This window comes from Phyllobates terribilis, unplaced genomic scaffold (assembly GCF_046119375.1).
Source record: "Phyllobates terribilis strain yellow unplaced genomic scaffold, ASM4611937v1 Scaffold_5__5_contigs__length_657084704, whole genome shotgun sequence".
NCBI lineage: Eukaryota > Metazoa > Chordata > Amphibia > Anura > Dendrobatidae > Phyllobates > Phyllobates terribilis.
In genome coordinates this window covers 120,677,445-120,749,533 of record NW_027362765.1, presented here as the reverse complement: position 1 = coordinate 120,749,533, position 72,089 = coordinate 120,677,445, and the positions used below count along the sequence as shown (strand labels likewise).

Below are 72,089 nucleotides of genomic sequence, written 5' to 3'. Positions count from 1 at the left end.
TTTTTTTTTTTAATATATAATTATTAACTTTTTCAAAAAGAAACAAAACATACTAGATTAAGGTGATAATCAGACACCTGTTCGCAGACAGGGTATAAAGAGATAGTTCTTACATATTTGATTGGTAAAGCAAAACAATATGATATAAGAACTTAATAACAATGTAACTTACATCACTTACATCAGTTTAATTAACATGCAATCCAGTTGATACTCTGATTTATTGAAGCCATCTTGTTAGATTAGACCACCTATGTTAGTATTATAGACCTTCACCAAATGATCCCTCCATTCCACACTCTCCCCCTCAATCCAGGCGTAATGAACCTAGCCTATCCCCAAGATCTTCCAGAATGTACCACACTGTGGAAGTGAAGGGTTCCACCATTTTCTTTTTTTCATTTAATGAGTAGCAATTTACAATAAACTGTTTCCATTTCGTAAGAAATTTGCCAGCTTGCGTTTCCTTATTGCTAGGGGCATCTTGTTGCTCTATTCCCATAAAATGTTTCATTTGAGCTGTTAACTCTTCAATGAAGGGGGGAGGGTTGTTGGGTTTTAGCCAATATTTAAGTTTTTTTTTTTTTTACCAGGATAAGTAGGGTGTGGAGCAATTTCGGAGGGTTTCCCCTCAGGGTTTTCTGTGTTGTTCCAAAAATGTAACAAGGCTAGATAAGGGGAAAGAGTATAACCCGGACCCCATATGGTGTCGATCATAGCTGATACTTGTCCTCAATATGAAACTGAAGTCGGGCATGACCATAGGCCATGCATGAGGTCGGATAGTGGAAGGTGGCATTTAGGGCAAGCTGTTAGCCTGTTTGAAAGCGGGTCTTTTTTAGGTATGTTAAATGCATAGATGTCGCCATGCATGATTTTATATTGCGTTTCTCTCCATGCTTCGTATATAATGTGTTTTCTTATTAAATTCCAGCCTGACCTGATCTTATCAGAGATTTCCACATCCTCCAACTGTTGTCTCCAATATTTGAAGAAATTATCTGGGTGAACTCCTAGTAGATTGGATCTCATTACAGAATAAAGGACAGAAATTTAAGGGGTACCCATTGGAGACAACAGAATGACATCCAAGACATTTTGGGAGACCTCAAAGGTCACATCTTTTAAATTGGCCATAATGGATAGTTTGATTTGTTCATATTGGAAACAATGTTGGGGAGGTAGACTGTATCTGTCTAAACACTCGGTACATGTCATCCATCTTTGCTCACTTGAGTGGAGAAGATGGGATGCGTTGTCTACACCTGCTTGTCGCCATTTCAGAAATTGTTTATTTTCATTACCCTGGGGGAATTCTGGGATTTGCCATATCGGGAGGTGCTTTGAAATCCTGAAAGAAAGATCGTAATTTTTCCTGACTGCCTTCCATGCGGAAATTGTGTCCCTAAGGATTGTTGACTTTTTAACTGGCATGGGGAGGGAGGTGAATGGAGAATGAAGGAGGGCAACCAGGTCAAGGGGGTATGCATAATCGGCTTCCAATGTGTAATCAGAATATGTACGTCTCTTATGGAACCAGTTTATTATATACCGGAAAAGGCAAGCAAGATTGTAATTTCTGATGCTTGGGAAATTAATGCCTCCTTCGTCTTTGGAAGCCATAAGTTTGGTCAGACTAATCCTGGGACGTTTTCCTTTCCAAATAAAGTGACTGAAGGCTCTATTGAGTATAGTTACGTCCTTGTGTTTCAGGAATAATGGTAAGGTTTGCAGTTGATACATAATCCTGATTGTACTGATCATTTTTACCAAATGTGCCCTACCCATAAACGATAGAGGCAAATCTTGCCATGACTTTAATTGATTGACGATTTTTTTAATAGGAGGGTAGATTAAGGTGTATATAGATGAAGGCAAACGGCCTATTTTAATTCCCCGGTAGGTGATATGTGAGGGTACTAGGGATATACTATTTAAAGACCCATCCGGGCAGAGTTTTGTTCCCTTCTCAGTTAATGGGAGTATTTCACATTTTTTAACATTGATTTTAAACCCTGAGTAAGAGCCAACATTTTTAAGTAAGTCTAATACTATAGGTAGATGTTCGGTGGTGTCAGACATAAATAAAATTATATCATCAGCAAAAAAAACCTGCCTGAATTGATTTCCTAGTAAACTGAATGCCTGTGAAAGTGCTTGGATCAGACAAGATGCGAACTAAGGGCTCCAGAGCTAAGTTGAAGAGGAGGGGGTACAACGGACAACCTTGCCTCATTCCTTTCTCAAGGGGGAATGGAGTGGACAAGAAACTCGGAGAGTAAAGGCCCCGTCACACTTAGCGACGCTGCAACGATCCCGACAACGATACGACCTGTCAGGGATCGTTGCTGCGTCGCTATGTGGTCGCTGGTGAGCTGTCAAACAGGCAGGCTCACCAACGATCAGGGGAGCAGCGACATCGTGGAAAGAATCTTTCCACGATGTCCTGCTCCGGTTACCAGCCTGCTGAAGCAGGAGCAGGCTGGTAACCATGATAAACATCGGGTTACTAGGGGCACACGCGCACCTAGTAACCCGTTGTTTATCATGGTTACCACTCTGCTACGGTGAGCGGGAGGTTACCGCTCACTTTAGCAGGCTCGTAACCATGATAAACATCGGGTTACTAGGTGCGCGTGTGCCCCTAGTAACCCGATGTTTATCATGGTTACCAGCCTGATCGCTGCTCCCGCTGGTCACACACAGCGATGTGTGCTGATCAGGGGGAGGGCAACGACCAAAAAATGGTCCAGGACACTTTGCAGCGATCAGCGACCTCACAGCAGGGGCCTGATCGCTGCAAAGTGTCACACATAGCGACATCGCTGGTGAGGTCGCTGTTGCGTCACCAAAACCGTGACACAGCAGCGATCTCGCTAGCGATCTCGCTATGTGAGACGGGGGCTTAAACCTGAGCCCTTGGAGATGAATATAGATTACGAATGTAGTTAAAGAAAGGGCCTGCTAGTGGCATTTTTGTTAAGACCATATATAACCACTCCCAGTTTATGTTATCAAAAGCTTTTTCTACATCCAAGGAAACTATCGCTGGGGAGCCCTTTAAATCTGGTAAGGAGTGAATTTTATCTAGTACCAGTAGTACTTTTCTGATATTTAGAATGGCCGAGCGACCTTTTACAAAGCCCGCCTGGGCAGGAGAAGTGAGATGGGGTAAGATGGAGGCCAGTCTGTCAGCCATTATTTTAGATATTTTCTTAATATCAGTATTAATGAGAGAGATTGGTCTGTATGAGCTAGGGAATAGTGGGTCTTTATCTGGTTTTAGTAGTAATTTAATATACGCTGTGTTTGCTGAAGGAAAAATGGGGTCGCCTTGGGATAGCTTATTAAAAATTGATTCCAATAATGGGGAAATTTCCTCTCTCAGAGATTTGAAAAATGAATTTGTGTAACCGTCTGGGCCGGGTGCTTTGTTCGGTTTTAGGTTCTTAATTGTATTCGTGACCTCTTCCAAAGAGATAGGTTTGTTTAAAATAGCTTTTTGTTCCTCTGAGAATATGGGTAGCTTAACTTTATCTAAAAGTGTAATTGAGGAGGAAGGGGTTTGATTTATTTTTGTAGAGGTCTTAATAAAAAGAACCTAATATCTTGTTTATTGTTTTAGGGTTGGTGTGGATTTCCCTGTTGGTACTTTTTAATTGAAAATTCCCTGTGGTTTTCTCATCCCCTTAGCTAAATTAGCCAACATCCGCCCCTATTTATTTCCGAATCTATAAAAATAAGCTTCAGATTTGGATAAGTGAAATTTTTCCCTCAAGTCTGCATATTGATTGAATTCCACTTGTTTTTGCGACCAGTGGTTTTTATTTATGATGGATGGGTCAAGCAAGAATTTGGTGTAGGCTTGTTTTAAGTCAATAAAGCGTTCTCCATATCTCTTTAGAACTTTTTTTTTTGTGGGAAAATGTATACGCCAAAATTTTCCCCCTGAGCACCGCCTTGGTCGACTCCCACAGTAATATTGGGTCATTTTGGTGTTCCGCGTTGTCTGAAATAAATTCTTGCCACCATAATTTGAGGGAGAAGGTAAAAGAGTCATCTTTACAGAAGTAATTGGGAAATCTCCATAGAAAATCTGTGCCTCTGGGAAAAGACTGTGATAGTTCCAGAATTACTGGAGCATGGTCCGAAATAGCGATATTGTCTATGTGTACAGAGATCAATTTGGCCAACAGGGAAGGGGAGACAAACATATAACCGATTCGAGACCAAGAATCATTGGCGTGTGAGAAATGCGTAAATTCTTTATTGCTAGGATTAAAGAACCTCCACGAGTGTCGACTGTGACATGTGGATATGAGAGGTGATAGCATCTTGTCATGTGTAGTTGTTGACTGTATGATGCCTGTAGTATTTTTCCTGTCTTCATGTACCGACACTACTGAATTGAAGTCACTCCCTACTATTTTATTGGCATTGGGGTCTAGCAAAAGTCTAGTTTCCAACTGTTTGAAAAAGGATTAATTTCCTACATTAGGTGTATATACATTATAAATGGATAAAACCCCGCAGGGCGTAGATATTGTTAAGTGAACCAATCTACCCTCACTATCTATTTGTTGGCTGATAATCTGGTGAGAGAAGTGTTTGTTGATAAGAATTAGAACCCCAGCCTTTCTATTCACTGAAGAGGAACCATAAACGGCGCCCACCCATAACTTCTTCATCCAAGGGAAATCTGTCTCTGGAAGATGTGTTTCCTGAAGGAGGGCTATGTCGGGTTTTAGACATTTTAGATGTCTGAGGATTTTCATACGTTTTTTGGGAGATCTCAAACCCTTAACGTTCTATGACACTATATATATATATATAATATATATATATATATATATAAATAGAAATAATATGGTTAAATCGAATTGGTGGGGTATTTGTAAAATAATGATGACAGTGATAGCATTCAACTGGAATAAAGAAACGGAAATCATTCTCAACATTATATACCAAAATTGAACAACAAACATTCAAAACAGTATAACATATTAGTCCTAGCATGAGCTGAGGCATTTCGTCCCAGCTCGCTAGGAGAACCTTTCCCCTGGTCTTCTCTTCTGCCCGACCATGTGTATAAGATTTTCAAATAAAATCTCCCCTGTTTTGTTATTTTCATTTTTTTTTGCTTTTCTCCCTCATTTGCTCCCAGTTCTATCCCTCCTCCCCCAATTAGTAAAACTTGTCATTTACTGTATTAGGTGTCCAAAGGGAGAGATGGAAGGGCGGGAGCAGCAATTTCCAATTGGCCACTCAGATCGAGGCATCCCATGTGTAGAGAGGATAATTTCCTGAATAGTTAACATTTTTTGTCAAGTTTTTGTTAGGTCTCCGTTCTCCTTTACCTGTTCAGCTTCTGAATCTCTCTGAGGTTCTTGGACATGAAGCCTTGTTGTCATCTTGAGGGGTCCGATCCAGACTGACCCCTGGGCACAGCAGGTTATTGACAAAAGTTTGGGCTTTGTCCGGAGATATGAATTCATGAAAAGAGCCATTTGAGTCTTTCAATCGTAGAGTAGCTGGGTAGCGGTGTTGAAAGCGGACCTTTTCTTTATGGAGTCTAGTGCAGATGGAGCTAAATGATGTGCGTTTTCTGGTCACTTCAATGGAATAATCCTCAAAGAGCAATATTTTATGACCCTGAATGACCAACGGGTGATTGAGTTGTTTATAAGCTCGTATAATGTCTGCTTTATCGTTAAAATCCAAGAATTTCATGATGACCTGTCTAGGTCTGGATGTGTCCTGGTTTGTGGATGTTGAGGGTGGGGGGCCAATCTTGTGTACTCTTTCCACCTTTCTGCCTTCAGGTAATTTTAGAGCCTTTGGGATATCGTTTTCACATTGTGGTTTCAGTACACTTTGGGGATATGATTCCGGTAGTCCCACCAGACGCAAGTTGCTCCGCCGGGAGCAATTCTCCAGGTAATTAATACGGTCTCTCAGGATCATGTTTTCACGAGCAATAGCTAACCCTTTTGCTTTGTCCTCCTTTGAGTCATCCTCAATGGTCGATACCAGCGATTCTAAATCAGTCAGCTGTTCGGCTTGTTCATCTTGCCTAACCTGTAAGTCCATCAGGGCAGAATTAAGTGTAGATTGAATGATAGATTTAATTTCCGGCAGCAATTTAGCCATGACCACAGCTGCCACTTCCGATGCGTCTATTTGTGTGTCCCCTTTCCTTACCGAAGAGGTGCGGGGTGGTCTAAGGGAGTGGCATGCCTCCTCATCACCATCTATTTGGGAGAGTTGTTTCTCTTGATCAAGAATTTATGATTAGAAATGTCAATATGGCGAGAAGACGTGGGCTGCTTTTGCCCACTACGAAGGAGGTAGCGGTCCACAAACACAAAAGTTGGTATTTAAAGATAGCCTTCAGCTAGGTGACGATAACAAAGACCTTGAGGGTTCCGAATGTGGAGATCAGATGGTTAATTGGGAAATCATAGGGGAGAACATAAGCGGTTAATTAGAATTCACATGGTCGGCGCCTGAACCGGAAGACTTACAGATTCATATTTTGCAGGTTGTTCTTATTTCATGGTCATCAGAGCAAACTGCCTATTGTCCATTTATAGATTTTATGCCACATTGTGGCTGGGTATTAGAAGGTAGCCGTAATAAATCTTGGATGCAGTATCGGGTTAAGACTTGTTATGGTGTTATTTTTCATATATCCACAAGATGCCGCCAGAGACTCTGCGATGGTGATATTAGAGAGCTTCAGTATATTAGAAAATGGAGAAAAGGAGCCCACTGCAGGATTTTCATGTGCACAGGCTTTTCCACCTATAGAGCAGTATCTATGTGTCTATAGAGGTTTCATAGTGGAAGGGTGATGCTACATATAGGACCCGGTTCTATTGGATTGCCCAGTGTGGATTTATTGTGGCCTCTGTCAGTCTGTGCTGTTAATAACCAGCTTCTCCTCGGGTCGCACTCTTCCCAAGATGGCGGGCGCTTCTGTGGCGAGAAAACCCCTCAGGCAGCAGATGCGGCTCAGGGTCTTCCCCTACCTCCGCTCCGGATCTTACCGGACAGCGACTCAGCAGTCGCAGCGCTTCTCTCCGGTCTCCGTATCTTGTCCTTTGCGGCAGGAGGGAGCCGAGCCCCAAGCGATCCTCAGAGCTTCCGCGTGACCACCCCAGTCAGGACCGCCGGCACCCTCCTGGGCGCGCTCCGGGACTGCCCAGCAGGAAAGACCGCGACTTAAGGGATCCAGGTAGGCCCGACCTCAGAAATCGCTACCGCTGCTCTTGGAGGCTCTCCACGGGATGCCTTCCGATCCTGGGTTGTCACCTGAGATGTTAGAACGGTGGATGGACCCGAGAAACTTGTTTTCATTGGTGAAATTGAGAGCTAGACTCAGGGAGCTCCCAGCTTGATGTCCTTCTCCTTCAGCAGATAGACACGCCCCCCTCGACACTTTGTGTTTTTGCGAGTTCTGTATATTGGTATTTTCTATCAAACAGTGGGAGTACCTCTTTAATTGATACTTTCCATTTGGCCATTCAATATACAGTACAGACCAAAAGGTTCTTCAAAGTAGCCACCTTTTGCTTTGATGACTGCTTTGCACACTCTTGGCATTCTCTTGATGAGCTTCAAGAGGTAGTCACCGGAAATGGTCTTCCAACAATCTTGAAGGAGTTCCCAGAGATGCTTAGCACTTGTTGGCCCTTATGCCTTGTAACATACCTGGCGGCGTCCTTGCATGGTGGTCCATCTCCCACTGTGCAAGAGCGCGCACTTGATCTCCAGTCCAGAATGTCTCTCTGGCTTCCCTCCATGCTGTCTGTTTGTGTCTGTTTCTGCTGCTTAAGGGCGGCGCCCGATCACTTCCTGCTTTTTGTACCTGCTGTGGGTCACACCCCTTGTGCATCCTCAGCCTATTGCTGTCTGTCACCTGGTATATAGCTCAGCTGCTCCCATCTATCCCTGCCTGAGCATAGTGTTTCATTCAGTGTGTGCTTGCACTCTGAAGGTGCCAGGTCCCGTTCTTTGTCTCCTGCTTTGCGGTATCAGTTCCCGTGTCTGAACTGAGTCCTGTCTATGTCTCCTGCCTTGCGGTATCAGTTCCCGTGTCTGAGCTGAGTCCTGTCTATGTCTCCTGCCTTGCGGTATCAGTTCCCGTGTCTGAACTGAGTCCTGTCTTTGTCTCCTGCTTTGCGGTATCAGTTCCCGTGTCTGAACTGAGTCCTGTCTATGTCTCCTGCCTTGCGGTATCAGTTCCCGTGTCTGAGCTGAGTCCTGTTTATGTCTCCTGCCTTGCGGTATCAGTTCCCGTGTCTGAACTGAGTCCTGTCTATGTCTCCTGCCTTGCGGTTTCAGTTCCCGTGTCTGAACTGAGTCCTGTCTATGTCTCCTGCCTTGCGGTATCAGTTCCCGTGTCTGAACTGAGTCCTGTCTGTGTTCTCTTGTCTGCCTATCCTGGAGGCTGTATTTCCAGGCCTGTCTGAACACGCTCCTAGCCTGTTCCTTCCGCCTTCTAGGGGCCAATTACCTAGATCCGTTCCTGTATCTTGTCTGTCCTGTCTGAACACGCTCCTAGCCTGTTCCTCCCGCCTTCTAGGGGCCGATTACCTAGACCCGCTCCTGTATCTTGTCTGTCCTGTCTGAACACGCTCCTTGCCTGTTCATCCTGCCTCTCTGGGGGCCGTATTCCCAGACCCGCTCCTGTATTCCGCTGCAGTGTCGGTCTCCTCCGTACACTCAGTTCCAGTCTGAACTCTCTCCTATCCTTTACCTGTTTTGCCTCTATGTCCGTTCCCTTCCTTTTTCTGCAGAGTCTGAACTCGTACCTAACTCCTGCTTGTTGTCTCTGTACTCCCGTTTGTGAGTTTGTGGTCCACTCGCTACTTCACTGCAAGTACCCTGTGGGTATCTGGCTCTGCCTTTCCCTTCCTGTCTGTTCCGTGTGAACAGAGCCCTGTCCCCCCTGCTCAGCCTTGCCTGCTCTGACTCCTTTGCTCACCGCTCCGGCGGTTCTAGCCTGCTCTGACTCCTTTGCTTACCGCTCCGGCGGTTCTAGCCTGCTCTGACTCCTTTGCTCGCTGCTCCGGCAGCCTTGCTCCGCTCTGACCCTTTTGCTCACTGCTCCGGCAGTCTCGCTCCGCTCTTATCCTTTTGCTCACTGCTCCGGCAGTCTTGCTCCACTCTTGCTCACCGCTCCAGGCGGTCTCGTCCTGCTTTACTCTTGCTCACTGCTCCGGCAGTCTCGCTCAGCTCTGACCCTTTGCTCACCGCTCCTGGCGGCCTTGTCCTGCTCTACTCTTGCTCACCGCTCCAGGCGGCCTTGTCCTGCCCTGTTCTCGCTCACCTCTCTGGGCGGCCTCACTCTGCTGTGTTTGTCCGCCACATCTGTGGTTCTGTTCCTGAGTCCCAGTGTGTACTGGGTCCTATCCCGCCAGTGTCCCTACCTGCTAGTGCCTCCCTGTCTGCACTCTAGCTGTGCTTGCCTGTACCCCTCTGCCTGTATTGTTCCTGAGTCCCAGTGTGTACTGGGTCCTATCCCGCCTGTGTTCCTACCTGCTAGTGCCTCCCTGTCTGCACTCTAGCTGTGCTTGCCTGTACCCGCCTGCCTGCATACCCGCCTGCCTGCATACCAGTCGTGCCTGCCTATACCCACCAGTCTGTGTGCCAGCCTACCAGTCTGTTCCTGTATTCCCCTGTGTGGGTCAACAGCCGTGTCCGGGGTCTGTCCTGGAGTAGCACCTGGTCCCTCTGCTCGGTTCCTCCTTGGTGCACTGGCGTCGTATGCCGTCGTGCGACCCTGGTCGGATCGGGTGAATACCTAGTTACGCCCCTCCAGGCATTCACTCTCCGGCACGGTCCAGTGGAATCACTACAATCACACGCACATGCCGCTCAGCCCGGGCGTGTGCATTACATGCCTTCACTCTGCGGTCCAGCTCACCCCAAACCATCTCGATTGGGTTCAGGTCTGGTGACGGTGGAGGCCAGGTCATCTGGCGTAGCACTACATCACTCTCCTTCTTGGTCAAATAGCCCTTACACAGCCTGGAGGTGTGTTTGGGGTCATTGTCCTGTTGAAAAATAAACGATGGCCCAACTAAACTCAAATCGGATGGAATAGCATGCCCTGCAAGATGCTGTGGTAGCCATGCTGGTTCAGTATGCTTTCAATTTTGAATAAATCCCCAACAGTGTCACCAGCAAAGCACCCCCACACCATCACACCTCCTCCTCCATGCTTCACGGTGGGAACCAGGCATGTAGAGTCCATCCGTTCACCTTTTCTGCGTCGCACAAAGACACGGTGGTTGGAACCAAAGATTTCAAATTTGGACTCATCAGACCAAAGCACAGATTTCCACTGGTCTAATGTCCATTCCTTGTGTTCTTTAGCCCAAACAAGTCTCTTCTGCTTGTTGCCTGTCCTTAGCAGTGGTTTCCTAGCAGCTATTTTACCATGAAGGCCTGCTGCACAAAGTCTCCTCTTAACAGTTGTTGAAGAGATGTGTCTGCTGCTAGAACTCTGTGTGGCATTGACCTGGTCTCTAATCTGAGCTGCTGTTAACCTGTGATTTCTGAGACTGGTGACTCGGATAAACTTATCCTCAGAAGCAGAGGTGACTCTTGGTCTTCCTTCCTGTCCTCATGTGAGCCAGTTTCTTTGTAGCGCTTGATGGTTTTTGCAACTGCACTTGGGGACACTTTCAAAGTTTGCCCAATTTTTCAGACTTACTGACCTTCATTTCTTAAAGTAATGATGGCCACTCATTTTTCTTTACTTAGAATTTGTATTATGGCAAGAAAAAAGCAGCTAACAGTCTATTCAGTAGGACTATCAGCTGTGTATCCACCAGACTTCTGCACAACACAACTGATGGTCCCAACCCCATTTATAAGAAATCCCACTTATTAAACCTGACAGGGCACACCTGTGAAGTGAAAACCATTTCCGGTGACTACCTCTTGAAGCTCATCAAGAGAATGCCAAGAGTGTGCAAAGCAGTCATCAAAGCAAAAGTTGGCTACTTTGAAGAACCTAGAATATAAGACATATTTTCAGTTGTTTTACACTTTTTTGTTAAGTATATAATTCCACGTGTGTTAATTCATAGTTTTGATGCCTTCAGTGTGAATGTACAATTTTCATAGTCATGAAAATACAGAAAAATCTTTAAATGAGAAGGTGTGTCCAAACTTTTGGTCTGTACTGTATATAGTGGTGGAAGGAGCTCTGGTCTTTGACCTGCAACTTTAGCCATGAAATGAATATCTTTTTGGTATGATTTTTAGCTTTCTCCCTTGATATGACGACATGTATTCCATTTGGCTATGTGTTATGGCTGAGAGGCTTTATAACTTACCTGAAGATACTTAGCATTTGCTATGATTCCTGTCTCTCTATATACCACCCCCTGATGGATGAGGTAATTTGATCAGCTTGCACACTGCATCCCCGCCCACTAGAGACTTCCCTTGCACTGGGGGTTCTATTTCCTGGAACATTACACCGGGGTGCATTCCACCTATGTTACCTTGCGTCCCAGTTACGCAATTTTCGGTTGCCGGAAATGGTGGTGCGGTCTCTGTACATCACTTCCGGCCGTTGCGATACCATTGTTTTATGAAAATGCTCAGCGTATTACTAGGTTGCAAAAAGAGTGGGAGTTACACATTTTGGGGTAAGCGGAACCTCATTAGCTCCTACCTGTGATTCATCTCCTCTAATTTTTACCCTATATAAGGGTGGGCTATTAGATCCAGCATACAGTACTCCTTTGATATGTGGAGAGAGATTGACGTTTCCCATCAGGTCCCATGATGAACCTTGGATGACGCATGTGGAAACGCGTCGGGAGAAACAATGAGGGACTACAAATGATAAGTGTCATCGTTTATATTTTGTTGATGACAATTCAGCTGTTTTTTTGTACTGATCGAGGCAATCAGCTTTCTTGCCCTTCAGTAATTTTTTACCTTAAAGGGTTAAGCTGTATGTATAAGTATATCTTTCTGGTCATTTGTCCAGTAAGATGTTTCCTGGCTCATTGGGGCCTACTATAACAATTCATGACATTCTGGACTTTTTTGATGCTTAACTTTTCATTGTTGAAGAGCAAATGGTCTCTTTTTGATCACTCATTCCTTGTTTTATGTGACGTAGTTACTTTGAGCTTCGGTCCCAACAGTGGACTGTATCTGGTCATTTGTTATTGGAGTATTTACAGTGCATTGTGAAAGTACTTGGCCCCCTTGAAATTTTCTACCTTTTGCCACATTTCTGGCTTCAAACATAGATATAAAATTCTATTTTTTTTGGGAAGAATGAAGAACAAGTGGGACACAATCGTGAAGTGGAACGAAATTTATTGGATGTTTTAAACTTTTTTTTAACAAATTAAAAACTGAAAAGTGGGGTGTGCAATATTATTCGGCCCCCTTGAGTTAATACTTTGTAGCGCCACCTTTTGCTGCGATTACAGCTGCAAGTCGCTTGGGGTATGTCTCTATCAGTTTTGCACATTGAGAGGCTGAAATTCTTGCCCATTCTTCCTTGCAAAACAGCTCAAGCTCATTGAGGTTGGATGGAGGGCGTTTGTGAACAGCAGTTTTCAGCTCTTTCCACAGATTCTCGATTGAATTCAGGTCTGGACTTTGACTTGGCCATTCTAACACCTGGATACTTTTATTTTTGAACCATTCCATTGTAGATTTTGCTTTATGTTTGGGATCATTATCTTGTTGGAAGATAAATCTCCATCCCAGTCTCATGTCTTTTGCAGACTCCAACAGGTTTTCTTCCAGAATGGTCCTATATTTGGCTCCGTCCATCTTCCCATCAATTTTAACCATCTTCCCTGTCCCTGCTGAAGAAAAGCAGGCCCAAACTATGATGCTGCTACCACCATGTTTGACAGTGGGGATGGTGTTTTGAGGGTGATGAGCTGTGTTGCTTTTACGCCAAAGATATTGTTTTGCATTGTGGCCAAAAAGTTCGATTTTGGTTCCATCTGACCAGAGCACCTTATTCCACATGTTTGGTGCGTCTCCCAGGTGGCTTGTGGCAAACTTCAAACGAGACTTTTTATGGATATCTTTGAGAAATGGCTTTCTTCTTGCCACTCTTCCATAAAGGCCAGATTTGTGCAGTGTGCGACTGATTGTTGTCCTATGGACAGACTCTCCCACCTCAGCTGTAGATCTCTGCAGTTCATCCAGAGTGATCATGGGCCTTTTGGCTGCATCTCTGATCAGTCTTCTCCTTGTTCGAGATGAAAGTTTAGAGGGACGGCCGGGTCTTGGTAGATTTGCAGTGGTCGGATACTCCTTCCATTTCAATATGATCGTTTGCACAGTGCTCCTTGAGATGTTTAAAACTCTTTTTGTATCCAAATCCGGCTTTAAACTTCGCCACAACAGTATCTCGGACCTGCCTGGTGTGTTCCTTGGTCTTCATGATGCTCTCTGCACTTGAAACAGAACCCTGAGACTATCACAGAGCAGGTGCATTTATAGAGACTTGATTACACACAGGTGGATTCTATGTATCATTACCAGTCATTTAGGACAACATTGGATCATTCAGAGATCCTCACTGAACTTCTGGAGTCAGTTTGCTGCTCTGAAAGTAAAGGGGCTGAATAATATTGCACGCCTCACTTTTCAGTTTTTAATTTGTTAAAAAAGTTTAAAATATCCAATAAATTTCATTCCACTTCACGATTGTGTCCCACTTGTTGTTAATTCTTCCCAAAAAAATTAGAATTTTATATCTTTATGTTTGAAGCCAGAAATGTGGCAAAAGGTAGAAAAGTTCAAGGGGGGCAAATACTTTCACAATGCACTGTATATAAATAATCAACATCTGCAGAGATACATTTTTTTTATATGTTAGTCAACTGAGGCTACAGACACTTTGTATCTTTGCTCTAGCTTTTGCTGTATACTTGGCTACCCATAATGCTTTAGTGTTTGCACACTTGGCTACCCATGATAGTCTGTAGCATTGACAAAAATCATTTGCTAAATATTCACTTCCATCCTTTTTGCTCCATCTTCATTGTGCACTTTGTGATTTGTATACAAAAAAAGGAACAGTGATAGAGACAATAGGTATGTCCAACATGTATATCTGGGATCCTATTATACTTAGGAAAACGTATCGTTTGTTTTTATATAGCTTTTTTTTCCTATTTATAGAGTGTCTTTTCATTAAGAATAGGGTATAATAGGGATAAAAGGGATACCAATGTTGAGCGGAGGCGCAACACAGTAAAAATTTGAGTGCCAACCTCCGCTGCCAGGAAGGGCCAGGAGAAAGGGACGTTTAGGGCTGTAATATCCCTTTTGTAATGTCCCCTGGCTGGAACCTTTGTGTATAGGTTGAGACTTTCATTATTTGGTATATACCCTATTTGATTATTTTTGACTGCTATATACCTTTTTAAAATGACAGGTCCTACATGCTTTTAAACAAAATCATTAAAAGTTAATTTTTAGGGGTCTAGTTCTATGTTTTTGGTTGTCTAGTGAAATTAGGCCCTGTGGTTGTATTTATAATAACTATCCAATCACATTTAAACTCATGATAAATAGTAGTCGGTACACTGCTGCCATTATTCACAGTGATTCTGACTAACCCCATATAAAGTTTAGCTGTTCTAGTAGGATTTTCCTGACATTTTTTTAGCAGCATTTTACAGCAAAAGACATGCTCCGTAAACAGCTTACAACTAAGGATCTCATTGTTGAAAAATATCAGTCCGAAGGGTACTATTTTTTTTTCCCCTGCCTTAGACATAACATAGAATACTGAAGACTGTCATAAAGTGGCTTCAATTTGCCACAACAGTAACATACACACAATTTAACTTACCTTAGTATCACTTTGGTTTATGTGTGCCTGCCATAGACATGTAGTAATTAGTAGAGTTGAAAACAAAGGAATAGTATCATGTAGTGTATATTTAAACCCTTTAAAAACTGTAAATGTATTAGAATATCATTAAAATGCACCTAAAAAAAAACATGCACAGTGAAGGCATACAGAATAAATGCATGAATAAATGCTTTAAATCAAGATATTGGGACGATATGGCAGAATCAGACCATCTAAAAATCAATATAGTTCATACAGCATTAGAAAGATACAATATTGGACATATTTGAAAGAAGACAAATAATTCTGGAATCACACTAGATAACGGACTGATGCTGTTTTCAACAAAAAATAAAAAATCCCAGGTCATATCACATATATTGAGCCTATTTATCCCTAAGATATGTGCTAGGCTGTTCCTGCCTAGCGGTGGGGGTTGGCACCCTAATATTATGGGATTTGTGCCCACGCTCCTTGACGCGTTTCTTCATTAGGTGGATCTTGCTTGCGCTCATCACTAATGCCAATGTATAGTTACCGTGGCAGTGATGCATCATGATCGGACTGCCCCCCTCTTATTCCTAATACTTGTGCAGTGTCAAATTTTGTTTTTTTTTTATTCTCAAACAGATTTCCAATTTCATATCAACTATATTGATCTCGAGTCTTAGGCTGTGTGCCCACGATGCGTTTTTTAAGCATTTCCGCAGCGGCAAAAACGCTGCAGAAACGCTTAAACGCATGGTAGAAGGTCTGCCATGTTCCCCAATGATAATCCGCATGTGCTGTGCACATGCTGGGAAAATTTCCGCTGCGGATTATCATTGCAGAAAGAAACGCAGCACTACCAAATATTTTGCGGTAGTGCTGCGTTTTCGCCGCCATTGACTTGCATTAGAACACATGGATTACGCATCACTGTATATGTAGATGCGCAATGTACGCGTTCCAATGTGAAACTGTGAAAAAAAGAATAAAATAAAAAATAAATGTTATACTTACCTTCTAACGGCCCCCGCTGCGCTCCTCATCCCATGCCGGCAAATCGCGATGGACTGAAGGACCTGCGCTGATGTCATAGTTATGTGACGGGTCACGCGACCCTGACGTCGGCAGGTCCTTCAGTGCAGTGTACCGCGATCGGCCGGCAGTCAGCACCGAGTGAAGCAAGACTGCGGGGGCCATCGGAAGGTAAGTATAGATTTTTTTTTTTTTTTACATTCTCTCGGGTCACAGTATATAAATCCATGCCGGTTGCATGGATTTATGTAGTGTGACCAAGTTGACAAGCACTTTCCAAGTGATGCTAAAATCGCTTGGAAAGCGCTTGACAACCCGCATGAGGAAATGCACGTGAAGAACGCTTCACATCCGCTTGTTCCTGGCAGGAAAATCACATGTACAATCCGCATGTACAATCCGCATGCATTTTTTCAGCCAGGGGAGATGTAGAAACGCTCAGGAAAAATCCGGAGCATTTCTGCATCGTGGGCACATAGCCTGACACTTTTTTTTTTATACATTATAATGCTTATTGGGGATATTGACAATAAAGGTGGAAAAGTTCTGAGAATATACATCTTGGTATGATTTTGTTTTACATGACAAAAACCTGCCTGGCATATTAACAAGGCTCTGTAGATTTGTTATATACTGTATGATCGATGAAAAAATATAGCTATGGCCCTGACAAAAAAAAAAAAAAAAAATCGAAAGCACAAAACATGTCTAGGTCTTTAATCCCTTCACCCCTGGGCCATTTTCCGTTTTTTTCTCCCCTTTTTCCCAGAGCCCTAACTTTTTTATTTTTTGGTCAATATGGCCATGTGAGGGCTTATTTTTTTTGCGGAACAAGTTGTACTTTTGAATGACACCATTGGTTTTACCATATCGTGTACTGGAAAACGGGAAAAAAATCCAAGTGCGTTGAAATTGCAAAAAAGTGCAATCCACAGTTTTTTTTTTTTTTTTTTTATCATGTTCGCTAAATGGTAAAACTGACCTGCCATTATTATTCTCCAGGTCATTACCTGTTCCGAGATACCAAACATATATAGTTTTTTTTTAATTAAGTGGAGAAAAAAAATTCCAAAGTTTGTTAAAAAAAAAAAAAGAAAAAAAGTTGTCATTCTCCATTTTTTGGGATGAGTCTGGGTGGGGGCTTATTTTAGGCGCGCTGAGCTGGCGTTTTTATTCATACTATTTTGGGGTAGATACGATGTTTTGATCGCCTATTATTGCATTTTATTGCAATGTTGCGGCAACCAAAAAAAATTAATTCTGGAGTTTTGATTTTTTTTCTCATTACACCGTCTACCTGTCGAATTATTTTTATATATTGATAGATCGGGCGATTCTGAACGCGGCGATACCAAATGTGATTTTTTTTATTGTTTTTTGTTTTTTTTTAATGGGGGGGTGATTTAACCCTTTAACAACCGCCGTAACGCATTTTCACAGCAGCAGTTAAGGGTACTTATTCCTCAGCGCCACTTTCACGGCACTGAGGAATAACACTGTTGAGCCCCCCAGCGTCGGAAAATCTCCAAGGTCTCAGCTACCGGGGGCAGGTGAGACCCTGGAGAACAGGATCAGGGCCGGTTTTTCCGGTCCCCGATCACCGTTATTCAGCGGCGATCAGGAAAAAAAAGTGTGCCAGCGGTTACAATGATTTCTCTCTTATCTGACATATGATATACATGTTAGAGGAGAGAGAAATTATGTCCCGAGCTCTCCTGGTACCTCTACCATCCCCCAGATCTCCTACTCCGTCCCCCGGCCCTCCGTCATCTTCCTGTAAAAAATTTAAAAAAAAATACAAGGCGGGCACATGCGCAGTGCGCCTGCCGAGTTCTGCCCCCTGGTACACGCCAACAATAGGGAATTTTCCCTATTGGTTCCTTATGATCACTGTGATAAACCCTATCACAGTGATCAAAAGAAAAAAAATAAATCAAATCCCCATTTGTTCTCTTCTGTTAAATAAAAATTATAAAATAAAAAAAATGTTTTTCCCCATTCTTTGCGGTTAGGGTTTAGGATTAGAATTGTATTAGGGATAGGATTTGGGGTAGGGTTAGGATTAGGATTTTTTCAAAAGTAAAGAAAAAAAAAAATGATGACAATATGACGAGTAGTGTTGAGCGCAACTGCTCGCTACTCGAGTTTGAATCGGGTATGCACCAGAGTATCGCAGGTGTTCGAGTGACATGCTCGAGTCCCCGTCCCACATGTTTCGCGGCTGTTATTCAGCAAAAAAAAACAAACAAAAAAAACAAGCAGGGATTGCCTGCCATACATGGGCAATCCCTGTCTAACAGACGCAAAACATGTGGGGCGGGGACTCGAGCACCCATGATACTCAGGGCATACCCAAGCAACCAGTGCAAACTCAAGTAGCGAGCACTTGCACTCAACACTAATGACAAGATATTCAATATGATGACCTATTGTTATCAAATTCTGTGTTGTACCTCTGGGTTCAAAATGCTCACTATACCCCTTGATAAAATCATTGAGGAGTCTAGTTTCCAAAATGGGGTCACTTGTGGGGGTTTCCACTGTTTAGGCACATCAGGGGCTCTCCAAACACGACATGGCGTCCGCTAATTAGGCCAGCAAATTTTACATTCAAAAAGTCAAACGGTGCTCCTTCCCTTCCGAGCGCCCAAACAGTGTTTTTTTACCCATACATGGGGTATTAGCGTACTCAGGAGAAATTGCACAACAATTCTCAGGGTACATTTTCTCCTCTTACCCTTGTGAAAATAAAAAATTTGGGGCTAAAACCGTTTTTTTGGAAAAAGTTAGATTTTTTATTTTCACGGCTCTACATGATAAACTTCCTGGGTGTTCAAGGTGCTCATCGCACATCTAGATAAGTTTCTTGAAGGGTCTAGTTTCCAAAATGGTGTCACTTTTGGGGGGTTTCCACTGTTTAGGCACATCAGGGGCTCTCCAAATGCGACATGGCGTCCGCTCTAGATTCCAGCCAATTTTGTGTTCAAAAAGTCAAATGGCGCTCCTTCCTTGCAGAGTCCTTTCGTGCGCCCAAACAGTGATTTTTTTACCCACATATGGGGTATCAGCGTACTCAGTAAAAATTGCACAACAAATTTTGTAGTCCATTTTCTCTTGTTACCTTTGCAAAAATAAAAAAAATTGAAGTCTGAAGTAAAATTTGTGTGAAAAAAAGGTTAAATGTTAATTTTTTCCTTCCACGTTGCTTCAGTTCCTGTGAAGCACCTGAAGGGTTAATACGTTTCTTGAATGTGGTTTTGAGCATCTTGAAGGGGGCAGTTTTTAGAATGGTGTCAATTTTGGGGCTTTTCTGTCATATAGACCCCTCAAAGTGACTTCAAATGTGATGTGGTCCCTAAAAAAATGGTTTTGTAAATTTTGTTGGAAAAATCAAAAGTCGCTGGTCAACTTTTAACCCTTATAACTTCCTAACAAAAAAGTAATTTGTTCCAAAATTGTGCTGATGTGAAGAAGACATGTGGGAAATTATTTATGAACTATTTTTTTTTGTGACATAATGCTCTTATTTAAGGGCATAAATATTCAAAGTGTGAAAATAGCAACATTTTAAAAAATTTCGCCAAATTTCAGTTTTTTTCACTAACGCAAGTGATATCGAATAAATGTTACCACTATCATGAAGTACAATATGTCACTAAAAAACAAACTCAGAATCAGGGGGATCCATTGAAGTGTTCCAGAGTTATTATCTCATGAAGTGACACTGGGTAGAATTGTAAAGTTTGGCTTGGTCATTAAGGACATAATTGGCTCCGTCAGTAAGGGGTTAAACTTATGTATATTTTATATTTTTAAAAACATTTTTATTTTTTACATGCTTCAATAGTCTCCATGGGAGACTAGAAGCTGCGATCATCTGATCGCCTGCGTGTAGCAGAAATGCTCACTTGCTATGAGCACCGACCGCTGACAGGTTCCCTGACATGATAGGTTCCCTGTTTGCCCCAATAAATAGAAAAGAACAAACAAAAAACTCCACTAATGTCACCTTATAGAATGTCATTTTAACCCCTTTACTCCTCAACACCCTCTCACCCCCCCCCCCAAGTCTGTTTTTTATATTTTAGAATTCTGACCAGTGTCACTTTGAGATAACTCTGAATCACTTCAATGGATCCCAGTGATTCTGAGATTGTTTTCTCATGACATATTCTACTTCACGATAGTGGTAAAATTTGTTTGATATGACTTGCAAACTTCAAACTTTTATTTTTTATGACAAACCAGAGAGTTCTCACACAAAATAGTTAATAAATAACATTTACCAAATGTCTACTTTACATCTGCATCAATTATTTTTGTTAGGAAGATAAAAGTTGATCAGCAATTTCTCATTTTTACAACAAAATTTACAAAACATTTTTTTTTTTTTTAGGGACCACATCACATTTGAAGTGAAGGGGGCTTATATGACAGAAAATACCCAAAATTGACACCATTCTAAAAACTGCACCCCTCAAAACAAGTAAAGAAATACAAATTTTACTTCAACCACAATTTTTTTTAATTTCACAAGGGTAACAGGAGTAAATGCACTTTACAATTTGTTGTGAAATTTCTCCTGAGTATGCAAATACCCCATATGTGGAGGAAAACTACTGTTTGGGCGCACAGCAGGGCTCGGAAGGGAAGGAGCACCATTTGGAGTGCAAAATTGGCTGGAATCATCAGCGGACGCCATGTCACCTTTGGCGAGTCCCTGATGTGCATTAACAGTGGAAACCCCCCACATGTGAACCCATTTGTGAAATTGTATCTAGATGGGTGGTGAGCATCATGAACCCCCAGGTGCTTCACAGAAGGTTAAAATGTAGAGTCGTGAAGAAAAAAGAAATAATTTTTCCCACGAAAATGTTTTTAGCCCCAATTTTTTTTTATATTCACAACAGGAGAAAATGGAACCCACAATTTGTTGCGCAATTTCTCCTGAGTACGCCGATGCCCCATATGTGGGGGAAAACTACTGTTTGTGCACACGGCAGGGCTCAGAAAGGAAGGAGTGAAGTTTTGGAACACAGACTTTAATGGAACGTCATGTTGCGTTTGGAGAGTCCCTGATGTGCCTAAACAGTACAAAACCCCAACAAGTGACCCCATTTCGGAAACTAAACACCTCAAGGAATTTATCTAGACGTGTGGTGAGCACCTTGAACCCACAGGTATGTCACAGAAATTTACGACGTTGAACTGTGAAAATGGAAAAAAAATATTTTTCTCACAAAAATGTTGTTTCAGCCCCAATTTTTTTCATTTTCACAAGGATAGCAGAATGGACCCCAAATTTTGTTGTGGAATTTCTCCTGAGTACACAGATACCCTATATGTGGTTGAAAACTATTTTGAAGCACAATGAAAAGCTCAGAAGGGAAAGAGAGCCATATCATAGTGCAGATTTTACGTTTATGGTTTGCGGATGCCTTTGCCCACTGGGAGAAGCCCTGAGGTGCCAGAACAGCAGACCCCCCCCCCATAAGTGACCCCATTTTACAAACTACACCACTTAATGAATTAATCTAAGGGTGCAATGATAATCTTGACACTATGGCTGTGTCATAGAATTATATACCATTGGGCAGTAAAGAAAAGAAAATTACATTTTTACCACCAAAATTTTGTTTTAGCCACAGATTTTACATTTTCACATGGGCAAATAGGTAAAAATGTGTCACAATTTCTGAACGTGGAAATACCCCATATGTGGCAGTACAGAACTGCTCAGCCACAGGGCGTGACTTGGGAGGGACAGCGCTATTTGCCTCCTGGAGTACAGATTTTCCTAGAATAGTTTGTAGACTCCAAATACAGAGCCACTAAGTGCTAGAAGAGCAGAATCCCCCCTAAAGTGACCCCATCCTGGAAATTATACCCCTTTGGAAATGTATCTACAGGTGTAGTGACGATTTTGACTCTGTTTTTTTTTCCAGAAACAAGCAGCAGTGGAGGTTGCGGAGTGAAAATTGCAAACTGTCACTGTAGTGCCCAGCTCATGCTTCTGGAGACACACACCCATAAATTAGGCAGACTGTCATTGCTACAAAAATGCCAAACGTGGATGCTAATTGTGGTTTAGGCACACTGGGGCTCAGAAGGGAAAGGGGCATTTGGATTTTGGAGAGCAGAATTTGCTGAATTTCTTTTGGGGGGCAAGGAGCCATTTCTCTTTTCCACAGCCTTTGTACTACCAGTAACGTGGAAGCCCCCTATAACCGATGACGAACCCAAGTGGAGCATTTTTTGTGGATTGATTTGAAGCTTTTGTTGGGAACATTTTACATAACATTTTGGATCACATTTATCCTGCGCTCTAAGTTGAGCTCTTACTTTCGGGTTTCCATCTAAATTTCTGAATGACGTGATTCAGATGAAACCCCAGAGGGATCCATTCACTATAATTAGGCAGCAGAGTTACTCTGGATTGTCTGGCCTCCGTTCAGAGTTGTCCTTTTCAGAAGTGCACAAACTGTAGTTGACCGCGCTATTATAAACGTCTAAGGGTATGTGCCCACGATCAGGAGCTGTTGTAGGTTTGAAGCTGCGTGTTTATGCGTCAAACCCACAGCGGCCAGATGTTACAGCGTAGTGGATGGGATTTCTAGAATTCCCATGATCACTACGCATCCCTGTGCACCTGCGGATCACCCGCGGAAAAGGACATGAGACACGTCTTTCAGACTCACAGCATGTCAATTTCTCTTGCGGGTCAGCATGTGGACTTTCCCCTTAGACTAACATCTATGAGAAAAATCCACATGTGGAAAATAAAATTTGCAGCCGCTTATTTGCATGAATAAGGGCGGAAGCTGTGTGGCTGCTCTGTAGCGTCGGGGCCGCAGGCGGCTCCGGATCGTAGGAACGTACCATAAAAAGACGGACCCCACCAGATCACAGGACAGACAGCGTCCCCATCTGCCTCATAGGGAATCTTCTGCCGGAGGTTCGGTCTGGATCACGTATTTCAGAGATTTACACAGAAACTCCAGTGTAAGCGCTCAGCGTGGAGCGCAGGATAAATGTGAGCCAAGCCTTATTGCGATCTTTGGGAGGCAGAATGAACAAATCAACAGCAGTTGAAGAATTGATTTTATTAATTTTTATTTTACACCATTTCGTGTGCAGTATAAGTGATAAGACAACTTTATTGTTCGGGTCATTGCGATTACAGTAATACCAGATTTTATATATTTTTTTTTTTCGGTTTGGCTGCTGTCACACACAAACGCTTTTGATTGCATCACCATATTTTGAGAGCTATAATTTTCCTGTTTGCCGACAGTCATGTGAGGGCTTGTTTTTTGCGGGACAAGTTGCAGTTTTTTTTGTACATTTCTAGGCACGTTTTTTGATCGCTTTCTATTCCGATTTTTAGGAGGCAGAATGGACAAAAAACAGCATTTCGGTAAAATTTTTTTTTGGTAATTGTAAAATTTATAAGGCAGCTTTATTCTTCTGGTCAGTACGATTACAGCGATACCACATTTATATCTTTTTTTTATGTTTTGGCGCTTTTACACAATAAAAACTCTTGTAAAAAAAAAATATATTTTTTTTTTGCATAGTTTTATTCTATAGCTTTTTTCTTTTTCCACTGATGGGAGCTGTAAGGACAAGATGTTTTCATTGTTACCATTTTCATTTACATTCCTCTTTTTGATCGCATTTCATTCCACTTCTTGTTTGGCGGTATGTTGAAAAAGCATTTTTTTGCCCTGTTAATATTTTTTTTACGGTGTTCACTAGTGTGACAGTTTTATGGGGTGGGCTTTTCTGGATGCAGCAATACCAAATGTGTATTTTTGTTTTATTTAATTATTTTTTTACAGAAAAATACAAACTTATGGGTACAATATATATTTATTATTTTGGGATTTTTTTTTTTTTTTACTTTATTAATTACTTAATCCATTTATGGGACTTTCACTCTTTACAGTCTGATCTCTGTTATAAAGCATTTCAATGCTTTATAACTCATGTGGGGTGGGTCGTCGTGACGACCTCGGGTCACCATGGCAACGAGGTGCTGATTGGAGGGGACAGGGAGCCCTCTCTTCTAAATGTTGCGATCAATATTGAGAAAATACATCAGGGAATCAACCTGTCAAAATCATCTTGGTATAGAAGCAATAAGTAGTTTATTTTGGGAAAATATGGTTAGGCTGTATTCACACACTGCAGTCATATCATGATTTTCTGTATGATTTGTGTTTCAATAAGCATATTTTCCAGTAAAAAAAAAAAATTAAAAAAATATATAAATACATGCATACACAACAATGTTAAAATACAACTTTAAACATTACATTGCACATAAGTCCAACTCAGCTCCAGAAGTTTTATGTTTGGGAACATGTGGAAAAGGAATTTACAAGAAAGATGCATAGAGGAGAGTTTGTTCTTATTCAGGGTAATGCATTTTATTTGGTTAATTGTGTCCTAAAATTGTATTCTGAATAGGGGCTAAAGCTGCTCGACTTTGCAGCACAATGAAAGCGAATGTGGTCACGTTGTGATCCTCAAGTTGCTAGAAATCCAAATCTGCCGGATTTCTGGAGACCATATTTTATTAAGTTGCAATGCAGCATTGCATTACTGCCAAATTTGCTATCCTTAGCCCTAAGGGAATGTTCATACAGTGGCAGCAAAATCCAGACCTGCATAATGATTTTTATTTGTTTTTCTGGCAGAGTTCTTGTGTAGCAGCTTTCAACTCGTGTATTTTACTAAGAAATACATGGCAAGAAATTACATTTACGTATAGGCTATAAGTGTGCTTTCTTATTGGAATGAATGGGAAGCTTTCTAAAACTGACTTGAAGTATTTTTTTCTGATGTGTATTCCACGTAAGAATAAAGAAAAAAAAGATAGTGTAAAACATACTTTAAAAAGGTACCAATCTGATTTTTAGGTTTTGCAGGACCTGCCAAGACTGACTGTAACAGGACTTCCTTATTCAGTGCGTGTGAAATGTCACTGATGACTCATTTGTAGGAAGTCTTTCACATGACAGAATAAGCAATCCATGTCATTGCTACGGTATAGGTGTTATATCAAACATGGCATTAGATCCCATTAGAGAAAGATGGGTAAACCTCTCTGAAAGCATCAATATACAGCATTTACAGAGTGGTCAATAAACACATTTGTTTACATAAAATTAGGTATTGTTCAATTACATATGTGCAAGAAAACAGGACACACTGATTCTACTAGTAAATATTTTATTGACATAGCTCTGCATCCACTGTTAACATAGGGTAAGAACAGAAAAACCCTGGTTTCTCCCCTTTTGCAGTGCGATGAGTATGAAGAACATAAGGCCCGCAGCAGTTAGTTCTATAGGTTGCACCCCTCCAACTAAAACTGTTACGCCCCAACTTTCCCCCCCATCAGTGCTGCGGTGGGACAGGAGGTAGCCCCCTAGTGGATAAATCAGGAGTTTGCAAGTGTTAGCACAATTTTAATGCTTTGGTTATATGTGTCACAGTGATAGATTGGAAACAAGACATGATTACACTTAAAAGATGCAGACAACAAATGAACAGGATGTGAGCAGAGGCATAAGGGCAGTGGCATTTATTGGTTTCTGACTGGGAAACCATTTAATCTTCCTTTAGGTAAAATTATTCCAGCTCTGTTGAGCTACACTTTTTGCCTTATGCAATAGGGACTATCCTTTGTTGCTGCAGTCTTACATTTCTCTTAACGAAGGTTTTCTCAAAACTAGAAAGACGTGACTGCTTTCTATTTAATGTGCACAATCGCCTATACGCGTTAAACACATTTGGTTGGGTTTTTAAAATTAGGAAACCACATTCTTCAGTCTGCTTCCTCTGTGTTTTGAGGTGGCCAGAAATACCCAACTATAGAATGCAAACGGTTGTACTTACTATATGTGGCTCCTAACTACTTACTATGACGACACTTGTGCACACAACATATCTTACGGCTATCCTTTCCGGTGACCTTCCCTTAAGCCAGTTTTTGTTGGTAAATGGACACTGCTTCTGACAAATACAAGCACCAAGTTCTGCATGTTTCTTGAACATATATCTGTCACAGACCTAGTAGATTTAATGATCACACAAATTAATTTTCAGGACCTCATGACACTACTGAGGAATGAGGTACAAAAAAAACCTCATCTCTCAGCATCTCCTTGTTCCTTGTGAAATGACAACATTACAAACTTTGAATTCACACTTGTTGCTGTGCTGCTCATGTCAAGAAAGCTCCACTGACATGCATCAAATAGGCCCCATTTACTTAATGAGTCAAAAAAGTGTCCTTTTGACCATGTCAGTATACCTTTTTTTCATCTGTATGGCACAGCATAGTCTGCTGCGCCATTCTAGACATAGGCAAATGTATATCACAAAAATCACAATGTTTTTTTTTTTTTTTACATGGCAGGTGATGTAAACCACCATATTCCTACAAATCATGAAATTCTCCTTAAGTTTTCCTCCGACACGCACTGCAGGCTCTGTGAACAGACCCTATATCTCTGCTGTTTACAGTCAACACTTGAATATGCCCTTTATTAGCAAAAATTACAATGAAGTGATACATCAAGCATGTACATCGCACAAGCAATTGTTAATATGACACAGAAAATGCTAGCATGATATATAATTCTATGTATGCACTTTATTTTTTATATATATATTTCTTTGTATGTCTCCACTCGGGCTGCCGAGGGCATTTTTGCAGCAGAGCAGTTTCAAGTATCAGAGAGGTGACAGACCTTTTGAAAGCAGTTGCAAGTATTCTGCATTCACTTATTTTCCTGCAAGGACACAAGACATTCTTAGAGTGTCCAGGAGTTAAGTGCAGAAAGCATTGTAAACTCGAGCCCCAAAAAAACACAGCAGGCGAAATCACACCAAAACAAAAACAAGGAGGAATAGTAAGCTTCTGGAGAGTCTGCATGATACCTGCAGCATTAATACCAACATGTCATTACATAATTACAAGACCACAAGTGCTGGGTCTTACAATAAAGCCCGGCAGTAACTGAAGAGCTGTATGTTGAATTTCTATCTGTACCCTCTCTCCCATAGTGTTTCAATTCTACAACAAACAAAAAAAATATTCTCAAAACTATGGTACAATTAAATTGGTAGTTAACTACTGGAGGGGCCTGGTGACAAGCTTTACATATATCAGATCTGAGAGGCAGACTTCTAGAGGCATACTGTGATTTCATTCAACACAGAGGTATGAAATAATAATAACTGGCCAAAAGCAAAGTATGCCTTAATTGGGTCAATTGTGTTCAAGCCTTTAAGGACGTGTTCACATTTTAAAGCTGTGATGCAGTGTTTGCTTTTTTTTTCACCATTCATAATTACAGAAAAAAAACATCAGTTGTAGTTTTATACAGTTTAAGACCGTGTTCAGGACTTTCTTAAAGAGAATATGTAGTCCAATCTGCAGGAATCCTGTTATAGAGCAGGGGAGAGCCACATAGATAACTTATTTTAATCATTTAAACCTCTGCTCTTATTTTTTTTTTTGTCCAGTGGCCAGTCCTATCAGTGATTGACAGTTATTTCTGTATACACTCATACAAAGAAAGCGGTCAATCACTGATAGGACTGCCTACTGGACCGAAAACAACAAAGAACGGGATTTAATTATTAAAAACACAAGTTAAACTTAATATTTACTCACAAAATTATGCATCAATCAACTTGGCTCCCCCTGTTATACAATAGGATGCCTGCAGATTGGACTGCACTTTAATGATGACAGGTTCTCTTTAAAAGGTATCTGTCATATGAGGCAGTCAGTCTGTCCTCTTGTGATTTACCCCTTATGGAACTGGCATTGATGAGGAGATATAGACATTTTATCTGTTGGCTCCCTATACCAAAAAGAAAAAAATCAACCTCTTCAAATATGAAAAATACACCACCACTTCCTTACATTTGATTTAAAAGTTCCAGAAATTAAATCTTAGGATCAACTATACAAAAAACTTCTACATCACCGCAGATGACCATGAAAGTAAAAATATATAAACCAATAAACAAAGCTGATCAAATTAAAGGGATAGGTTTGTAATAAATCTGTCACACCCTCTATAAGGTGTTGTTACTGATCAGCTAAATGATAAAATGGACCAGCACTACCTATAAGCTGTGCATAGAATTAATTCTGCTTTGTGAATGTTAAAAGGTATTGATGCGCTCATACATGGGGAAAGGGACATGATCTTATTGATCTATACAATTTGAACCTAATTGGTTGCATCATAAAAGGTCTAAATGGATAGCAATACATTCATTAGCACAATATATTTTCAACCAATGCCTTCTATAGCTAAAGGTCTTCCTCTATGCAGGAAAAACATTTTAAGACGCTGTATTGCTTCAGGTGCAATTCAACATAGAAAATCCAGTTCTAAAGAAAGAGGTGAGAGGGAATGTTCCAATTTTCATACAGAATCACATAATTTCAGGGACAAAGGTTAGTGTTATTTTTGTTTGCTGGCTGCCCTTCGGGCTTTGAGATGGTGAGGTTGCTACAGGACAAAATGGGTAAACAAAAATTGAAGGTGACATAACAAATATGATCTAGAATGGGGAAGAATCTTGTGGTTTATTGTCTGGAGAGTGCAAATTCTGACTGCCATTTTCTCCGTCTGTAGATCCCCTGGGCTGGAAAGAAAGAAAAGACAAATACATATTACATAATAGCACCAAATACAATCCTCCTAAAAATTTGGGAGGGGGAAGTATTGATCACGCCTCTGTGATGAAATGCACTTATGACACTATTTTTCAGTCCCACTGTTGGTATTTCGAAAGACTCTTCAGTGGTCAAGTCTAGTTCAGTATGGCTATAACAGTTCTCGTCTAAAGAAAACCTGTTGTGCTGACAGATTGCAATGGATTTCGTCAAATAAGTTAGTTACTTATTTGAAACCAAACTATTTAGAAAGTTCATGTGATATCCAATTTTTTTTTTAGCCATTTTAGTGTCAAATTTGACAAACTGCGGACACCGACCAATTATATTGCGGCTACTTTACCAGAAAAAGCTGTACATAGGGATGAGGCATTCTTCCCTTACCTTTAAATTCACCACACGTTCTTCAAAGGATTTAAAGGTGGCTGAGTTTCTATAAAATATATAAGAAAAATAAGGTCAGTCTAAGCATTAATATTACGCATGAAGAACATTGTGAAAACGGTTTTATATACAATCTTTTAACAAAAAAAACAAACCATGCCTTTACCAGTGCAGGTTACACTCTTTTCACATCAGGAGGATTACCTGGTTGACACCTCTGACATGTGCAACATATAGAAAGATATACAATGCCCACTGTTTCAAGCATCTGTTTGGAATAGTGCAGCATAATACACTGTTCCATACATCTTTAATAAAATCTATGTCAAGATATACCAGCCCAATGGATACCAAAAGAAAACTCTTGGCACTGTTTGGATGAATGGAACTTTAAGGATATGTTTGACATACACCAAAACCTTTCTGGACACATACGCCATCGGGCGATGAAACCATTCCAGTTCTGTTTTTTTTTGTACACCCTCATTATGGGTGTACAAAGCCAATAAAATGATGATGTTGGTCATCTAAGCTAGTCAGATGTTTTTCCACACATTACAATGTCAGAAGTGCATCTTATTGGGATAAGCGACAATTATGTTTATATATGCCCTAGCATACAGACGAAATAAAAACATACACAGTATTTTCTGTAATGTGTGCAAAGCATAGGCTTTAAGAAATGCTAACTCAAATTACCCTGAAACATTCAGAACATGCAATTACAGCCTGAACCCTGTGGTTATACATTACCTCATTGCCGGCATGCTTATGGAGTGGCGGATTGAATAACTGCTACTCGGAAGGCATGTGGGAGCAGAAATCAGAGTTAGCGAATAGAGACCATAGGAACAGCACATACGTGGACAGCAACCAAGCAGTCAGTAATCGCCAGTGTTTGCTTGAAATATGCAAAATCATCCCATGATTGGGTGCAATCTGAGGTCATTATTTTTCGAGCTACCCAAATTCATTTGCCTTTATGGCAGTAAATGTTAAGATTATACGTATCGGCACTAGTAATAAAAAGTATAGGTAAGTACTAGGAAGAGTTTTGGGTGGTATTAAAAGTTATATAAAAAAGCTACACTATCATCCACACATAAGGATCTTTGTGGAAGATCAGAGCATGGCGATATAAGCCAAAGTAGTGATTATCGGAGGTGGAAAGTTGATGTCTACATGGTTTGGTCACTCTTCCCATTGTGGAACACTATAGTGAGCCCATCCCCAGCCTCAAATGGCCGATAAAGGAAAATTATTTGCATACAAATTCATAGAGCATCCTTCATTGTGCCCTTCATGCAATACAATACGGTTTGTTAGGTCTGGCTGCTTGTTGCATACATCAGAATCCAACACAAAACAACACAAATCGCCTCCAGCAAAAGGGACAGTGACAGACAAGACTGTATACAGCAACTACTCTATACATATAGACCACAAAGAGAAAATCACAACAGGACATAGGGACAGAATAGTGCATAACATGCATGTATATTACTGTATAATGTAAAATGCTGATGCATTATCTTATATTTCAGAATCACAAGTATGAGAATTTTTTGTGGAAGTTTTATATCACATGAGTGGAACTCTGCTCTAGATATTACATAATGCTTCTGAATAATAGTGCTCACTTAGTATGGCAAATAATACACTGTGATAATACAGGGAAAACTGAGCCAATATAAGATTATTTACTTTCATGATGGATGGGTCATGCTTATATAATGGAGGAAATGTTGCTTTCTATACCATATTACTGTATAATATTATTAATGCAATCATTTTTCTTGCTAGTTCCCTTAAAAAAAAACCAAAATAAATAAAGTGGCTGACAAGGGTAACATAGATAACATTTTGGGTGTGTGCAATAATAACCTTTGAATATACAATGACTATACACTCTATTTATGTGTAATGGAGAACACAGAACAGAGGCCACGTCCTCTTACCTAAAAGACTGAGAGAAAGGGAGAGCCCTGGGAGGGAATGGAGGTGCAGACAAAAATCAGAAAAACAACAGTATCCCCAAATTCGTCACCAAGACAATAAAAACACCCTACATACACGGTAGGTCTAAGCTTCTCAGAACACTCAAAACCAGTGAGGGGGCTCAACATTATGCTACCGCCTGCCATAGAGGTGACAGGAATTGGGTCTCCTATTACACCACTTCGAAAAAGTATGAATTTTTTTTTTTCATTATTGTTGCATTGCACATTGCTTAAAAATTTACTGTCACGTGTCTAAGCAGAGCTATATGTCTAAGTGTTTACAGTATACGGAAAAACCTTTTCAGTCGTTTGTTCCTGCAGTCTCCTGTTAAGTCCACCAAACATTAGACGAAAGTCAGCCAAACCCGTTGATTTAACGGGAACTTATAAGGCAGTTCATACTGCCCAAACCGCAGACAGCATGAAATCATATACACAGTAGATTGTTAGCCTGTCCTCCCCAAAGGAAATCTGTCAGGCAATTCATGCTGCCCAAACCACAGACACCATGAATCCCAGCACGACTTCAGGATTGCAGCCATGCATACTATTCTCTGAAATACTTTGGCGTTACAGACAAAATATACTTTAAAGATCCAGCTGGGGACCACAGCCGGAGAAGAGACTAGTCCGGAATCACCGCTAGCCGGCTATTCCCAGAGCATCTGTAGGTGATTGACAGGTCTCTCCCTCGTGTGTAGACACAACTTTGTACATAGCAATCCGGTAAGCCTGTTTTTTTCTTTTTATGCGGATTCATTTTTATACTGATCACTTTAGGGGTCATCAAATGAGTAAACTTATAGTAAATATTTCTTTTTTTTTCACTCCCACGCTAAGGGGTTTATTCTATTGTATTTCTCTATTTAGCATCTTCTCTCGATTTTTGCTTCCCCTGGTGTCCCCTTTTAGATACTACTCTTTGTATAATACAATATTCTTTTATTTTTTAGAACAATTTTTAATATCTTTTTGATCCTTAAGAGACTATTCTATTATGCTCTTTGAATTTACTTTGTGGTATGGAATACCGTGTATACACATTACCGTTGCAATTATATAGTAAGTGTGACTTTGCCATCTTGCATGTAGTTGATTTTTAACTTTTTTTGTATATACCGTATATTCCGGCGTATAAGACGACCTGGTGTATAAGACGACCCCCCTACTTTCCTGTTAAAATATAGAGTTTAGGATATATTCACCGTATAAGACTACCCCTTTTCCAACGCATACCAAACACCGGTAAAAATTAAAAAAAAACAGATTTGAATTTAACATGGTCCTTTTTTAATTTAAATTCTTATGACATGCAGGTATATAGCAGGAAAACTGTCACTCATAAACATATTAAAATAGGGGGGACCCCACGTCATTTTTTGGGGGGGTCCCCCATTCTAATAGCTAGTAAAGGCTAGGTATTCAGCTGGGGGCTGATATTAGTAGCCTGGGAAGCTCCGTGGGTATTACCCCCTTCCCAGACTTCAAACATCTGCCCCAGCCGTCTGCTTAACCTCCGCTAGAGACTATAATGATGGTGGATCCCACGCCAATTTTCTTTTTAAAAAATCCTTTATTTTAACACTAAATGACAATTGAGGGGTTAATAAAGATGCAGTCCCTAAATTATTATTAATTTTGTAATTAATTTTTCCCAAAAATGTTGACGTGGGCTTCGCCATATTTTTGTGTCCAGCCAGGTACAGCAGGCAGGAACGGGCTGCCCCCAACCACCAGCTGCCTATTTGTACCTGGCCGGACACAACAATATAGGGAAGCCCTTTTTTTTTTTTAATTATTTCATGAAATAATTAAAAAAAAAAAAGACGTGGGGCTTCGCCCTATTTTTGTGTCCAGCCAGGTACAACTAGGCAGCTGGGGGCTGGAATCTGCAGCGCAGGGAGACCCAAGCTTTCTGGGCCCCCCCCGCTGCAAATTGCAGTCCGCAGCCACCCCGGAAAATGGCGCGTTCATAGAAGCGCCATCTTCTGGCGCTGTACCCAACTCATCCAGGGCCCTGGTGCGGTGGCTCACTGGGTAATAAAGGGGTTAGGGCCAGCTTGGCATTATCAGCTGGCCCTAAGCCCGAAATTCATGGGGTCACGCCAATATTAGACATGACCACCATGAATTTCTAGTAAAGTAATTAAAAAAAACACAACACCCAGAAAAAAGTCCTTTAATTGAAATAAAGACACAATTTTTTAATGTTCTAAATTAAACCATACTTACCGTCACGCCCATTCCAGCTGAAGCCAACGATCTCCTGCAATAAAAGAAAAATAATAAAGCAACCTCATCCTTACCTTTCCATGGTTCCCAGGACCGGTCCAGCTCTGCTACATTCACATGACAGGCTGCACCGCAGCAGAACGCTGCCGTTCAGCTTGCCATGCGGCAGACACTGAGAAGCGCAGGCATGCTTGTGCTCCTCAGTGTCTGACTGTGACGGCATCCAGATGAGCCGAGATCATGTCCAATGAACTCGGCTCACCTCATGCACGTCACTGACAGCGTGGGAAAATTCTCCTGCTCCCCGCATGCGCAGTAGAAGTTTCCCACGCTGTCAGTGACGGACGTCCAGGAGGTGAGCTGAGTTCATTGTCGGCTCATCTGGATGCCGTCACAGCGAGACACTGAGGAGCGCAAGCATGCCTGCGCTTCTCAGTGTCTGCGGGATGACAGGCTGGATGGCAGCGTTCTGCTGCGGTCCAGCCTGTCATCTCGATGTAGCAGAGCTGGAGCTGTCCTGGGAACCATGGAGAGGTAAGGATGAGGTTGGTTTATTATTTTTCTTTTATTGCAGGAGATCGTTGGCTTCAGCTGGAATGGGCGTGATGGTAAGTATGGTTTAATTTAGAACAATAAAGAATTGTGTCTTTATTTCAATTAAAGGACTTTATTCTGGGTGTTTGTGTTTTTTTTAACTTTGACTATGGGGTTAGTAATGGGGGTGTCTTATAGACGCCTCTCCATTACTAACCTGGGCTTGATGTCAGCTGGCATTATAAGCTGACATCAACCCCAACCCTATTACCCCACTGCCACCGCACCAGGGCAGCGTGGAAGAGCGAGGCTAAGTGCCAGAATTGGCGCATCCTATGGATGCGCCATTTCTGGGGCGGCTGACGGCTGGTGTTTCTAGCCTGGGAGGGGGCCAATATTCATGGCTCCCTTCCTGGGCTATTAATATCAGCCCCCAGCTGTCTGCCTAGCCTTTGCTAGCTATTAAATTAGGGGGGACCCCACGTCATTTTTTTTGGGGGGTCCCCCATTTTAATAGCTAGTAAAGACTAGGTATTCAGCTGGGGGCTGATATTAGTAGCCTGGGAAGCTCCGTGGGTATTACCCCCTTCCCAGGCTTCAAACATCTGCCCCAGCTGTCTGCTTAACCTCCGCTAGAGCCTAAAATTAAGGGGAACCCCACGCCAATTTTTTTAATAATAAATCCTTTATTTTAATACTAAATGACAAGTACAGTAACCAACACTATCACTGTACTTCATATATATGTGACTGACATGTTTCTATCTATCTAATCTATGTGTGAAGCTCTATTCTGTCTGTTATAAATTGTCGGGTACCGCTGCTGAATTGCCGGCCGGCTTTTTTAAAGAGACGGTGCATGAAAACACTATTATTTGTTTTAATAAATCCTTTACACTAAATGACAAGTACAGTAAGCAATACTGTCACTGTACTTCATATATATGTGACTGACATGTTTCTATCTATCTAATCTATGTGTGAAGCTCTATTCTTTCTATTCTAAATTGTCGGGTGCCGGCTTATGCCGCTGCTGAATTGCCGGCTTTTCATATATTGTCACAGAAGCGATGCGAACTTCCCTGCTCCGGACACAGCGCACCGCTTCTGTGACAAGTGAAAGCTGTCGGCACAGAAGCCCTGCGCTGTGTCCGGAGCTGGGAATACGCAGCGATGTGTCAGTTTCAGCACAGAAGCGCTGACTGTCTGGACCTACCGCCGCCGTATTTTAACTCCCTCCACCTTATATTAACTCCGACATGGCAGGGATACGGCCACGGCAGGTTATTAACACCCCCAGAGTATCCCCGCATGTCAATTTCTGAAAGTTTAAAAGCATTACCGGCGTATAAGACGACCCCAGACTAGACAGAAGATTTTTCAGTCTTCAAAAGTCGTCTTATACGCCGGAATATACGGTACATATTGTATTGTTTCAATTTATACTTTTTTTTCTTTAATGTAAAATTAAGGTCTAACAGTTCAAATAAAACTAAGTTTTCTTCTTTGCAAATGGAGTGGCATCCTATCTGAGCACCCTACAAAAATGCAGAGTGACGTATATTTTTGCCCCTTACATAAGGAGAGACTTGGCCATCTTTTATCATCTCCACTCCTGGTGATTGACGTGTCAGAGGTGAACTAGTCTGGTCTCCGGCTGGGTATGCAAAACATCTGAAATGCTGTAGCGTTTCAGAGAATAATACACTGGCTGCAATCCAGCGATTCATGTTGCCCACGATTTGGGCAGTATAAATTGCCTGACATTCCCTTTCAGTGAGATATGCCAACTATCTGAGAAATGTTGGGCAATTGGAGTTACAAACCCAATATTTTTGTTTTCAGGGAAGACAAGCCGCTGCCAGAGGTGTATGGCATTGGCTTTCTCCTCTTTCCCCATTGAAAGTAAGTGAGCGCTCAAATGAGTGCTAATGTATATGGGGGAATCAGGAGAGAAAGATGGCAGCCGAATGAACATTCATTCGAAAGCTATCTTGTGTATGGCCACCCTTAATCAGGAGAAAAGGAGGAAGATTGAAGGGAGTTACTCGTTTGACTACAGAGCGCTTGTTTGTAGTCTGTAACCATGGAGACATATAGGTCTGCATAGGAGCCAATGACGTAAATCAGATCAATACTATTGGCTGGTTTAGTAAATGTAGTAGAGCTTAACAAATTGGCTGCAAAAATGCTAATGTACATTGAGCAACCTATGCCCTTTACATTCGTAATAATCAATCCCATAGATAATCTAATTTTTATAGGCTGCTTTCAAATAGCCCCCAAATTGTGTTCTGGTGGGTAGACGATCAGATATTTAATTTTCACAAAATCCTTTTATTTTATGTAAATGCAGACTGCAGGTTTTTGGATCTTAGAGTGATAAATACAGTATTTATAGGAAGGTAAGTAGCTGATTCAGAGGAGTAGGAGCACCTCAAGGCACACAAACTCTTACCCTCCGATCATCTCCAGGGGCATAAAAGCTGCTCTAGCCATAACCAGGCTGGAGTGTGTCGGCAGGGAAACAGACATTAGATTAAGCAAGAGTGAAAAGAAGGGTTTTTTTTAAATCACAGCACAGTAAATTTTTCAACATATTGCGATATATTTATAATGCAACCCAGGCTTATGAAGGCAAAACAATCTTTTGCCAAAATGATTGAACAGATCCCCATAACTTAGATTGAAAGAAATGCAGGCACTGGTGTGTTAAATAACACAAGTAGATCGATTTTACTTTGCTCGGTTTCGCCTTAAAAAGGTTGCCTGGGACTTCTATATTGATGTCCTATCCTGTGGATAGATTATCAATACAAGATCGGTGGGGGTCTGACACCTGGCAGCTCCACCCACCAGCCGATATTTGCTTCAGCCGCTGCAGAATACTGCAGTTTATCTCTCATTCAAGTGAATGGGAGATAAGGTGCAGGAACTCAGTGGTCAGACTTCTGATGATCTAAGAATAAATTACAAGGAATAAGCAATAATTATGCACTCTGTACTTTCATCACTTCTTATAACACAGCTTTTTGTTCTTCAGATACCTGTTGAGGTGCTTGATGGGTATAACAAAAGTCATGTCATAAGCACAAAAAAATTAATGTGACCAGCAAGAGTAAGACTACAGGTAGGTGACATTTGCAATTAAATTTTACAGTTTTATTTAAACATTTTTTTTTTTAAACCCTATGTACAATCCATACATTTGTTGTTTCAGACAGACCATCTCATGCTGTTAAAAAGGGAAAAATAAAAGATAATTGCAATTATGTTGTTTCTGGTGCAATGATGCACAAATCCTGGGTTATAATAAATATAGTTAAAGGGAACCTGTCTGGTCTGATAACACCATTAATCTGCAGATGTAGGGTAATCGTCAGGTTAAACAGCATTATGAAGGTGCCCGACTGCAGAATTGAAAAATAATTGTATTTCTCCCGGGAGCCGCCAGCTTTCAGTCATACAGTCGTGCCAGAAGCAATTACAGTCACCGCTCACAGCATACTGATGCAGTGCATCATGGCAGAGCCGGCTGTCAATCAGTATCGGGGTGTGCTTACAGCCGCCGCTCACAGTATAGTCATTGGTGACGGTAATTGCTCTGGGCATACCTGAAAATCAGTGGCTCCTGGGAGAAAAAGAGTTAATCTTGTCCTAGGTGCAGCACTTTCATTTCTGTGGCCAGGGAACCTTCATAACATAATATTACTACTATTAATAATCCTATATGTGCAGGTTAAAAGCCTTATTGGGCCGGATAAGTTCGCTTTAATTAACGAAAGGTCCCTGAAATATAGAAATAACAACTAGTTATATAAAATCATCTGTATGCATCAAGGAATGGTTCCTAATTTGCGTTTTCTGAAACATAATGCTTGCATACATCTATATCAGACCAACTGCTTGAATGGGCTGCAAAATTGCAGTGTAAAAAGACAACATTGTGATGCAAGACTTGGGAGGGGGACAGAAAAGTTTCAATACGAACTTTAACGGCAACCTGTCACCAGAAATAATGCTGTTAACCTGCAGATATGCGGTTAATCTGCAGGTTAACAGAGTTATTATGCTGCCCCGCGCCTGCACGCAGCCGAATGCAGTGGGGAGAACATGAACTTTTATTCTCCCCGCCAGCATTCGGATTCAGTCATAGGGGTGGGGGTGCTGCGGGTTCAGTCATAGCTTTGAGAATATGAAGCAGCTGCTGTAACTCAGATCGTTGACTGAACAAGTGCTGCCCCCGCCCCTGTGACTGAATGCGAATGCTGGCGGGGAGAATAAAGTTCATTTTCTCCCCATTGCATTCGGCTGCGACCAGGCGCCGGGCAGCATTATAACACTGGTCAAAGATTCCCTTTAAAAATTAAGGTCTTATTCAGAACACAATCTTATTTGTTCCTTTTTATAATTTCTTCACTGACAAGATTCACAATGCTGTACAGAACATGATGTATATTAATGTAATTTATTTACCTCATATCGCCCAGTTTCCTGGTGATGGCAGTGCCCATCGTAGACAGAGCAGCACTGGTCTTTTGACCGGCAGTAGAGAGAGTCTCCTGAGTCTTCTTGTAGCTGAAATACATGGAAAGAATATAAATTTGCATAAAAAAAAAAAAAGGAAGGACTGGAGGAACAAGTGCAAATATGACGTACAAACAGACCAGGGCTGGACAAAACAAAGCACAATTTATGAGCAATTTAGTAAACACCCATCATTTAGCTGGTTACTTGGCTCCTGGGCTTTGTCCAAGCCTGATGCATACAAAAAGGGTTTAAGCAGCTCTGGGACGGCCACAGCCATGTTAGGTTAAGTAGTAAGTTAGCAAAGCAAGTTAGCAGCATGTTGTAGTATGATAGTGTATGAGAAGCCAGGAAATGAGCAGATGGAAAAAGACACCCATTAAAAGTAAGGCCAAACATGGCGATAACAACACAGCTGTAGTAGCCACAACGTGGCCAAGAACTGCAGCGGCCAGGTGTTATTCTGATTTTCAAATTGCCTATTAATTATTTGATTTTGCAGGGGAACAGCTGAACCAGCAAAAGTAGGCTGTTGACTGATATGTCCGTGACATGAACGCCACTTATAGCCTTACCCCAGTTTTGAACTTGCCTCTTAAACTATTACAAAACCGCTGGCTGCTGAGTTTCTCAACCACTCCATCTGGTCTTTCGGTGGGTCCAGACTGTGTGGCCATTTGCATGCAACCAAATCTCTGTCCACCGCGATGGCCATTTGATGCTGAGTTTTTTTTCTCAATCATACGGCCAATTTCCAGCCACAAGTGAATGGAGCTTTGGCCGCACTGCCACCTCCATAATATACAGCCCTTACCCTGAGCACCAGAATCTATTCCACATGCACACGCAATATTGATCCAAGTGCAAATTACTAGGCTTTCCTCTCATTCTCAAGAGGAACTGTTCAGGTCACGTATCTTTGGGCCATTTGCAGGAGGGAGTCGCTAATTAGCCATACTATTAGCGTGCTGGACAGTTCTGTCCACCATCGGGGCACCAACACTCACTCATTTAGATATAAATGCTTTTAGTAATTGGTCCTGGGCATATGAAAATCATGAAAATACCGTACACACACTTTTCATATAAACACAAGGTCGTGTATGAAAAGGTCAACGACGACAAGTGACGTGAGAACACGAAAATCAAATTCCTAATATAGAATAACATTTTTCTAAACCGCTATTGCCGTGTCATTGCATTTGTCTTATTTAAGTGGTTTTGGAAAAGCCCTCTTTCTCAGCAGCAGTTTGTTTTAAAGCTGCTCATATCTTTTATTGTCTGCAGTGCTGACGTTGTGTCAACAGCGCTGCAGCTGATCAGTGGCTCAGCCACTTATTGGCTGCAGTATTGTCAACATGAAGGCAAGCTGTAATAAAAAGCGGCAACTAAGTGCTGCCCTCCCACAACCTTTCCCAAATGTCAATTCCTATTGACTGGCCTTTCGACAAATTATTTTAGAAAATTGCAACAGTCCACGTGCAGTTATTCTCCCACATGTGATACGAGTTTATTCAGCAATCACAGTTAGTGGTGCATTTTTTTTTTCATTTCATGCCACAGTGTCGCAAAGGGACACCAAAAACACAATGCATGAATAAACCCATAGTGTGTGTGTGTGCGCATATGAGTATTAGAGATATATAGATAGATAGATATATATAGATAGATATATCTATCTTACATGGAAGACTGCTTATGTAACTTTTACTGAAGAGGATGTCCCATGGTCTGAGCTTATTACCTACTTACATTGCTGATTCCCGTACCATTATTGGGACTCCCACGAATCACGAAAGAGGGGATACTAGACTCCACTTTAATACAGTGGCGGTCAAGTATAGTTGAAACCGGAAGTTTACATACACTATATAAAAAGACACATATGCATGTTTTTCTCAATATCTGACATGAAATCAGAATAAACCTTTCCCGTTTTAGGTCAATTAGGATTACCATAATTTTTAATATTTGCCAAATGCCAGAATAATGAGAAAGAGAGAATGTTTTAAGGCATTTTTATTACTTACTGCAAAGTCAAAAGTTTACATACATTAAGTTTACTATGCCTTTAAACAATTCTGGACTGCCCATATGATGATGTCATGTGTTTGGAAGCTTCTGTTTTTTTGGCAACATCTGAGTTAATTACAGACACACCTGTGGATGTATTTTAATGCACACCTGAAACACACCGCTTCTTTGTGTAGCATCATGGGAAAGTCTAAAGAAATCAGCTAAGATATAAGGAAGAGAATTGTGGACTTGCACAAGTCTGGCTCATCCTTGGGTACAATTTCAAGATACCTGAAGGTGCCTCGTTCATCTGTACAAACAATTATACGCAAGTACAAACAAGATGGTAATGTCCAGCCATCAAACGCTCAGGAAGGAGACGGGTTGTGTGTCCCAGAGATGAACGTGCTTTGGTCCGACATGTGCATGTCAACCCAAGGATAAAAACAAAAAAGACTTTGTGAAGATGATGGCGGAAGCTGGTAAGATTGTGTCAATATCCACAGTGAAAGGAGTACAGTATCAACATGAGCTGAAAGGTCACTCTGCCAGGAAGAAGCCATTACTCCAAAACAAACATAAAAAAGCCAGATTAATGTTCGCAAATGCACACAGGAACAAAGACCTTAATTTTTGGAGACATGTCCCGTGGTCTGATGAAACTAAAATTGACCTTTTTGGGCATAATGACCATCGTTACGTTTGGAGGAAAAAGGGAGAAGCTTGGAAGCCTAAGAACACCATCCCAACTCTGGAACACGATGGTGGCAGCATGTTGTGGAGTTGTTTTGCTGCAGGAGGGACTGGTGCACTTCACAAAATAGATGGCATCATGAGAAAAGAAGATTATGTGGCAATACTGAAGCAACATCTCAAGATATCAGCCAGGAAGTTAAAGCTTGGGCGGAAATAGGTCTTCCAAATGGACAATGACCCGAAGCATACTGCCAAAATTGTAACAAAATGGTTTAAGGATAACAAAGTCAATGTTTTGGAGTGGCCATCATAAAGCCTTGATCTCAATCCTAATGAAAATTTATGGGCAAAGCCTAAAAGGCAGGTGTGAGCAAGACGACCTACAAACCTGGATCAGTTACACCAGTTTTGTCAGGAGGAGTGGGCCCAAATTCTAACCAACTGTTGTGAGAAGCTTGTGGAAGGATATCCTAAATGTTTGACCCAAGTCATTCAGTTTAAGGTCAATGGTACCAAATACTAATGAAACATATGTAAACTTTTGACTTTGCAGTAAGGAATAAAAATGCCTTAAAACATTCTCTCTCTCTCTCTCTCATTATTCTGGTATTTGGCAAATATTAAAAATTATGGTAATCCTAATTGACCTAAAACGAGAAAGGTTTATTCTGATTTCATGTCAGATATTGAGAAAAACATGCAGATGTGTCTTTTTATAAAGTGTATGTAAACTTCTGGTTTCAACTGTGTGCGCGCTGCCACTTCATTCAAAGTGTCTGGGAATGAAGCAGATAGGCAAGTACAGCCTGTACTTGCCTGTCTCTATCCACAGGACACAGGCTGCTGATTGCAACCCATGTCCTGTCCATAAATGAAAAATTATTATTGAGGGAGAACCCCTGTAAGTATAATTTCCCACGTCCAGTGTGTCATTCAGAGCATAGTTTTCATACATGACCCCAGTGTTTTATCATCATTAATATCACACCACAATCATATGCAGACCTTGTTATTCTATATTCAAAGCATAAATCACACACGTCATTCTCACATTCTTTAAGCAAGTTTTGCGCCCCCTACAGTAAAAGCGGGGAGAACAGCAGATCCAAAATGACTCACGCATCAGACTGCGTCACTTTATCGTTCCATTCTCCAAGTTTCTCTGATGTTTTAACGTAACTGGAACAAAATGAACACCAGGTTTGTAATGACAAAGCTGTGTATCATGCAGAAGTAGCCTGTGAGGGGGTAACATAACGGTGCAGAGGGGACACATTTTCACAAGTCATGGCATGGACGATGCAACAACACATGCCTTTGCAATACCTGGATTTGTGACTTTATTATTGTGTTGCATCAATTAAGGAAAATCACTAGAAAAGTTATTTGAAATCGAGTCTAATGCATGTTTTAGAGGACAAGTCCATGTATTCAATAATTATCCATGGACTCTTACGTAAATAATAAATACTCACGAGTAATACAGGTAAAAGGCATAGACTTAGGGTATTTGCACACATTGAGTATTTGGAGATTTTTTTGCACCAAAAATCAGTGTGGACAGGAAAAACTATGTAAAATACAAACTTTATTCCTTGAGTTTTTTCCCCCATTCATTTGAAAAAAAAACAAAACACAATGGTTCAAATATGCCAGGAAAAATAAGCATGTATGAGAAAGTCGGACCCCCACTGACAATATTCTTAGGATAGGCCACCAGTGCACTAAGGCCTAAAGAGAACTGAATAGACTTTACAAGTTGTGCAAACAGATGAGCCGAACAATATGGCAAAACATTTTTTTTAACCATAATTGGTAATTAATAAGTGTGGGTACTCCCAACACATATGCAACCTACAAAGGAACGGAGTATGGTACCCAAAAAGAAGTCCTAGACAATGACAAATTGAGTGCATCTAAAACATCAATTTTATTATACATGCATGATAAAAAACACGACAAAATGTTAAAAATAGCAGGTCAAATGGAGGGGAATACACAATCAGAGCGGTAACCCATTAGGTCCACATGGGATTTTCTATACAGTTGTTACATAATTCAAGGAATGCAAGTGGCAGGCACATACATGGTTAAGTCTCAATCGACTTTAATTTCTCTAATTCTAGCCAAGTGGAATACAAGTGAAACCCAAGGAAAGTGCCTATTCTCAGGTGATCTATATCAGCAGCAAACTTGAATAATAAATATAAATAGGGTGAAAGCAGTAAAGGGAGGTCAAATGACTACCCATCTAACAACCTACAGGACTCACCCATGTTAAAGATAGGGACCTGGTGCCGCGCTGAAGACCCGACGCGCGTTTTGCGTATGTTTCCTCGGGGGGCTGTGGTTGTGTAAGGGCTCTCCTTATATATCTACCTAATCAGATGTAGCTAGGACACACGCCGGTATCATGGCGCATGTGCGATGATGTCATCCACTTCCGTCGCTTCATTTCCGGCCAATTCCTGACGGGAGTGTGGGTGGGAACAATTGTTCCAGTGACGTCAGTAACTAACACTCCCATCATGCGGAAGCCTTATGAGACGCAGCCGGACCAGTGGTACACCGCGCATGCGCTACTAGCGGCGGCCATTTGTAGTGAGAGACAAGTAAAGGGCAGGAAGTAAGAATCAAAATCAACTAGCAAGAACAGATCAATAGTCAAGATAGAGAAAATAGGGTGATAGCCAATAGGTCCCATACATGGATAATCAAATATATTGATAATAGCAACACATACTGTTTCGCATACATATTCATAATCAAAGTACATGACATAAATAAGTTCACCTGAGAATAGGCACTTTCCTTGTGTTTCACTTGTATTCTATTTGGATAGAATTAGAGAAATTAAAGTCCATTGAGACTTAACCATGTATGTGCCTGCCACTTGCATTCCTTGAATTATGTAACAACTTTATAGAAAATCCCATGTGGACCTAATGGGTTACCGCTCTGATTTTGTGTATTCGCCTCCATTTGACCTGCTATTTTTAACATTTTGTCGTGTTTTTTATCATGCATGTATAATAAAATTGATGTTTTAGATGCCCTCAATTTGTCATTGTCTAGGACTTCTTTTTGGGTACCATACTCCGTTCCTTTGTAGGTTGCAGACTTTACAAGTTATAACATCTCTCTGGGGGACAAAGGGACAACTCACGCATTAGACATTTGGACGTCATGCAGACTCTTGGAGAGGTTGAGCTTCAGTTGGTTTAGAGGAGTCTGTCCCAGCTTTCTCTTCAGCTCCGCTGCATAGCGCTCCTTGGCAGACAGAACTTGCCGCAGAGTTTGAATCTCCTCCTCCACCTACAGATCAAAAAACAGAGACTTGTTCATATTTCTATGATATTCAATATATAATTAGCGGCATAAGCAATAAGCTGCATTTATGTGGAACTGCTTAATAACATGTATACATTAGACAGGTCAGCACTAAAGCCATATAATTCAGGTGCAAGCCTCTCAATCTACTGGACATTAGACCAAAAATAGAAAAAAGCTAAAAAGTCAGAACTACCTGGTCATAGAAGGAAAAAACAGAAGATACATTCCATGCTTGAAGTAAATGACATTTCAGCTCCCACAAAGAGCCTTTCCTTCATTTCAGAAATGCTCATAGTGGGAGCTGAAACGTCATTTACTTCAATACTTCAACCATGGAACAAATCTTGATAATACTGATACAATATGTCAATTGACCACCAGATGTCAGACTGAAGGGAACATTTACTATACAGCGGAGTAAATGCCCCAATACACATTAGATAGCCATCAGATGGACAATCTTATGGTGGACCGTTCTCGCTCGCGCTCTCTACTCCCCCATACACATGAACGTTTGAGCTTGGACTAACTTTCATGTGTTTATAAAGGGGAGAGCAAAAAAAAAAAAGCCACTACCAGAAAGCTTTGGAAATGGCTTATATCCTCAATTAAGAGTTGGGTGTTAAAATTGAAACAGCCTGATTCCTACTTCCCCCATTATCATCTGTTGTGGGGAGTTGAGAGGCCCCCATACATATTTGACCATCTGCCAATCCTCCTGATCTTGGCAGGTTCACTAACACAAATGGTCTTTGATTGTTACATTGACATAACAGTCCGACCTGCTTTCAATTCCCTGACAAGGTTGCTCTGATTTGTGCTCATGTATTCCTTTTAATGGTATTTGGATAAAAGAGTTGTTTGTAAGTTTAGGTCTTGTTTCCATACACAAGAAATATCGGGTCAGGTTTTTTTTTTTTATGCCTGAGATATACACAGAACGGAAACAAAGTCGTGCACCAGTCTGGCGTCCACAGCCGGATCAGTGATTCTGAACCAATCCAGAGAAAAACGAATGGGAACAATCCCAAAGAAATCTATGGGATAAGTTCAATCATTGCTTTACCTCCATGCTGGAGAGAGAAAAAAAAGCCAGGTGGCTAGGTAAATCGAAACAAACCCTTACCCTGGGAACTCCACATGAAAGTTTCATCTTTTGAGCAAAAACCCACCAAATGTACAATATGGGACGCACCTTAACAAGGTCACTGCGCAGTTCTTCCGCTTCGGCCTCGGTCAAACCCTCTGGCAGCACTCCTCCAGCAGCATCAGCTGGCACTCTGGCTCCTGCTGGGCCCACTGGGACGTCCGTCATGGTGTCTGACAGCAAACCTTTGTTGGGAGAGTTAAGGTTGATGTCTGTCAGGGGAGGAGATGGAGAGTCAGAGGGAAGGGAGCAGGCAGGGAATATTCAGAGCAAGAAGCAAACGGATGGAATAGCTGGAAACAAGCTAATCTTAATAATAACCCCCCCCCCCGCCCCCCAAAGCCTAATAAACAGACATATGGGGTAGTTTTCAATTAGGTCAATTTGGAGTCTCCCAAAAAGGCCGTTTTGCCCATAGCCGGCTTTACCAAGCACTTTGCTACTAAAACACATTAGCCCTTTGGGCCTCCAAATACTGTAATTAGACAGGCAAGCATGGCCACAAAAGGGCAGAACATGTCATGTATGAAATTGAACACATACAAAAAAGTGCATCATCCAATCAGATATTAACTAGCTCTCCCAGAAAAAAATATGCTACATAAAAGTTGTGATATTATTTATTACAAGAAGAAAAAAAAAAAAAAATGCTATATAATATGTAAAAATATAGTATTTGTGTGTGCACTAGGCTACATACATGTCCATCTCTGGACTAAGCGTGCAGCAAATAAAAGGCTAGAAAACTAAAGGGAATGCAAAGAAATTACAGACAAAGCTTTAACCAAACAGAAGAGAGTTGAATTAAAGGAGTCTACCAGCAGAATGACTGACTGTTCAAACAAGCGCTCAGTGCATCATGGCGGGGCCAATCATTTAGCTACACAATCCCATCTACATCCACACCTCATCTTCTTCAAAGCCAGAGAAGGGTGGAGAGATTGAAAAAAAGCATATGGGAAGGTGTATTTAAATATTTGGCCACGTCAAGGGTGCACCGAGAGCCTGTACTTGGATTGAACAGTCATTCTGTGCACCTTACCATCTACTTGTTTTCCATCTCCACCCTTCTCGGTCTCTGTAAAGCCAGACCTGTCAAAGAAGAGGTGGTATGGAGATAGGGGGAAAACAAGTAGGAGGGAAGGAGCACATAAATGTTTGGCCACACCAAGGGTGCACCGAGCACTTCTACTTGGTTTGAACAATCATTCTGTGCTGACAGAGTCCCTTAAATGCCAGAAGAAAGGGAAAGAAAAACTGCCTGTTGCTTCACAAAACGTTTTCCTTACATTCTGTAACGTTGATTTATTACATACAGTACAGACCAAAAGTTTGGACACACCTTCTCATTTAAAGATTTTTCTGTATTTTCATGATTTTGAAAATTGTACATTCACACTGAAGGCATCAAAACTATGAATTAACACATGTGGAATTATATACTTAACAAAAAAGTGTGAAACAACTGAAAATATGTCTTATATTCTAGGTTGTTCAAAGTAGCCACCTTTTGCTTTGATGACTGCTTTGCACACTCTTGGCATTCTCTTGATGAGCTTCAAGAGGTAGTCACCGGAAATGGTCTTCCAACAATCTTGAAGGAGTTCCCAGAGATGCTTAGCACTTGTTGGCCCTTTTGCCTTCACTCTGCGGTCAAGCTCATCCCAAACCATCTCGATTGGGTTCAGGTCTGGTGACTGTGGAGGCCAGGTCATCTGGCGTAGCACCCCATCACTCTCCTTCTTGGTCAAATAGCCCTTACACAGCCTGGAGGTGTGTTTGGGGTCATTGTCCTGTTGAAAAATAAATGATGGTCCAACTAAACGCAAACCGGATGGAATAGCATGCCGCTGCAAGTGCTGTGGTAGCCAGGTTGGTTCAGTATGCCTTCAATTTTGAATAAATCTCCAACAGTGTCACCAGCAAAGCACCCCCACACCATCACACCTCCTCCTCCATGCTTCACGGTGGGAACCAGGCATGTAGAATCCATCCGTTCACCTTTTCCGCGTCGCACAAAGACACGGTGGTTGGAACCAAAGATCTCAAATTTGGACTCATCAGACCAAAGCACAGATTTCCACTGGTCTAATGTCCATTCCTTGTGTTCTTTAGCCCAAACAAGTCTCTTCTGCTTGTGGTCTGTCCTTAGCAGTGGTTTCCTAGCAGCTATTTTACCATGAAGGCCTGCTGCACAAAGTCTCCTCTTAACAGTTGTTGAAGAGATGTGTCTGCTGCTAGAACTCTGTGTGACATTGACCTGGTCTCTAATCTGAGCTGCTGTTAACCTGTGATTTCTGAGGCTGGTGACTCGGATAAACTTATCCTCAGAAGTAGAGGTGACTCTTGGTCTTCCTTTCCAGGGGCGGTCCTCATGTGAGCCAGTTTCTTTGTAGCGCTTGATGGTTTTTGCAACTGCACTTGGGGACACTTTCAAAGTTTGCCCAATTTTTCGGACTGACTGACCTTCATTTCTTAAAGTAGTGATGGCCACTCGTTTTTCTTTACTTAGAATTTGTATTATGGCAAGAAAAAAAGCAGCTAACAGTCTATTCAGTAGGACTATCAGCTGTGTATCCACCAGACTTCTGCACAACACAACAGATGGTCCCAACCCCATTTATAAGGCAAGAAATCCCACTTATTAAACCTGACAGGGCACACCTGTGAAGTGAAAACCATTTCCGGTGACTACCTCTTGAAGCTCATCAAGAGAATGCCAAGAGTGTGCAAAGCAGTCATCAAAGCAAAAGGTGGCTACTTTGAAGAACCTAGAATATAAGATATATTTTCAGTTGCTTCACACTTTTTTGTTAAGTATATAATTCCACATGTGTTAATTCATAGTTTTGATGCCTTCAGTGTGAATGTACAATTTTCATAGTCATGAAAATACAGAAAAATCTTTAAATGAGAAGGTGTGTCCAAACTTTTGGTCTGTACTGTACATTGAAATGCTTACAAATTCATAAGTCAATTATTATCCAAATGGTAGACTACTAAAGAAGGACTAGGGTAAGGAAAATGTCATCCATTTGTGCCCACTATTAAAACACCCAAGTTTTTGTAAAAAAAAAAAAAAAGGAGACAGAGAACCTGGAACCAGTGAGTAGGAAGCTGCCCACACACAAACAGGAAACGGTCCTCTTTCCATAGCAGCCTGTTCCTGACTTATTGCACAGAGTGCGGTGTGATTTGATCACGAACATTAAAACTATCTGGAGAGCCAGACATATTCTGTGCAACTAAGGAAATTAGATCTCCCTCAATGACACATCCTACACAAACACCAGTGGCCAGATAAGAGTCCAGCAGATGAGCTGACACAGAACAAAGGAAATCACAGGAAACCAAGCTCTGGACATAGGGCCAGTTCAGAGATCACACAAAGAATAATACCACCTCATTAATAAGCTTTTTGCACACTATATAGGAACAAGAGACTATTTATAAGGCCTCGTACACATAGCAAAATCATATACATGAAGTCTATGTATGAACTTGCTGATCACTGAGGGGGTCTGACTGCTAAATCCCCTAGTGAAACCTAGAAAGGGGCTCTGAAACGTTCCATTCATTTCAATGCTCAGTATAGCACTGTGCTATCTCCAACAGTCCCATAGACAAGGAATGTAGTGCATGCACGGCCACAAGGCATTGCCAACATTTTCCTGTTCTCAGAATCGTTGGGGGAACAGTCAGCAAGTTATCACCTATGCTGCATAAAAGTGATAACTTGCTGAGTTAGCAAAACCCCTTAAAGGCAATACCTGAAAGACAAATGGCAAACATTTTCCATACAAATCAAGCAAGGAAAACAAACCACAGGTACAGTACAGGCCCTAAGACTTCTAAGCATGCCATATTAAAGGAATTGTACAGGAAAGATGACCCATAATACAGTCATTTACACGAGTCCCCTAATTTAACTATAGACATAGGATGGAAATTAGTCATCAAAGGCCAACATGTACAAGCCAGCGCTATGTGACGACTTGTAGTCAAGCGATAGAAGATCACAATGTCACGCTACTACACTACAACTGATGATGACTGTAGTTGTATTGTCTGTCACCCACAAGTTGCTGCAATCCGCCTTTCATTAGTTACAACTGACAGTGCTACATTTGCAATCTCAATGTTCTGTTGTCACATTAGTCCTAGACTTAACCACACTGCAGCTTATGTAGTCACTAACTGTTCCACTTCACCCAAAATACTGACAATGCAGCCTTAGAGGAACCGTATCGTCATCTCATTACTCCATTTCTTTACACTGTAAAAATTGCGAACAGGTTCAAGAAGCTAGACCCGTCTTTCTAGTTTGAAATGTGCAAGTGATAAAAAACGGCGGCTGCCGCTAATAAAAGAATTGCTACGAAAAACAAGCTTGGGATAAATGACACTATATATACACGACCCCTGCTGTGCGCCTGATGCTTGTGTTTTGTCAGAGGAAACAACATGGAAGCGATACCAGAAAGGGAAGCAGATAATGACACACACAGGACCCTGGCTGTTGAACCTCGAATTACTCTATACTTAAAATAATCACACAAGAAATCCATCAGGCAATTAAGGATATAGAGACTAGTGTTGAGCTCAACCCTAATAATCATATATTAATGACTCGGTAGTTAGTTTGTAGACTGGCAATATAGTGTACATGCAACGTGCACAACAATATCTGCAAGACAAGAACAATTTACATAGTCATACTGATGACCGCAAACATCTTGTAGTGCACACATTTGGGCAGTAGTAGATTTTTAATAATACTTAGGCCAAATCTTCCCATCTGAGCACAATCCGTGTTTCACAGATGTGTGAAAGTTGTCTTCAACCCCGATTCATCAAAACAATTTCAACAGAATTCTGACAATTGATTTGAAAAGTTGCAAAATTTGGAGACTTTTGGTGTTTTCACAACAGTTTCTCCCAGGTCTGCCAAAATGGACATAGCTGAGGCAGGACAGAGGTGCGGCAGGGGTGTGACGAGCTGTGGCATTCCTTACGCCATAAATCTTACTACAGTAAGATTTTTAGCATGGTGCACACCACTCATCAGATGCTCCAGGACCAGCAAAATAATCACAAGTCTTGATGAATCGGGGCCCTAGTCTTTAAAGATTTGGCTGCTGAACAATATAGCCCTGATTCATTAAAGCGCACCAGTCAGCAGGATTGTGCTCAGTAAACCACATACACTGTCAGGTGGCGACATTACACTGAGTAAAATGATACCTTTGTTGATGAAATCCGTGCTGTGGTTCTTTTATAATCTTTATTTTCATTCCTGAGATAATGATATGCTCGTGCTTCGGGGTGGTCCTTTGGCTGCGTACTCACGGTGCGGATTACAAGCGCTTTTGATGCGGAATTTCCGCAGCGGAAACGCTTGTAAAACGCTTGGTAATCCACACCCCATGGTCCCCAATGAGAATCCGCAAGTTCTATGCCCATGCTGCAGATTTTTACGCAGCGTTTATGCTGCGTTCAAAAATCCGCAGCATGTTCATTAATTTTGCGTTTCCGCAAGCGGAATTGCCTTATTCAATGCATGAAAAAACGCAAGGCAATTCCGCATGTCGAAAACGCGCGATAAACGCTTGCGGAATTCCGCATCCGTTTTTCCGGGAGAGGACTTGCAGAAATGAAGCAGAAATTTTCTGCATCGTGGGCACATAGCCTTTGGGGAGGGGCTTTATCTTGTTCTCTACTTATGTATTCATATCTCCGGCTTCTGTCAGGTCACTGTGCTTTCAGTGACCTGTCTCCCATTTTAAATACTGCCTGTGTAATTGTGGTACACATCAAGAAGTTCGCCTGTAGCACAACAGCCCCCGCCGCCCGCGCATGCACAGTAGCATATTTTGGTTGCCGAGATGTGCTACTGCGCACGCGTGGGCGCCATATTGCTGCAGGCAAATTTCTTTTTCCTCCAGCAAAATGGGCAGTGGCATCTATCGGCAAGCGATACAAGCTACTGCGCGGCTGCCATTTTGCTAGATTAAAAAAAATATTTGGCCCCAGCAATATGGCGCCGCAAGTCGCGCATGTGCAGTAGCATCTCTTGGCAACAGAGTGATGCTACTGCACAAGCGCGACCGGCGACGCCATATTACTGTAGGCATATTTGTTTTTCCTCCAGTAAAATGGCACAGCTAGCAGCGCTTGGGCAGTGGCATCTATCGGCAAGCGATAGATGCTACTGTGCACGCGCAGGTGCCATTTTGCTGGAGAAAAAAGAAATTTGCCTGCAGCAATATGGCACTGCCGGCCGCGCTTGCGCAGTACCATCTCTCGGCAAACAAGATATGTTACTGAGCATGCGGCGGGGACATTTGGCTGCAGGTAAATTTCCTGATGTGTACCACGATTATACAGGCAATATTTCAAATAGGAGACAGGTCACTGAAAGCACAGTAATCTGTCAGAAACTGTACATATGAATACATAAGCAGAGCACCAGATAGAGTCCCTCCCCACAGGCTGCCCCGAAGCACAGGCATATCATTATCTCAGGAACGAAAATAAAGATTATAAAAAAATCACAGCACAGATTTCATCAACCAAGTTATCATTTTAATCAGTGTAATATCGCCCACCTGACAGTGTATGTGGTTTACGGAGCACAATCCTGCTGACAGGTACGCTTTAAGGCTAGTGAGGGGGCATGTTGGGAGTCAGAAGCCCCCTAATGAATCTGGAGCGTCTGTGAGCAATGCCAGAAATCTTACTCCAGTCCCAGTCTGGAGTAAGACTTCTAGAGTAAGGAACGCCACAGCTCATCATGAACTACAAGAGCTGTGGCATCCCCAGTCTCTACAAATTTTGATGGAGCTGGGAAGAACTGGGCAAGAACACCAAGAGACGCAAAATTTTCACCTAACTCCAAGTTGCACAAAAATGGTGATTTTTCAAAGCAATTTATGCCAGAATTCTGGCGAAATTGTTTTGATGAATTGGGGCCTATATGTATCCTCATCCACACATTTGATATACACAAAACTCTGCAGTCCCAGAGATCCTTATTCAGAAACTTTTAACAAAAGATCTATGAATAAAGTGGAGGACGAGATGTTAACGCAGTTTTTCAGCTAAATTTTGTCACAATTCCTTAATGCCCCACTGCCCCCTTATAAAACATTACAAGGAGTAACTGTGGATCACAGCGTAGGTAAACAGGCAACAGATGTACCAAGTGCTTATTCATCCTGATGAAACTTCTGTAGACAGCAACGGATGCAGTTTAATGATCGGCCACAGAGACACTACCTCTAATGGATTCAATCTGTGCTAATTTGGGTTATCTAAAGTAATGGTGCTTAACGTACCCTAAAATTGGGCTTCATGTGTCAATGTGCAATCATTATACCAAGTGTTGGGATGTTACAGACCTGTAACCCTAATCTGGGTGTCATTGGCCTGTGCCTTCTCCTGATAGTCGAGTGCCATGCTGCCATTGTCTTGTATCCCTTAGTGTTAGCTTGTCATCATACCGTACCATAAGTGTCAGGTCCTGTACCCCAAGTATAAATTCAGGGTGTCATTCCTAAAATAGGCACTTGTACTTTAATTAGCAAAAGAACACGGACACTTGGTGGGATGTAAGACATTAGTACATCACTTCTTGCTTTGTTAAATGGCATAGATTTTTTTTTAAAAGTAGCAGTGTCAAGGTAAAATATATATTATAGAAAATCAATTAGTTTCTTTTAATAGATTACCTAATCAGTGTGAATTAATATAGAGATGATGGAATAATCTATGTGTATGTATGTATGCAAATGTGTATATGCACATGCTTATGTTAATAGTTAATGAATATATAACTAAGTTTCTATTCTTATTGGAGACATGAACAACTAAATGATTTCCTGAGAATGACGTATGCATGTGCATGGCTGATAACAGAGATTCATGTCGAGTTTGCAAAGATGGCGCCGAGAGACGACTTCACCCCTCGCATCAGAATTCCTAAGGCGTTACTGAGGCCAAGAGATACATGGATGAGCAAATTGCAGTGTGCCGAGTTATCAGAAAGAGCAATGAATTTTACTAATCCCACCTAGAAGTAGAATACTATATAACCCCATGTCTACGTAATAAAGTATGCCATTTTGCGTGGTTCAGTCTCTGAGTGAAGTTTTTCAACCAGATTAGCAAATCTGGTTAATTAGCTTCTCTGAATGCACTCGCACATCTTTAATTTGGAGGAGAGCAGTTACCTGGTGTATCTTAAATTGGTGAAACCTCCACCGCAGCATCTCTGCCTCCCTGCTCACCCTACAGTGAGTCTTAGGCCACGGCCCCACTATCAGTATTTGGTCAGTATTGGGAGCAAAAATCAGGTGAGGAACAATCAGAGAAAAGGTATAATAGAAACAAGTCACCCATTCTGCATTTATCACCCACTCCTGGTTATGGTTCCCACTCCCGAGAAAAAATACTGACCAAATAGTGATAGTGGGGCCGTTGCCTTAGTGGAAGAACACTTCTATAAGACCATTTTCAACCAGCATTTCCATATTTATTTGAGCCCCTTTCATGGATCTGCCTCTCCTTTGAGGCCAGATGGCTGTGATTGTGGAATACCGGCCATTCCTACAGTAGGATTCTCTGGCTTGGACAGCGAGCTCACAGCAGCAATCATTATAATCTACCACATGTTACTAAATCTCTATCTGTATCTCATCTGCAATCAGAGTGTTTAAATCTAGAATGATGGCAACCAAATAAGATGATGATCAGCTCATCTGTGTAAGGGGAAGCTTGTACTGTTATTAGTACTGCTCCTTTCTGATTAAAAAAAGCATTTCCCTGCATGTCAATAGCAAAATAAGTCTTTGTGTCACAGCATATTCAGCTGCTCAATAATTCCTGTTTCTAGTAAAACTGGGTAATAAGGCTCCCCAAATTCCTAAAACAGCAAAGCTGCCTAACTATGTGACGACAGACTGTCAAACCATGCTGAGGGTTCTTGTTTCATGACAAAGCGAGAGCCAAGGACTGAAGACCTAGTGGCTTAAAGTGAACATCTGGTTTTAAGGATTTTCTGAAAGGTTCTCTACTGTATTAGAAAGCAGATGTGTTAGGGGCCCATACACTCCCGATCCCTATGTTTTCTCCTATCCCCCTATTGAAAACACATGAATACTCGGCAGAGCGCTCACGTGTATGGGAGAGTCGTGAGAGATAGAAATGCTGAAGGAACGTAACGTAAGCACACGCCAAAGTCACTGCTACATTATCAGACTGTGGTGTACAAAGCTGGATGGACACACACGAGACCCGTTGTCAGCCAAATGTTCATTCAGCCAACACCTCCCTCTCCCACACCCTCATACACATGAACAGTTTTAGAAGTTTTCAATAGAGAGTGGGAAGTTTACATCCCCTACTCTAACTACCCGATCCTTCTCTCCTCCAACATCATCTCTCGGCAGAGCCAGGAGGCCAGCATACATATCATATATGATGGTCATCTAGCATGTATGGGACCTTCAGTCTTCCAATTAACATAGATCTAACATTTCAACAGAATAAAACTATAATTTACAGGGATTGTCCTTACTGTGGACAATTCCTTATGTTGAAAAGGTTCTCTGGGGATACAACACACTTATTGTCTATGGGGCCGGACAAGATATTTGCTGTCTCTGAAACCTTTGAAGGTGTTAATAAATGAGGATAATAAAGATAAGAACATCCATCATGTTATAGGATTGGCCAAAGGTGAGAATGGGATAGGTGACTAATGCCACCATCTTAGGTTGGACTACAATAACGCCAAGCCTAGGGTGACAATTAATGTAAGAGTTAGCCTATCCAACCGCCCCAATGCAATGTGCTGCACTGTAGTTACAGATTAGTGTGAAACAATCAATCGCCGTCCTCAAGGTGATAAAATGGCACACAATGACAACTTTGAACTTGAACTTTTTTAAGTAACTTCTAAAAGGCCATTGAAATACACAATATTAGATACACATTCCAGCTAATATGGGACTTTCATCATATGGGTGTCAGATACAAGATTCTCTAGTCTCAAAGTTTAAGGGGCAGTGTGTTTGGCTCCCAAAGGGCTCTGCGGAACGACACCAAAGGAAAAAGCGACCACAAAGCGCATCTGATTTTCTGGGTAACTAGCACATTTGTGTATTATGCAGCCAATTTGTTTTCATTGCAAAAAACGTGCAATAGTTTTCTAGTTTTTAAAGTTGAAGGTAGATATAAGCAGGGCTGAGGAGTTGGAGCCGGTATAAAATGGGCTAACTCCGACTCCTAAAATATATAATAAATTGGGTACAGTTGTTCAATGCAGTTTGTGGGGAATATTTTTTCATAAGAATTTGGGAAAGTTATGAAATGTCCTATAGATGTCTGTCCTATTCCTGATCTAAAGGTCTAGACTTTTAGCTGAGATGAATCTGTGCTACAGTAAATTTATCACTTAAACATGAGCCATGTATGAGGGAGTCGTGGAGTCATGGAAATTGAGGAGTCGGAGGGTTTGCTTACCGACTCCACAGCCATGGATATAAGTCGATCCGAGTTCAACCCATAACATAACATGCAGATCCAGAGAAATACATCTCTTAACTTGTAAGCGTTTATGTACAAGTTACAGTCATAACAAGGTGTTTGCCACAAATTCAGAAAATTAGGGCAAAAAAACACAACATGGGCCCAATATGTGAATAAGCCCTAATGAACAAACGTGGGCTGTCCAGCTCATATCTTCCAGAAGTGATAGCATGTGCACTACATAAATACTGCCAAGAGATATCATGGCCATATGGAACCACACCCCAACATAGTGCAACACCCTGCTAATGTAAGCAGCTTCCAAAGCCACTCTGCAACATTATCAGACTGAATAAAGCTTGTCACACACACCAAGAGATCGCCGTCAGCTATATGTTCGTTAGGCAGCTACCTCTCCCGACTCCCTCATACACAAGCGCTCAGCGGAGCGTTTGTTTTCAATTGGGAGAGAAGAGAAGTTTATCTCCCCCTGAAAACCTAACAATCAGGAGATCAAATTACAGTCAGGGCTGTGGAGTAGGTATAAGATGGACCGACTCCTAAAATATATAATAAATTGGGTACAGTAGTTTAATGCAGTTTGTGGGGAATATTTTTTTCATAAGAATTTGGGAAAGTTATGAAATGTCCTATAAATGTCTGTCCTATTCCTGATCTAAGGGTCTAGACTTTTAGCTGAGATGAATCTGTGCTACAGTAAATTTATCACTTAACCATGACCCATGTATGAGGGAGTCGGTGTCATGGAAATTGAGGAGTCAGGGGTTTGGCTTACAGACTCCACAGCCCTGATTACAACTGCCCAGTCCATCTATCCCCACACATTTCGGGAATCCCCCATACACATCAAATGGTTGTCGGACGGTCATCTAACGTGTATGGAGGCCTTCACTTGCCGTAGTCCTAACATTTGAAAAGATCTAACTACAATTTAAAGAGATAGTGCTGCTGGGCGAAATTTGCTATTTTGGAAAGGTCCTCTGAGGATAAGTGGATCAGATTGTAATAGAAACTAACACAATGTCTATGGGGTCGGACATGAGGTTTGCTGTCTCTGAAACCTTTGAAAGGGCTGATATATGGTGATGCAAAACTTATATGAATGACTGGCCACAGGTAAGAATGGGGTAGCTGACTAAATGGTACCACCATAGCTTGGACTACTACAACTCCAACTCCGTAGCCCCACTGACTTTTTGTAGCACTACTGATTATAACTAGTTAGCTACAGTTGCAGTCCACGAACTGCACACAACTTCATGTATTGTTTTGGTACTACAGCTGAATAGTTAAATCAATTAGCAGTGCTACAAGAAGTCGCAGTGTAGCCGAGGCCCAATGTATCCTGTACCAATGGTATGAGGTTGAGCTGATTCTGCCATAGAGCTAGCCTCCGCATAGAGCACCGCCATTACAAATGAGTGTGAAACAATGACTGCTCTGTGGGATATGATGGCACACAATGATACAAAGTGCTAAAATGAAAATGTAACGCAAAATATAGGGTCATCCCAAAAAAACAGGTATATCCTACATTCCCCATAATTGCACGCCAAACTAGCTAATCTTAATTGGTCTTGTGTTTCAAATGGACAGAACAAAGATGCCATCCATTTGCTGTTTGTTCAAAACATGGACGTGTGTGAATAAGGCCACATTCACACGGTCAGTATTTGTAAGCCAAAACCAGGAATGGAACAATCAGAGGAAAAGTATAATAGAAACAAGTGCACCAAATACGGATGTAAAATACTGACTGTGTGAACATGGCCCAAGACTAAACCTACAAGGCAGGCTGCGACCCTGTGGGTCATAATGCCACCACATTCACGCTGCAATGCATCAGTGATCTTTGCCTCCGTGATCTGCGTTGCGACTAAAGATGCCGTGTAGCCCCAGCCCAATACAAAGCTGAGATTTTGTATTGGTGAAAGGATCCTGTGATTTTTAAGGAACTATGCTGCTGTTCTGCTATGTATGGCAGAATAGGCCACCCCACAACACCCCGCCAAAATTCTCCTACACAGAGAAACAGCGGTCAAACAGGTTGGACTGTAACTCATTCAATCCTCGGTCTACTTAGTATATAATCAGTGCCTGGCAGATAAAAAAAAGTCACGTACATGGACAACCCCATCACCTCTATACAGTGTCAGGCAATATTCTGACAGCCCCTCCATTCAGTACGACCAGAGGACAAATGCCCCCCCATACAGTATGACAGGGCAAACTATAACCTGCCCTTATTTCTTACATCCAACGGCGGGCCAACAGTTGCCCCGTCCAGCACCCCCACAGCCGCCCCCCACCCCACAGCCGCCCCATCCAGCACCACACGACGCCCCCCACAGCCGCCCCATCCAGCGCCACACGACGCCCCCCACAGTGCCACACGACGCCCCCCACAGCCGCCCCATCCAGCGCCACACGACGCCCCCCACAGCCGCCCCATCCAGCGCCACACGACGCCCCCGTCCAGCGCCACACCACACCACACTGAGCACTTATCCAATGTCACACATTCCCATTTGCTATCACAAGACCATATGCGCCCCCCCCCCCCAATGTCATGTGACATTGACAGCCTCCCCCTATTCAATGACAACACATCCTCCCCATTTCCCCCACACACAGTGATGCCTAGTTGCTCTGTAGTGGAGACTGTTCTCTCCCTCCGGCCTGGCAGAGCACACTGACAGCTCCTGACATGACACCCAGCATCGCCATTCCAGGGATGATAGACACTGCACGGCGCCACCGCCGGGCAGGGTAGCCAGCAATGCCCGCCGGCCTCAGAAGGGTCAAGAGCACGGCCATTCCCCCAACCCCCACATACAACAAGCCCCGCACCCACTCCCGCCTCACCCTGCCCGCCGGGATCCATCGCTTCGTTGACCGGAAGTTGTTTTCCTATTTTGGGCGGAGCTGCTTGACGAAACATTAGCAGCTGAAGCAGTGTCGCATGTAAATGACGTCATGACAGAGCGATGTCGCCGCGCTGGGAGCACAGACGCCATTGTCTTGGCGGTATCATTAACAGGCTTTCAGGTATGAGCGCCTGTCTGCTCTAGCTGTTTTTTTTTTGTTGCTGTTGCTAAATCCATTTCTGGCTTTTAAAACACTGTGGTTGTATTTTTCTAAAAATCCTCTGTGTCAAGCCACCCTTAGGGTATAGGTGCACAGGGCGTCTTTTTCAGGGGGATTCCACTCCTAAACGCACCTGAGAAAGCCAGTGAAACGCTGCGGAAAAATCCGCAGCATGTGCATAGAACTTGCGGAATCCCATTGGGGACCATGGGGTGCGGGTTACCAAGCGTTTTACAAGCATTTCCGCTGTGGAAATTCCGCCTCAAAAACGCTTGAAAAACGCTACGTGGGCACACAGCCTGAGAGTGATCATGCGTATTTCTATGTAACAATGACTCGTAGTTCAGTCTTTTACCTGCTGCAGGTTTACAAAGGCACAAAGTGGCTAAAAAGAAGTGACCGGATTCTCCAGATGTTTTCCACTCTGAAGACGCTCTGTATTTTATAATACAAGTCAGTGGGAAACCTCAAAAGACCCCAGTGTCCTTGTTTCAGGGGTCTTCTTTGTTGAATGGTGTTAAAAAAAAGTCTGTAAAAACAATGATGATCCAAAAAAGATGGAGACATTGTCAAAAATGTTGAAAAAGCATTAAGGAAACAGGAAAAAAAAACACTAAAAAAGATGCTTCGGGTTGAAAAATGCCTGAAGCATCTTCTTGAAAAACTCTGCGAGTTCTCCTGCCCGAAAGGACGTCATATGCACATATCCTTAGGCCGGTTTCACATGTCCATATATTTTCGGTACCGGAAAAAACAGTACCAGAGATATCCGTGTCTCCGTGTGTGTCACTTGTGTGACAACCGCGTGCCGCATCAGGATCACATGTATCGGTGCCTGGCAATCAGTGTACAGTTAGCGCTGTTCTCAAGCGCCGGGTGCTGAACGCTGCCCTCATCATGGTTCCCTGCCGGAGCAGTGATCAGCACCAGCAGGGACAATGATGAGGGTAGTAGTGTCTGCTCCCGCAGTGTCCACCTGTAAAAACAAGAATAAAATAAAAAATCCATATACTCACCTAAGTGTCCCCCGCTGTAATCCATGCAACCAATCAGCAGAGTAGTCGGGGAGAATGAAGCGCTGCAGTGAGTGGCTCCGGAGCTGTGCTCAGTGAGTGATAGGACACCACTCCTGAGCTCAGCAGAGATCCGGCGCCCTCTCGCTGCAGCACTTCATTCTCCCCGGCTCCTCTGCTGATCAGTTGCATGGATTACAGCCAGGGAAATTTAGATGAGTATATTGATATTTTATTCTTATTTTTGCAGATGGACACTGCGGGAGCAGACACTACTACCCTCATCACTGTCCCTGCTGGTGCTTATCACAACTCCGGCAGGGAACCATGATGAGGGCAGCGTTCAGCACCCGGCGCTTGGGAACAGTGCTGACTACCGCTGATTTCTAGGTGCCGGTACGTGTCACACTGATGACATATGGATGTCATCCGTGTGTGTTCTGCGTGAGACACTTTTGCAGACCGTGTATCCGCAAAAAAACGGACATGTCAGCGTGTGGAACACACGGTCTGTGGAAACACACTGACATGTGCGCAGACCCATAGATTTGAATGGGTCTGCATGTGTCAGTGTCTCCAGTACGTGTGGAAACTGTCACCGCATATACTGGAAACACTGACGTGTCAAAGATCCCTTAGACTGTGTACCCACAATGAACTTATTTTGAGATTTTGACGCTCTATATTTTTGCTGCTTTGAAAACAGAGCGGCTTACAGTTCTAGCAGAGTGGATGGGATTTATAGGAATCTCATGCCCACTGTGCTTTTTATTTACTCAGCGTAAACTGACCTGCGGTGCGAGTTTCAAATCTGCCGCATGTTAGTCTCTCTAGCGGGTACTTTGAGTTTTATGTGCTTATTTTTCCCATAGACTTGCATTAGATGCGGAAAATAAATCCACAGGTAAAAAAATGTACATTCGATTTTAGTGTGTTTCGGCTGCGTAAGCGTATCAAAAACGCATGTAATCCGCACATGACTGTATCAATAAAGTTTTATCAAAGCCAAATACCAGGAGATATCAAAAACAAAGCAGCTTTATTTAAAGCATGACAAACCAAAAACAGACAAAAACTGCAGCATGAAAAATGCGATGAAAACCCATGTAAAAAGCGGCACTCTAAAACGCTATTAAAAAAATCCACTTAACATAATTTACATAATAGGTGCAGAAAATCTGCAACATCTAAAACTCACCAAAGCACATCGTGGGAACGCAGCCTTAAATTTTGTTCACACTGAGTTTTTCTCCGGCAAGTTTTCTAATGGAAACTGCTTCAGGAAACTCTCCTTTTGGAGTTTTCTGTATCCTGCTGCAGTTTTGAAGAGTTTTTCCAGCATTTTTGCAGCCATTTGATTGGACAGTGCCTAGTTTGGAAAGTATTTTCAAACTACTGACATGGATTCTCTTTTTTCTAATTAGGCATTTTTGAAAGCCTGAAGCATTTACAAGACATTGAAAAACCTGAACATTAGAACAGCAAATCATGAGAAGAGCATTAGATATGGAAAATTTGCAGGTAAAATTTGCATTTTCAGTGCAATTCCTTTGTGGAAATGCATTAAAAATGCATTTTAAACCACACATAACTACAACAATGTATCAATAAAGTTTTGTCAAAGCCAAATACCAAACATGAAATACCAAAAAGAGACAAAAAAAACAATAAAAATACAATTAAAATGTAAGTAACCTAATAGGTGCAGAAAATCTATAGCATCAAAAACTCACCAAAAGCTCATCAGTGTAATGTAGCCCAAGGGTAGGGGCTCGCTACCATTTTCTCCACATCCGAGAAAAATGGTCCGTTTATACTAATCAGACTCCGATCCATTTTTCTCGGAGGTGAAGGGGGAAAAAAAGTTTCTGCTCCTTCTTCATTATGCCAATTTGTGAAAATCAGACCGCACTTGGATATCATCCGAGTGCAGTCTGATGTTTTGCAAAGACCCATACACCTTGCATTGCCAAGTTTGAGCCGACACTCAGATCAAAATTGGACACTTCACCTATTTTTCTCACGGACCACTTTGTCCGAGGAAAAAATCGGACGTATACACAGCCCCATAGAATAATATGGGTACAAGTGCTATCCGTCAAAACCACGGATAGCACTTGTACAATTTAAACGGTCGTGTGGACGAGCCCTTAGGCCACATTCACACGTTCAGTATTTGTAGCCAAAACCAGGAGTGGGTGATAAATACAGAAGTGGTGACGTGTTTCTATTATACTTTTCCTCTGATTGTTCCACTCCTGGTTTTGGCTTCCAAATACTGAGGTAAAATACTGACCAAATACTCTTATAGAGCTCTGCTATAAGAACATGTGTCATCCAAACATCTAATAAGTGACAGCAAGCAGAGACCTTAAAAATAGTTGTAATTGAAGTACAAAGAGGTAGGTTGTTCAGGCTATTTATGGCGGAAAAAAATTGCAAATTTTATCCAGTGCCCGTTCTCTGCACCTTTTTTTCGATTTACAACACACTGTAAACTTTATTAAAACGTGGATGGGGTCTGGCGTGGGTGCCGATTTGCTATAATTTACATCAGAAACTTTGATTTCAGTTTGGTGCGCACGGATGGTCCAAGAGAGCAACACATTTATTAAGGAGTACTAATAAATTTGGTGCATCTTCTACGACCTTCTGTTCAAAATTCAAGTCTTAATAAATTTCTCCAAAATTTTACTAGAGCGTTTCTTAACTTTTCAGCACACAACCATCTATCTTCATTAACTTTAACAACCGTAAAATCCTTTTCACATGTTTAAAAGTTTTCATCCTTGACGTTCCTTTACATTCTTTCTTTGCGGCTATACGAATGACATTTCTCAAGTTTTTCCTGTCATACATGATTTTTAGTGATTTGTCAAGATTGCATAAAATTCTGTTACGTAACTTTACAAAGTCCTCAGTATTTAATTATGAGAATCCAACTCTGTTTTTCCATATCTAAGGTTTCCTCTTGGTGCAGACGCGTTATCAATAGCTATGATCTGTTGTCGTAAAAAAAAAAAATGCCAGCTTTAACCACTGTGGGGCGTTAAAGCACAGAGAATGGAGTAACGTGGCTGTACAGTGTCTGTCACATCTTTGGAAGCTCAGTTAAAGGCCACGGTCACACATACAGTACTTGGTCCGTATTTGATAAGTATTTTAGTATTTGTAAGCCAAAATCAGGAGTAGAACAGTCAGAGGAAAAGTATAATAGAAACACGTCACCATTTCTGGATTTATCACCCACTCCTGGTTTTGGCTACAAATACTGAGGTAAAATTACTGATGTAAAATACTGAACGTGTGAACATGGCCAATGGTATATTCTCAAGTGCAGACGTTATCCCAGTGAAAAACTTCCTGATCACTAGGGTCCGACTCCTGGGATCCCCACCATTCCCAAGAATCGGCCCGTGTGAATGGATCTGTGGTCAGTCATGCTCACTGCAGCTCTATTCAGTCTTATAGGCGTGCCAAGGACCAACTAAGGGTAGCGCTTGGCTATTTTCCGCAGTCCCATTAAGGCCACAGCCCCACTATCAGTATCCGGTCAGTATTTTTTCTCAGGAATGGGAGCCAAAACCAGGAGTGGGTGATAAATGCAGAATTGGTGACTTGTTTCTATTATACCTTTTCTCTGATTGTTCCTCACCTGGTTTTGTCTCCCACTCCTGAGAAAAAATACTGACCAAATACTGATAGTGGGACCGTGGTCTAAGAATGAATGGAGCGGCAGTGCGCATGATCAACCACCTCTCCATTCATACAACGCTATGCAGCACCCCAGTTCTTGGGAGAGGAGGGGGTTGCTGCGATCGGACCCCAGCGATCGGGAAGTTATCCAGTATCCCACAGATAAGGGGATAACTTCCAAACTTGAGTATATCCCTTTAGGTAAGAAATGTCATTATACGGGTTACACTAACATTTTATGATAACCCCTTAACCTGATAACGATAGATCAGATAGAACAAATAAAACTTATCAGTTCCAAATTCTGCCTCCATTTGTCCCAGTTTTCTGCAAGGATTGATGTCGCTTTATGACAGGTCCTTGAAAGCTGCAGTGGAAACTGATTTATCTAAAACTTTCTTAAGGCTATTAAAAAATATAAATTTTTCCAGACAATTTTTTTTTGGATCGTTTTTCCCGACAATGCAATTTGGGGTAAATAAGGATTGGAATTTCCTCGGTTTGTTGATCTATTTCATGTGAGATAAGCGGCGCCAGGGGTTTGTGGCGGCCACATATTCCTCTCCGTATTAGGCTATGTGCAGAGAGGCATTTAAAAATTAGTTGTTTTTTTTTAAATTGAAATTGATAGAAAAGTTTTTCAAGTGTTTTTCGGGGCGACTTTAGCGGCTTTCTTTTTTTTTTGTAGAGCAGATCCAATCCCAAAAACTTGATCTACATGTAGCCTTAGAATACAGTGCTCAGCCTAGATAAAAGTGTATGTTTCTCAGTGGAGAGTAAGCCTGTCTTTTTGGGGTTGTCGGATGAGGACAAACCGTCATGTTGGTGATCAGCCGATGGCCTTGGGTCTGGATTCAGTGGTATTGCTTAGAAAATCTGCATCCAGGCCACAGGGGGGGACATGGTAATAAATGGAGGCCATTCAGATGAATGATCAGAATTACTTGTCCAAGAATATGAGGCCAGAGGCTATGGAAGAAGAGCTGACACTCTAATTCCTGCACAGATATGGGAGGTGTGAATTACCGTCATCTTGAGGCAATGAAACAATTGTAAGGGTAAGTGTACACCACGTATTATTCTGGCAGGTGAAATGCCGCGTGTTTCAAGAGGAATATGCTGCAGTAAATGCTGCCATTTTTCCCTTGAATTGTCTTTTTAGCATTTTTATTTGTCGATTCCTGATCGCTTTTTCAACATTTTTGGCTGCCGGCGGGGAGGTTTTTTGCCGTTTTTGTGGCATCCTTATTTTAATAGACTTTTTTTTTTTATCTCCATCTAACAATTAAGAAACCAAACCACTAGCAGGGTTTCAAGCAAAAACAAATGGTGGTAAGCTCATAAAGTTGCCAGGGCATGTTTTGAGTCTTCCCATTGACTTGTATTATAAAGTATAGAACGTCTTCAGAGCGGAAAACGCCTGCACAATCGTCCGCTCACTTCTTTTTGCCGTTGGAAACCCGAAACAGGTAAAAACGCTCAAAAGTCTGAACATAAGAAGAACAAGTGTTTTTTTGCATAGAAATGCATATGTTCATTCTTTTGAGCTTTTATTTAGCCCTTTTTCAGGTGGGTTTCGGAGCGGACCCTCCTGAACAATGCATTGTGACTGTGCACATACCCTAACTCTTATCTTTTTATGTAATGGCCAATATCAGTTCCTTATTCTCCATACCAGGTGGGGCTTAGCAGCAAAATGGGAATAGGGTGTTCCTCTTTAGGGCCTTGCCAGCCCCAGTGTTCTTATCCACATGGTCTAACACAAAAACATCCTTCCCCTTTTTAGCACCCTAAAAAAGACCATAACAGCAGGAGGGTGGTTGTGAGTTCCTCTTCTCTCTCCCTTCACTTCTGTTTACCTGCATTAACCCCTTCATAGCTGTAGGGTCCTGGTGCAGTGACACCATGTCTCAGCCATTTACACCCAGAATCAGGGGACCTGCCGTGACCATCTACACTCGGAAACACGCGAAACTGCGTGATAATGCGTTGACCGTCTGCACTGGCCACACCATGGTCAGCTACAGCCATCGTTCAGCCATACTAATCATAATAATGTAATATCCACCTATCAGAATGCAAACTGTCCTGATTATCTGCTGTATACCTGGCACCATGTGTCTCCATTATGATCAGCTACGCCCAGTACTGAGACCTTGTCCTTCTCTTCTACACTTGGTATTATGTAACCCACTCAATTGCCCCATCCCCCTCCACCCTCCAAATGTATATCATCCCTTTGTAACCCAATCCTGCGTAGGGTGCGCCATCCTATCACCCACTGACACCTGGCTCCGTCACTGCACATTATGTTTATGGTCGGCGGGTCATTTGATGCTATAGGAGGTGATGCAGTATCTATATCCTGCTCCTAAATATGGCTGAATGAGGCCTCTATTTCTTAGTGGTAAAGCACTAACCCTCCTCCCCCTCTCCAAGTCCTGGAGGTACAAATCCTCCTTTGACCCTGAAAATTCCTGACCTGCTCCCCTCCCTCCAGGTGTGCCTCGCCCCCCACCCAAAGCAGAACAAAGGGCAAAGCCCGCACCACCCCCACCACCTAGTGCATCCATAGGTGCGTCCCCACTCTCCACACCGAAGGCTGTAAACACCTGGAGTGGAAGGGGTTAAATGCTATAAACGTTCAGTTACTAAAGCGTCTGGTGGGCCTTATATATAGTTCGGCTTATCGATGATAATCGGTCGTCTGTATATGATGGTTACTTGTTATATGACATCTTATGACTTTACTAGTAAGAGAGAGATGATAGAGTTTACATTGACATACTGTATATCATCAATATTAAATTAGTTGGGGTCCAATACCTTGCACCCCCATTAACCAGCTGTTTGTAGCTCCTGTCACAGTGGGATGTACACTGAGTAGTACACAGCGCCATACACTGTGTGGTGGCCATTCTCCGGTACTGCAAATCATTTGCGATTGAAGTGAGTGGGAGCGGAGGCGCAGAACCCGAGAATGGCCAAACTACACAGTCTATAGAATCATGCTGTAAACAATAAGGTTGCCAGGTATCAACCCCCCGACCAATCTAATATTGATGGCCAATCCGAGACCATACACAGTCAGCCGACTGAAGGCTATCTCACCCAAGTCCACCATACACAGGAACGCTTGGCTCATCTGAGCACTCCTGTGTTCTATATTACAGCAGTTTTTCACCCAGAGAACAAAATGATCGGCTGTTGGAAATCCAACTTGCTGGATTCTTCTTATCATCTGTCAGAGGAGAGTCGGAAGGCTTCCCTCCATAGACATTAGACTGCCGGCTGATTTTGGTTGGTTTGCCCAACTTTAGTCTAATGTATATTGGGGCTTTTAAAATAGGTTATCAATATACACCGCATGCAGAATTATTAGGCAAATGAGTATTTTGATCACATGATATTTTTTATACATGTTGTCCTACTCCAAGCTGCATAGACTTGAGAACCAACTACCAATTAAGTAAATCTGGTGATGTGCATCTCTGTAATGAGGAAGGGTGTTGACTAATGACATCAACACCCTATATAAGGTGTGCTTAATTATTAGGCAACTTCCTTTCCTTTGGCAAAATGGGTCAGAAGAGAGATTTGACGGGCTCTGAAAAGTCCAAAATTGTGAGATGTCTTGCAGAGGGATGCAGCAGTCTTGAAATTTCCAAACTTTTGAAGCGTGATCACCGAACAATCAAGCGTTTCATGGCAAATAGACAACAGGGTTGCAAGAAGCGTGTTGGCCAAAAAAGGCGCAAAATAACTGCCCGTGAATTGAGGAAAATCAAGCGTGAAGCTGCCAAGATGCCATTCGCCACCAGTTTTGCCATATTTTAGAGCTGTAACGTTACTGGAGTATCAAAAAGCACAAGGTGTGCGATACTCAGGGACATGGCCAAGGTAAGGAAGGCTGAGAAACGACCACCTTTGAATAAGAAACATAAGATAAAACGTCAAGAATGGGACAAGAAATATCTTAAGACTGATTGTTCAAAGGTTTTATGGACTGATGAAATGAGAGTGACTCTTGATGGGCCAGATGGATGGGCCAGACGCTGGATCAGTAAAGGGCAGAGAGCTTCACTCCGACTCAGACGCCAGCAAGGTGGAGGTGGGGTACTGGTATGGGCTGGTATCATCAAAGATGAACTTGTGGGACCTTTTCGGGTTGAGGATGGAGTGAAGCTCAACTCCCAGACCTACCGCCAGTTTCTGGAAGACAACTTCTTCAAGCAGTGGTACAGGAAGAAGTCGGTATCGTTCAAGAAACACATGATTTTCATGCAGGACAATGCTCCATCATATGCATTCAACTACTCCACAGCGTGGCTCGCCAGTAAAGGTCTAAAAGAAGAAAAAATAATGGCATGGCCCCCTTGTTCACCTGATCTGAACCCCATAGAGAACCTGTGGTCCATCATAAAATGTGAGATCTACAGGCAGGGAAAACAGTACACCTCTCGGAACAGTGTCTGGGAGGCTGTGGTGGCTGCTGCACGCAATGTTGATCGAAAACAGATCAAGCAACTGACAGAATCTATGGATGGAAGGCTGTTGAGTGTTATCGTAAAGAAAGGTGGCTATATTGATCACTGATTTTTTTTGTTTTTGCATGTCAGAAATGTTTATTTCTAAATTTTGTGCACTGATATTGGTTTACCTGGTGAAAATAAACAAGTGAGATGGGATTATATTTGGTTTTTATTAAGTTGCCTAATAATTCTGCACAGTGATAGTTACCTGCACAAACAGATATCCTCCTAAGATAGCCAAAGCGAAAAAAAAGCCCACTCCAACTTCCAAAAATATTAAGCTTGGATATTTATGAGTCTTTTGGGTTGATTGAGAACATAGTTGTTGATCAATAATAAAAATAATCCTCTAAAATACAGCTTGCCTAATAATTCTGCACACAGTGTATAAGTCCTGGGCAAAGAGCGTAATTAGATACGGGGCTAAGAGAAATGACGGCAACATACTGACATCTAAGGGCGCTGCGCCCTTTCATTTTAGATGAGAGTCCTCCCTTTTTATGAGTATGAGGGCTTGCAATCTGGCAGATCCTTGGTCCTGGCTTGAGATGAGTTGCTGTCAGAGGAGACTGGATGCAGTTTATCTCCGCGTCATAATTGAAATAACCACTGGCTCCTGGCCAAGTTGAGAGGGCATGTTTATGGGGAGATGGCTGTGGGACAAATTAGCATCTTATGTATATGGCAAACCTTCTTGTCCATGTGTCATTGTCTTGGACCAAGAAATTGTAGAACACTGATTTTTTTTTATTTTTTATTTTATTTTTTTTAAGGAGCCTGAGATTGGTGGGTCAGGGATCGGTGGCCACCATCACAGAGGATTGGGAAGAGCCCTTGTACCCAGAAATCATTGCAGTGGAAATGAGAGCTCAGTCTTCTTTGGCTCTCCCACCAAAGGAGGAGAGCTAGAAAGTTGCAGAGGGGAGCAGAGCGTGATGGCCACCCCACTGAGACCATGTGGTAAGGAACCCATAAGCAGCTGCATCCCGATAAGTCCTTGTGACAGACACACAGTGAAAAAAGAAAAAAAAAGATGTTTACAGTGTAAGGACAAATTCACACGACCATGAAAAACAGTCTGAGGATGCACAGTGACGTCTGGACTGGTTACGGGTCTCCTGCCTTGAACTCAACATATATAAGGTTGTGGAATTTGGGTCATGAGTCCTGTGGCAAGTCTTGTCTGTAGTCGCAGTATGTACTCGGAGTGTGATATGTGGATGTCAGAATTTGGCCTCATATTGACTGGAACTTAAGCTATGAGATTTAAAAATTCTTCTTCCTAGCCGGAAGGCCCAAAATGAGGCAGTGTGCGTAAAAGAAAGAAAGTGAGCTGTGTGCAATTGACACTCAATGGAGGTGCCACACCCAGTAAGTTGATGTGTCCCAGCAGGGTCACCACTCCTGAGGCAATTCTCCACCTCAGGCCCATGGCTTAGATCCTGAAGGTACATGTCACATATAGTTGATTACATAAACTGCCTTTTGTACACCCTGAAGCTTCCACCCAGTGTGAAGGTATCCATCTTGGCTCAGTCAGGATAGGAAAGGCTTCCAGATATCTCCACCTGCCTTGATCAGAACTGATATTTCACTTGATCTTAATGAAAAGGCCCAGGAGTAATTCTAGATAATTGAGTTTAACAGAATAGTGTGTCATTGATGCTTGTGGGCCCAGAACTGGTCATGTACTGACAGAAGAGGCACCCATTGATATTTAGGGTGACAGAACAAGGACATGAACATGCTAAGAAGAAGCACACTTTGATACTTGGGACAACCAAAGGACATGTTAATGCGATAGGAATGAGGGTAAAAAAACTACATGAAAATTATGCATAGAATCCCACCACCACTACTATCGCTGTTGTATATGTGGGCATTTTTCCATGTGGACATTTGTCTGGTGTGGGTTTTTTTTTTAGTTATTGAAGCAGGACACGCTAACACTTTGGGGGTGGGGAGTGATACTCATGCCGAAACTTGAGGGACAAGGAAGTGCAGATGCTTGAAGGAAGATGGCCACGCTAATACATGGAGGACATGGAGATGTTGATGCTTGTGGGACAATGACACACAGACACGTGGGGCCCCTGGAAGTGGCGCATGTTAATATGCTGTGTGTGACAAACGGTGACATTTTGGGGCACCAAGATAGCAGACACATTAATAACTGGGTGCCCAGAAGACCAGAGCGGGGTAATATCTGGCACATATTAGGGGCGTAAGACTTTCTATGTCCTCACTGCACCCATATTGCTCGTAGCTGATGTACTTAAGAGATAAAATGCTGAATTTCTTGCTGCTGACACCCAATTCCTCTCATTTCTGTGCCGTCCAGCATAGCTGACCTGGTTTTCACTGGGTTCTGTGAGAGAACATATGTGTGAAAGAGGAATGTAGCACTGTGCTGCAGAGACACCTTTACACTGCTTGAGATGGCACTGCCAAGGAGGCATCTGCTGGGGGAAAGTACGTGATGTTTGCAGCTCTTACTAATGCCAATCCCCTCACCCACCCACCACCACTATTACCACCCAAGCCCCCCACACCCTGACCCCCACCTGGTGCACTGTGCACCCTGCTAAGAAAACTGCGGGTTTGGCAGCAAAGGGAAGGGGGTCAGCTCTGAAAGCTAAACCAGGAATAGAAACCAAGGCATGAGGATGGGAGGGGGGGCTGGTAGGGGAAGGAAGGGGGGAAAACAGCCCCAGGGAGAGATAAGAAGGGGGTGGGGAGGAGAGAGAGGAAAGATATTAGTAGAAAGGTCAGAGAGGGGAAGAGAATGGGGGAAGGTAGAAATGGGAGATGAATTAACCCCTGAACAGCCGCCAGTCACAATCGCTAACCACTCTGCCTGCACAAAGATGGGGGTGTAATGCAATTAGTTGGTGTCTGTCTATGGGGGGAGGAGGGGTAAAGGGAGTGGAGGGGATTTCAGAGGAAGGACAAAAGAACAGGCTAGAGATAATATCCAGATATAGAAAGGTGAAGTAGACAGAGACAATGGCAGGAGATACACAGACATAGTCAAGTGCCCCTGACGCCAGGACACGGGGGCTTCCAGATGCTACAATCTGACATTATTTTCCTCTATATGCAGCTGATGTAGCATTATCTAGGACCGTGTACATGCACCTGTTCAGCAGCAGCATCAGCCTGGCCACAGTGATGTGAGCATATAGTATCTTCCATATACCCTTCATTCAGGAGCGGACACAGACAGAAGAGGGCCCCTGTGCAAGAACAATATATGGGCCCTTTGCAGTCCAATAGCTCATAATGCACAATTCCACCTGCTTTGGAGGTAGAAGTGGCCCCCCATACCTCTTGGACTCAGGTTTCACCAAGGGTATGTTCGCATTGTCAATCAGCTCCCTATATATACTGTATCCATAATAGATATGCCCTAATTTATTTGAGGCTAATCTCCTATATATAGCACATGAGCTCAGTGGTTAGCACTGTTACTTGTTGGGGTCCCAGGTTCTAATCCCACCAAGAACAACTTCTGCAAGGAGTTTGTATGTTCTCCCCGCGTTTGCCTGGGTTTCCTCCGGCTTCTCTGGTTTCCTCCCACACTCCAAAGACATACTGATAGGGAATGTAGATTGTGAGCCCCAATGGGGACAGTGCCCATAATGTCTGTAAAGCGCGGTGGAATTAATGGCGCTGTATAAGTGAGTAAAATAATAAATATAGCATCTTCCATCTATGCCATGACTAATATACATCCTACATAA

The 72,089-nt window shown here is 42.2% G+C and overlaps 1 protein-coding gene across 7 annotated transcripts; it reads right to left on the bottom strand.

Annotated features, from left to right (window-relative positions):
• Positions 1-25,106: 25,106 nt before the first annotated feature.
• On the bottom strand, positions 25,107-58,990 carry TPD52L2 (TPD52 like 2). Of its 7 annotated transcripts, none has more exons than XM_073682878.1 (9): positions 58,884-58,990; positions 45,516-45,679; positions 44,154-44,302; positions 42,107-42,166; positions 38,225-38,326; positions 30,941-30,967; positions 29,736-29,777; positions 28,983-29,031; positions 25,107-28,567 (listed from the first exon to the last, which is right to left on the bottom strand). In XM_073682878.1, exons 1-9 carry the CDS (start codon positions 58,957-58,959, stop codon positions 28,484-28,486), a joined length of 753 nt encoding a protein of 250 aa, XP_073538979.1. In that variant the 5' UTR covers positions 58,960-58,990; the 3' UTR covers positions 25,107-28,483. The 7 variants fall into 7 exon arrangements, with proteins under 7 accessions (XP_073538979.1, XP_073538981.1, XP_073538980.1 ...); XM_073682880.1 differs by having other exon boundaries at positions 45,516-45,652; positions 58,884-58,982; XM_073682879.1 differs by lacking the exon at positions 30,941-30,967.
• Between the last annotated feature and the right edge of the window lie 13,099 nt (positions 58,991-72,089).

What these genes read in the sequence shown, in the direction of transcription:
- TPD52L2 (XM_073682878.1), bottom strand. Translation starts at nt 58,959, where the DNA reads ATGTTTCGTCAAGCAGCTCCGCCCAAAATAGGAAAACAACTTCCGGTC. An exon ending in GACGTCCAAATGTCTAATGC is followed by an intron (nt 42,167 to 44,153) that starts GTGAGTTGTCCC and finishes ATTTTGTTCCAG; the next exon opens with TTACGTTAAAACATCAGAGA. An exon ending in AGGAAACTGGGCGATATGAG is followed by an intron (nt 30,968 to 38,224) that starts GTAAATAAATTA and finishes ATTCCCTCCCAG; the next exon opens with GGCTCTCCCTTTCTCTCAGT.